The following is a 64,798-nucleotide window of genomic DNA, read 5'->3' as shown; positions in this document are numbered from 1 at the left end:
TAGTGAACTGCCGGCCCAGGCCTGAGTAGATTAGCGGTGGCGGACTTTGGGCTACCGCACGCCTTTCCCGGCACTGCTTGGTCGTCCTCACGTCGGCGGACCGCTCCGTCAGGTTGTGGACTTGCTCAGCCGAACCGCTGCATGTTCCCTCTCTCGGCCGAACCGCTCCGTCGATCCTCCGTCGTCGCTGCCTCTGGATCACAATGTAGGCTTGTAAAGACACGAGCAGTACTTGCATCGCTACAATGGGTCGTCCATTTGTCGTCCATGTTGGTTGTTGTGATTCCGGGTGAGCGTCTCGCACACCCACATGATCACGTTTTCTGCTGACGTCATGACGTGGCTCTGACTTGGCTCCGCTTGGCTCTTGGCCGGGGGAAAAGCAAACCGGTTCTTTGTTGGAACCAGTTAAGCACTGGCTCTAGCACCAGCACCAAACTAGCACCAGGTTCTTTTTGGTGGAAAAGGGGCATCTGAGAACTCCTCATGCCGTTCGGGTGCATTCGTCCAGGGGATTGAAATGGGGTTTTGGGCTAACGTTCATGTGCGGTCTCCTCTGATTGGTGGTTTCCAGAGGTGTTGGACGAACGTACAGAAGTGCTTGATGTGCTTCATGCCTCTTCAGTCAGAGAAGCCCAGACCAAGAAGTTTTACTGACCGATCTGACTCCTTCTTTGTTTCAATCCCAGAAAAGCAAGTTTGTGGAGGCACCACAGTGTCATGTTTGTCCTCCAAAACCCGGCAGAGAACGGCTGCAGAAGACAGAAAACCTCCTGGAGGACGGCGTGCTGATGCAGAGGTCGACCAGCCGACAAAAAGGTGGATTAAGCGTGTAACACTGTAACCTCTCAGTGAGTCAGATTACACAGTTATTCCACACTTACATAGAATACAGACAGCCGGTCTGTGTAATTAACATTTACTGGACAGGTTATATTTTTGTGCCGTCCGGTCTAAGTTGTCACGGAGGGTAAAGGGATATGAAACATTAATCCACAGTTCCTTCCCCACTGGCCTCTCCAGGGACTGATTGTGGTGCGTACCATATGATGCCTGTTTGTGCCAGGCCATTCACAGTCAAGCCAAACCTGAGGCTGTTTCCCAGCAAACTGCTTTTTCATGAACAGGAGCTTCACAAGATCAAGACCCCCACCCCTCCAACCCCTCCCCCACCCCCCCGCTGGCATCCTGTGCTTTGGGTCGGGAAGTTGGCAGCCCCAGTCCTGACTCACTCCGGATGAACAGCCAATCAGAGAGCTCTCACTGAGGGACACGGCCTGACCATGCTGAAGAGGCTGGTCAGCTGCTGATGAGGCTGAAGACGCAGAACACAGAGATGCAGAACATAAAGATGCAGAACATTTAGATACACAACATTAAGATGCAGAACATGAAGATGAAGAACATGAGGATGTAGCTACATCTTCATGTTCTGCATCTTTATTTTCTAGAACATAAAGATGCAGAACATTAAGCTGCAGAACATACAGATGCAGAACATTTAGATGAATAACATTTAGATGAAGAACATTTAGATGCAGAACATTAAGATACAGAACATAAAGATGCAGAACATTAAGATGCAGAACATTTAGATGAAGAACATTTAGATGCAGAACATAGAGATGCAGAACATTAAGATGAAGAACATTTAGATGAAGAACAGAGATGCAGAACATAAAGATGCAGAACATTTAGATGAAGAACATTAAGATGAAGAACATTTAGATGCAGAACAGAGATGCAGAACATAAAGATGCAGAACATTTAGATGAAGAACATTTAGATGCAGAACAGTAAGATGCAGAACATTTAGATGAAGAACATTTAGATGCAAAACATAGAGATGCAGAACATTAAGATGAAGAACATTTAGATGAATAACATTTAGATGCAGAACAGAGATGCAGAACATTAAGATGCAGACCATTTAGATGAAGAACATTTAGATGAAGAACATTTGGATGAAGAACATTTAGATGCAGAACATAAAGATGAAGAACATTTAGATGCAGAACATAAAGATGCAGAACATTAAAGATGCAGAACATACAGATGCAGAACAGAGATGCAGAAGACAGAGATGCAGAAGATAAAGATGCAGAACATTAAGATGCAGAACATTTAGATGAAGAACATTTAGATGCAGAACATAGAGATGCAGAACATAAAGATGCAGAACATTTAGATTCAGAACATGAAGATGAAGAGCATAAAGATGAAGAACATTTAGATTCAGAACATAGAGATGCAGAACATAAAGATGCAGAACATAGAGATGCAGAACATATAGATGCAGAACATTAAGATGAAGAACATGAAGATGCAGAACACAGAGATGAAGAACATGAAGATGCAGAACATAACGATGCAGAACATTTAGATGAAGAACAAACTGTACAAACTACAGACGGCTCAGTGAAAGCCAGCGGCAAACTGTCAGAGGCTTAATTTGTTCCAAAACTCAGTTTGTCAGGCAGTAAAGAGACAGCCTGATGCAGACAGACAGAGACAGAGACAGACAGGGGGACATTTAAATTCCCCTGAGTCCCATTGAAAGGAAATGGGACAGGGAGAGGATGGGGGTCAGGAAGAAGCAGCAGGCAGCAGGATGGAGGGAGCGAACACTTTCTCAGTTTCACACCGTTACACCGCTGCTGGCTCTATTCTTCTGCCTCTTCCCCCTGAGGAGCTGCCTTACTCACCTCTGCTGGCACACACACACACACACACACTCAGAAAACAATGCATGACACAAAGACGCACACGCACACAACAACAGTGAGAACTGAGCTAAACAAAACACAACAGGACAATAAAAGCATCATGAGAGCTTGTAGAGGGCATGAGGAAATGCAAGGCTGAGCTGAGCATGTGTCATGTGTGTGTGTGTGTGTGTGTGTGTATGTGTGGTGGTGGTGGAAGGTTCAGGTGTCAATGTAAAGTTCCCAAGGTTCGACTAATATGTTTCTTTTTAAGGAGAACAGTAAAATCAGTCATTCTATGCTGCACTTTGCATTTCAGTGTCTTTGTATTTAACAGTTTTCAAGCCAAAATTTGCCGCATTTTAATTTTTGCAACAATAATAAAGTGTGCCATTATTCAATATGTCAAAATCTGACCGTGTCATACCTGTGAAACAATTCTAATTTTCTTGTTGGGGTGGGAAAGCCTCTGAAACCACTGGAGGAGAGGGTTGATATACTCAGAAGAAAAAAAAAAAAAAAAACACACACACACACTAGTAATTCTAGTAATTTTACATGAACAACTTAAGGTTAGGGTTAGGGTTAGGGTTATGGATTTTCTCCGAAATTAAAGTGGTAAATTTATGAGGAAAAAGCTCAAAAATTCATGAGAAATAAACTTGAAAATTCTGAGATTAGGAAGTCACAAATTTACAGGAAAGAAAAGAAATCCTCTGAGATTAAAGTCATAAATTTATGACACACACGCACACACACACATACACACACAATGGTGTTAATATGCCGTCATACTGAAACTGTCAAGTGCAAAACTAATAAGGAGACGCATGACTGAGAACCTGAGTGTGTGTGTGTGTGTGGAGGAGTTGAGGGTCGGGGGTGTCAAGAGGAAGTGTATGAGAGTAGGGCTGCTGGTGCCTTCCCACACACACACACACATACACACATACACACACACACGGCCCAGCAGCAGACCACCGGACTTTAGTCTTTCTGTGACCCAACCAAGGGCAGGTCTGGCACACACACACACACACACACACACACACACAGACACACACACACACACCAGTCTATTCATAAAGACCAATGATTACACAATCAGAGAGTTGCAGGCAGAAAGAGAGAGAGAGAGAGAGAGAGAGAGAGAGAGAGAGGACTGATTTGATGGACAAGAAAGTGCAGGCCAGCGAACGCAGCATTTACAAAATATGACATTGTGCCATAGCTAAAAAAAAAAAAAAAAAAAAAATTATAATAATAAATGGAAACTGTCATATCAGCGAGTATTCAGCGCCAAAAATGTTTTCTGGGAACGGTGGAATCTGCATTTGTGAACATGATTTCTGACTTTTTTTTTTTTAACTGCTGATGGCAAACAGTTTCTGCCAATATCCCCGTGCTTTTAAAGAGACATATAACCAAGCCATCAGCTTAATTAATCAGCAGATGATCGATATTGGCCAACATCTGCTGAAAAAGCAATATCAGCATCTGTCCGATAAGGGTTTTTTCCTGCCAGTATTGCCCTGATTGTGAAATCTGGCATATCTGCAGCTTTTTTTTTTTTTTTCTCTGGGATTGTGCCACTTAATACAAATGTCAAATTAGCAACAGAACAAAACTTGCATGGCTTTTTGCTTATAATATATGTGGGACAGGCCTGTCTGAGAAGCTGGGCCTATTTTGAACGACATTTAAAAAAAAAAAAAAAATATATATATATATATATATATATCAGCTGTTATGGATAGAAAAAAATATTCAACGTTGGTATCAGCTTAAAACAAACATATTAATCCATTTCTGTCCTGGATTATTGTATTTGTGAGGACTTCATTCATTCCCTAAGCCTTTACCCAAATCCTCTCAATGACATCCTGAAGCTTTACCCTGACAAAAATCTAATCCTAATTCTAATCTGAACCCTGAACTGAGGCGTTAAAGGACAAACTGCTCTCCGCTCATTTTTCTGTCCTTTTGAGGCCATTTCAGTTTCATCAGTTTATCCAGGTGAGATTCACTGACTGGCAGCGATTTTTACTCACATTTACCGCACAAACACAGCCAACAGGGTCTAAAGGTGATAAATCTTAACAAGGGAAACCACTAGAAAATTATGCATTTAAGAACCTGATTATCTTCACTCGGATGATGTAATGGTGCAGCCATGCGAAATGAAGTCTTGGGTTTTAATATTTCACTCTGCTGTGGTTTCAAATGAGCGCTGAACAAACAGATGCAGAGTATATATGAGACACTGCAGCACAATGTAGAATAAAATGAGTTTTTTTTTTTTTTTCTAATTTTACAAGGAAAATTTATGAAGTTGAAGAGGTAACCCTTGAAAATACTGGGAGGTTTTGTTCATCTTGTAATTAAATTCAGGTGTTATGGGGGCTCACTTGGTAGAGCGCGTCCTACATGTTGTTAAAAGCAGCGGCTCAGGTTCGATTCTGGCCCGAGCCCTTTGCTGCATGTCAAATCCTCTCTTTCCCCCCTATTTTTTTTTATTATTATTATTTCTGCTTTATTTGACATCTACAGTAGAGAGAGTCAGGACAGACAGGGCTTGGATTCAAACCCAGGCTGCTGTGGTCAGGAATCAACAAGTGGTACACGCTCTACCAGGGGAGCTACCAAGGCGCTCCCGGAAAAATAATCCTAAAAAAGAAGAAAAAAAAAAAGAATAGCAGTTGTTGTAGCTTTGTAAAACTGAACTTAACCCTGTGCATCAGTCCATTCACAGCAACTTTGTGTACAAATACAGAGAGGGAGTTTTTTTGGGGGGGGGGTAAACGTCGCTCATGAAGACCCTCAAAGGAACTCCAAAATCTCAGTAAAACAGAGACGGAGAATCAAACAAAGAAACAAACGTGCACAGTCATCATTTCACCAAACTGTCCGACATGACCGAGCAGTTCAAAGGCGTTTTTACAATCCTACAAGCAAACATTATTTAAAAAAAAAAAAAAAAAAAAATCAGTGTTGCTCATCACCTGTCAATCAAACAGTGTGTGGGCGGGGCTGATGCAGTTTGAGTCTCTCCTCTCTTTCAATGTTCAGTCATGTTCTTCTTCATCTGTTTATTCCAAGTAAACAGGAAGCGTTGTCTGCATCACGGCTTATGAGCAAAGTGTTCGTCGTGTAATTATGGATCCCACCAGACTTCGGGGCGAGATCCACCCATCACTGCTGCAATTAGTCACAAAATCTGTTGGCCTGTTGCCCATTTACCAAAATAGGGCTGAGGTAAACTTTCACTCTGCCGTGTCCCTAACTTTAACCAAGTGGGCGTCCTGCCCAGAACTCTGGTGGGATCCATAATAATGCGTGCCAGTCTTTTATCCTCCAACCGGTGTGGCTCCTGTGTGTTTATACAAAAGATGATGATGTTACCACCTTAACTCACTGTGTGTGTGTGTGTGTGTGTGTGTGTGTGTGTTTCCCAGCTGGGTGCCAACATTCCAGCCAGGCAGCCACACCAGGAGACAGGAAGTCAAGAGACAAGGTGATGATGTCATCACCCTGGGAGCGAGAATGAGGCCACTGTGGCAAAATTCCAGTCATTCTCCAGCGAGCGCGGGTACAAGATGTGTTAAAAAAAAAAAAAAAAAAAAAAAAAAAAAAAAAGTGAAAACGTCGGAGCGGCTCCTCTGAGGGACGCCGCCCACGAAAGACGTGTCCGAGTCAAAATCACAGCCAGAATGAAAGTTAGAAGGCTTTCTTGAAAAGACGGTTGTGACAAAACATGGGACAAATTCTCATTAAAAAAATAAAAAAAATAAAATATTTTAACCTCTTAAAACCGAGCTCTTGTCTGATATGCATATGATTCTATTTTGGCTTACTGGACCCTGATAAGTATAAAAACTAAGCATCATCTTTTTACATGGTGTAGTTTTAGAGAAAAATGATGTGGACACTGGTTCTCAATTTTTTAAAAAACACAATAAAGTCAAAAGTCAAAAGAGTGTAAAAGTCTTTATTTCCACCCTGAACATGGCAGTTTTTGTCCTGACTGCTTTGTCTTGTATTAATAACTCATACAAACATATTTTTGAACATGTTTTGAATATCACACTGCAAAAAACAAAATGAAGTAACAACATTTTTGCCCCCTTTGGACAGTCACAGCTACAGTAAGGCATCATATGCTTGTAAGAAAATATAAAACCAGTAGTGGTAGGTAGTGTAAGGGTCCACAGACGTGGCCAGACGGCCCCAGGTAAGCAGAATTAACTACTACGGTAATATAACCCAAAATGTGATGTCCACGCATGTGTACGCCAGGTCCTAAGAGGTTAAATGAACTTAAAGGTGCACTATGAAAAACGTTATGGTTCAAGTAAAGACCAAGTGGCAAAAAAAACAAGTCAATGAGAGTCACCTAACTATCAAATTTTGTTTATTCCACATATTTTTGACAGATGGTGTAAAAGGTACGCACTTCATCACGATTTTACCCAAAACAAAACGAGTTCACCTGGCAGTAACCGCCCCAGGTGAACTGAATTCCCTGTGATTTCCTCTGGAGTCAAACAAAGGCAACCGAACTCTCCACTCACACGCCTGTCGAACGTTTGACAATCATATTTTGTTGTCGTTGGCATCGCATTGTTTGTGTTGTACTGATAAAAAACCATGTCGTCTAGCAACAGGACAATGGTTATGGAAGTAGTTACAGAGTATTAGACTGTCATAAAAAGGGAATGGTCAGCATGTGAATCAGTGCCCAATCGCCAGGCAAGCCCTGCATTGTCTGAACCAAACTCTCTCCCTTCCTTTTCCTTCTTTTTGGCCAGAAAACAGTCATGACATCAAGTCAGATCTGTCAGCGCAACAAGCAGAGAGAAAAAAAAAAAAAAGCTGAGATGGATTACTATATTTAATCTGGGGTGATAATGAAGGGAACGAACGAGGAGAAAGAAATAAGACAAGTCATTAAACCAGAGGAGATGTGATGTTTTGCTGTCTTCTCAGCCATGCAGATTTATAAGGAATGGACTTAATTTTAACATCTCAGAAAGAAATTTGCATCCCACACTGGTTAGCACTGCATACGACACCAGTGCAGGAGAGATGTGAGGTAAATGTGAGGTTGAGCGCGGTACAAGATGAAAGCATGACTCAGAGCTGGAAATGGGACCACGACCAGCCGCCTGCATATGAGCAGTGAAACACACCAACCTGTGAAATATGGCTTAGGAGATTACTCAGCCGCTCTCTCCTCCCTGTAAATCTGTCAAGGCAACACAATTGAAAATAAACGCAAATATTTTTTTTTAGCAACACAATGTCCAGAAAATTGGGTCTGTTTTCTTTGAGCATCACAGGTCTTGTTCAGATTGCAGGCGAATCAGATTTGTTTCTCAATCAGATCTTTAAGACAGGACAGGCTATCTTAAACTGTCGTTTGCAAGTGATCAGATTGGATTTGTGGTAATGACGTAGACATAACCACCTACACTGGTGATGGGATTTGATGGGATTTGACGATGTTGTATGTTGCGTTGCAGGTGATGCAAAATACAGTTTGAAATACTATTTGGGTGGCCAGAGAATCTGGAAACATCTGTAGAAATCGGATTGAAATCACATTTTAACTCCCCTCCAAATGTGGCTTTTTGTTTGTTTTTTTGTTGTCCAGATTTTCTAAAATGAATCTGGTTCCAAATGGATGTGAGCTGGAAGTCTGAACAAGGCCTTAAAGATGGAAATCTGCTCTCTTCTTACATCTACCTGGTGGTGAATTTCATTTCCACCCTTTGCCTTTTCGCTTTCGCACACAATCGAACATCAGGGGAGGGGCTGTGGATGGAGCTCTTTATGTCCATTCATGCATTCATCCATCTGTCACATGCCATTTCTGAACCTCTGCTGCCTGTTTTGGATATAACTTTGGGGAACGATAGGTTTTGACACTGGGGTCTGGCATTTTGAATATAAACCTGATCGGCCCACCACAGCACAACCACATTAAGTCCACAAAGTCCGCGAGGTTCAATTTCTCAATTTCTCAGATGCTACATATCATACATTTAAAAAACAAGTAAACAATGACAACCCACTTGAAGCGATTTGTTTTCCAATGACTTTGGTCCTCATTGCCAGGCTTTAATGGAACTAAAAGAGCTTTATTTAACACTTTAACACTTGCCTACATTCACACTTAAGAACTTCCCAGTAAAACCACAGGCTTTAATGTTTGCCCGTAAATGTCTGGCTCAAGAGCACTGTGATGGTACAGTGAATGTCTTCTCAGTTTTCTCAGTCAATCTGGGATTTGAGCCTACGTTTGGTCACAAGCCCGCCTCTCCAACCTGTAGCCTACCACTGCCCAATATATTACATCTTATTATATTCATGTTTCACTTCTGTTAGATCTATGTTGATTCAATCAAAACGGGTCACGGAATAATCGCACAAATCAGGTGGCAGACAGCCTTTTCTGTGCCCGGTCCGATCGTTCTATCCTGTTCCTGTTCCTGTTTTGTTTCTTTGATGTTCCAGCTCGGTGCCAGCCACAAGAACCTAGAGTCTCATACAGTAACGGGCCCAAGGGTCACTGAACTTCCGTAGCATAATGATGGCATTGTCCTGTCCCGAAGATTTCAATGTAAGATGAAAAGCAGGGCTCCCCCACCTCTCGCATGCCACTCGCAGCAGGAAATATCTGCTCTGGAACCAGGATTATTTCCTTCTGGAACCAGGAAACATGTCTTCTGATCATGTTAGATCTATGTGACCACTAAGTGCTTGCATCTTGCATTTTGCGTCTCTGCTTGCCTCAGCTTCACTGAGTCAGTCCTACTCAAACCGCATGTGTCCAAGATCTATGAAGGTGTGTCCATTTCCTAATGAGACCATGAACTGTCCGCTCTACTGGACACAGTCTATGGAACCGTTTCTTTTTTTATTATTATTGGAAAATGAGACTTTATTATTACACACTACAGCCAGGATGTGTCTTTTACTCATGTTAGATCTATAAGACCTGGCATTGTTTTCTCTCCGTCTAGTAGATCTGGGGAAACATTCCTAATAACTAAGAGGAACAACTGAAAGGGAAACCCCATCCTAATTTACTCTAACACTGTAAAAGGTTGCTAAACATTGCAAAAGGTATCATGGGCAGTGCGTCCAAAATCCGCTCTGTAGTGTCACCTGACTCTGACAAACAGTTCTGGTTTGTGGAAACGCTGACTGGACAAAAACCTAAATGAAACGATTCAACAGCTGCAAATGAAAACATTGTGTTACAAGAAAACTACATCAAAAGGTGGTTTAATGATCATGTCTGGCTGCTAAGAATGTCTTACCTTCTCAAGAAGCCATTTGCTGAACAGCACATGCGGGAAATTCCGTGGTAAGGTAAGGCGTGGTAAGGTTTTTGTTGAGTACCAATTTAAAATAGTCAATCCATTCATGAACTGAAGAGCCAACTCTTTTATTGTGTGCCTGCTCGTTCCTTGGAATCCAGTTAGTGGGTTGAAGTAGAGTTTGACAGAATGCACATCACAACTTTTGCAATGCAATGGCGATGAATGTTGCATTTCTGGGCCTACTTTGATGTGTATTTTTTATTTTCTCTCTCAGATAACTGTCCAGACGACCCAGCATCCAAAGTTTCAGCAGTTCAGGCACATATACTATGGAAGGACACCCTGGGAAATATACAAAACCAATAAAGTACAGGTAGATGAGGCAGACTGAGGTAAAGTCGATCCACTGATAGAGTTAATTACACCATTACATCACAAAATAACACCTTGAATGGTGCTGAACATGGCAGATCAATGAGATGCCAACAGCGGAAGAGGATTTGAGGGTGGAGCTTTCCTTCAGCAGCTGAATTCAGGAAGTGCCCTCTCACCTTGATGAGTGGAGTCGCTGGTATTAACCTCCGACGCCAGGAAGTGTGTTTCTACTCGCACTAGACCTATGGAGCCAGGAAGTGTCCATTCTACACGAATTAGATCAGCGAAATCACTGCCATCAATACCCGAATTCAGGAAATGCCCCCTCTCTTCTTGATCTATGGAGTCCCTTCGAACAGAACTTCTGACGCCAGGAAGCGTCTCTCTACTTTTTAACTAGATCTATGGAGCGCCTGCTATTGACTACCTACGTCAGGAAGTGCCTACTCTCCTAGATCTGTAGCGTCATTCGTATTCATACCACCAACACCAGGGATTGTCCTTTCCACTCGCACCAGATCTATGGAGCAATTGCTAGTAACGACCTGAGTCAGGAAGTGCCCTCTCGATTAGATAGATGGAGTCATTCTTATTTCCTACAAAGAGCAAGCCAAGTATTGTCTGGAGCCAGATCGCCTTTCCTCCCTGATGGGAAATGGGTCGCTCTCCTGAGACGCTGGTCTACCTTGGAACATTAGGCGTTTTTAATGGGATGAGACACACAGTCGGCCACATTCAATGGGGTAATTTTTACGGAGAATTATGACTAACTGGCTGAGCAGGTTCAAAGTTATGCTGCAAAATGAGATGTCTGCTGTTTGAAATGGTTACGCCAACCGAGGTCTTTCATAATTGCAAGTTTTTTGTTTTTTTTTGAGGATCCCGCTGGCCTCATCCGCCTGAAACGTCGATCCCATTCCCTCTCCAAGAGATGCTGTGTTTGCCCAAGTGAGATTCCAAGGTCAGAGACATCAAGCTGTGGGTTTGACAGTAAAAATCTGTGTACACTGGGAAAAAATGGTCCAGAGTTGAAACCTTGTTTTTCTGCAAACAAGGTAAAAAAAAAAAAAATGCCAGTAGGATGAGGTAATCCCTTCTTTCCAATGCAGTTTCACTTGTGTCAGCACTTTTTTGGGGACAAGTATAAATTGAAATAAGACAGGTCAGTCCATTAAGATCAAGAAAATGACACTTGATTCATGGAAAAAAATAGAAAGAAGTTGATTAGCATTAATGTTTGCAATGCAATTTTTTTGTCTTGGGTTTATGAGACCCTACAGACTCATGCATTGTTCCACTTTATGAATCTTAATCTTAATCATCACGCATGAGTCTGATGCCCAACACACATGAATGTCAGCCCAACTCTGTTGAACCTGATTTGCATATAAACACCAATCATCTTCATCACAGACCAGAAAATCAAACTCCTTCTCTCTTTAGTCTTTGTCTTTTAAAAGCCAAAGTTTTGATCTTCGGTGGGCAGTGCAGCAGGAATTATCTGCTGGTGTTTAATATTTAATCTGTAAATATCTTGCAGTGTTGGATTTAGCACAAGTTGCATTTCAAGAATATTTGATCTGGTATAAATGATCAGATTTATGTCAGATATTTGACCTGGTATAAATCTGATATTTAGTAAATGAATGTACAACTTTAAATGTTAATTTTTTCCATGTCAAAACTATATATATATATATATATATATATATATATATATATATATATATATATATCAGGACATTGAGGTTCTGGGGTACAGAGCTCCGAGCCTCTACACGGCGACTCAGCTGATCCCATAGGTTTTCTATGGGATTCAGGTCTGGAGAAAGTGCAGGCCACTCCATCTGAGGTACCCCAGTCTCCAGCAGCCGTTCCCTAATGATACAACCTCGATGAGCTGGAGCATCAAACACCTGATGTGAATTTTGCCGTTAAACTCCTTGTTAGAGAACAGCAACTTGTGCAAAAAGTACTGAAACATTGAACAGTTGGACATGTGCATTCAAAAGTTTACAGAAGGTCACATTAAGTTCACCTGTAAAGGTTATAATGCATTTTAGGTTCATCCTGAAATTTCACCCGAAAGCCGAATATCCCTAACTTTTTGTGAGTAGTGTATATATCAGTATCAAAAATTCTAATTTTAGCATATTTAGTTGCATGTCTTGAAAGTTCTCTGAAAAGGTTGTGTGGAGCATTTTATTAATATATTAAATTAGCGTTTAGTCATGACAAACAGTTATGTCTCAGTTGGGGCTATTACATAATGGTATTTTAGTGAGACAGGAACTTGGGTCCACAAGTGTGTCTGGATAATGCATCAGTTTTGGGATATTTTTCAGTTCGGTTACAATTATTTTTTAAATCATTACTTCATGACGCATTTGTTCTTTGTTACGTTCTCCCACGCCGGCTGTCTCCTCGGGTTCCTGCTGGTTTCATCTCTGCTTTTAATCTGTTCGGTTTCCTGGAAATCATGTCATGACGCTGCCGTTTGCTGCTCTGAAGACACTCGAGCCGACCCGGTGAAACACACTGGAAACATGCTCAGGGTTAACTATGAGCAACAGCAACGAGGTCTGAGCCACAGGGTGCAGCAGCTTCCTCCTCTGTGTCCACACACACACACACACACACACACACACACACACACACACACACAGAGAGAGAGAGAGAGAGAGAGAGAGATCAAGTGTTTTATGTTTCATGTCTTCCAGTACATGTGTTAGAAATCAAGAGCTGAATCTTTCTCTCTGACAGAGACGCGTCATAAAGCAGCTTTTGTCTCCGCTGAGGAGGAGTTAAGGAAAGGAGAGGAGAGAAGGAGGCGTGAGAGGAAAGGAGGAGCTAGGAGACAGGAGGAAAGAGGGAATGAGGAGATAGGAGAGGAGAGGAAGAGGGAATGAGAAAGGAAAGCAGGAGACAAGAGGATATAGGAGGGGATAGAAGAGGAAGGATGGAGAAGAGGTGGTGGGAGAAGAGCAGGACAGGGAAGGGGAAGGAAAGGAGAGGACAGGAGGAGAAGAGGAGACAAGAGAGGAGACGAGAGGAGGTGACAGGAGAGGAGAAAAAGGGGGATGTGAGAGGAAATGAGGAGAAAGGAGAGAAGAAGAGGAGATAGGAGGAAAAGGAGGAAATAGGAGAAGGGAGAGAGGAGAGGAGGTGAGAAGACGAGTGAAGGAGAGGAAAGAGGAGACAAGATAGGAGGGAAAAGAAGGGATAGGAGAGGAAAGACGGGATAACGAGATAAGAGAGGAGAAGAAGAGGGAATTAAAAAGAAAAGGAGGAGACGGAGGAGAAAACACAAGGGAAAATAGGAACGGAGAGACGGGAAGAAAGGGAGAGATAGAGGAGGAAAGATGGAGAAGATGGGAGGACATAGGAGAGGAGAAAAAGAGGGGATAGGAGAGGAAATGGGGAGAAAGGAGAGAAGATGTAGACATGAGAGTAAAGGAGGAGAGAGGAGAGAAGAAAGGAAGTGGAGGTCAAAGAAGATGAGTGAGGTGAGAGGAGATGAGGGAAGATGGAAGAAAAGGAGGGGACAGAATAGAGGAGAGGGAAAGAGAGAGAGAGAGAAAGAGAGAGAGAGAGAGAGGGGAGAAGATCTGTTTGTTTCTCCACAATCAGCTCTTGGATGCTTTTCTCTTTTTCTTCTCTTCTCTTTTCTTCTTCTCTCCATCTTGGGCCACTTTCTGCATCTCAGAGCTTTCCAGGTCCTCTGCAGCACACACACACACACACACACACGAAAGAGGGAGAGAGAGAGAGAGAGAGAGAAAGAAAGAGAGAGAGAGAGGACAATCTCAGGCTCAGCTCTCTGACCCAGCATGTTCCCCCTCCCTCCTTGTGTGAGAGCCCGGAGCTGCAGGAGGTTTCTGGCTGCAGACGTGAAGCTGCAAGAAGCCGAGCGACGAAACATGAAATGTTTTGTGTCTCAAACGTGCAGCCGCTCAGCCGGGCCGAATTTAAATTTAGAGAGAGAGAGACAGAGAGAGAGACAGAGAGAGAGAGAGAGAGAGAGAGAGATAGACAGTTGACCAACAGAACGGGCTTGGTGAGCGGCCACGCAGACACACACCGCTTCTCACAAAACTCACGTCACAATGAAATCTGCTGGAGGGGAAAGTTAATAACCTGCAGCATTTCCAGATCAATAATTTGTCTGTATTGCTGCTCTCTACCTCCAGCTGACAATCCATCACTCTGCTGACGTGCACTGCAAAAAAAAAAAAAAAAATCTCCATCTTAACAAGTTACTCAGCCTCATCTGCAGCGTTCAAATCGTATTTTTCCAAAAAAAAAAAAAAAAAAAAAAAAAAAAAAATCAGCTGGTGAGATGTGATAATCCCGCTTGTTTCCAACGCTGATCAACTTGTTTCCAGAATTTTGTTGATTCAAGTGTCTGATCTTCCTTTTTCTGCCTTGATTCAACACATTTATACTTATTCCCAGAAAAAAAAAAAACATCCTGAGGCAAGTGAAGCCTCATTGGAAACGAGTGGGAGAGAAAAGCAAGACTGCAAGATATACTGACTTGTAAAGATGGAGATTTTTCCAGCATACAGTGGTGTCACTGTTTGAGTCTCTTAATCAGTTCACAGTTAGAATATCAGTCACAAGTTATGTCATCTCTCAATTTCCTGAAATATTACCTAGTTGAAATAAAAGCAGCGGTGTAAAAAAATCTCCTTCAGTAACAGCAAAAAGTGAGAAATTTGAAATGTAGTGGCAATAAAACATCTTTTCAATGTGATTCTGAAAGGATGAGAACATCGATTTGTTGAAGTGGAAAAATTAGAATGACAAAATAAAAAAGCAACAAACAAAATCTAGGTTTTAAGGTTTTTTTTTTTGTTGTTTTTTTTTTTGGGCCAAAGAAACAACTTATTTGAAGCGATCCGCATCAGGGATTTCCTCCATCAGACGCTCACTGATGTTCAGAGATGCCATTCTACATGTGTTTGTACTGCACCGACAGATCAGTCTCACTTCACGTTTAAAGCTGCGTCCACTAAAACTGGAATCTGGACCGTAAAGGAGCGACCGCAACATAATTATATGTATGTGGAACCATTGGAGGTAGAACAATGTGGGAATATTGACCTCATTTAGTAGTGAGTCTGCATGTTTCTGTAATTTCAGTCTGAGTCTGCAGGCCTGGCAAATTACATCCAAACTCAGGGAATATGTCTTGTGGTTGCCTCTACACGCTCCAGACGGCAGAACTGCTCGGCTTTTGGCTCAGATTTGCCCTCTAGTCACACCGGTCATTTTGCTTCTACTTAAGTAGAATTTCAGCAGAATCACAGAAATTCTATTTTTACATTTTGCGTCTCTGTCCGCCCGTGCCCTTTTCCCTCGCTAATACTTTTTTTTCCCCCTTCTCACTCCAGCTTGAGGTGCTCCTGTGAGGCAGGCAGGCATCCAACCCAGCAGGAAAATAACCTGACAACACTGACACCTACAGGCCAGACTCTGTAAATGCAGGCAAGACTCTGACTTCTACCAGAAACGCAAACTTTCTGCTTCTTTTAATTTTTCCTGCTCTACATTTATCTGATGGATGAAGTTGCTAGTTGAATTGCAGAAGAAGCTTTTCCATGCAAAACATAAGATGCAACACTGATTCTCACTTCTTACTTGCTATTATTTCAGGGGGAAAATAAACTTTTGCTCTCGTTTAAGCCATCACAAGAGGGAATTAATGACATTGACAAGAGAGAATAATTCCCAAAAGGATTAATATGGGACAAATACCCCATAAATGGACTCACAGGGTAGAAACTGATGTATGTAGCATTGAATACTTCCATAATTAGACATACTAGGTGGGAAAAAAAAAGAGAATTTCCCTGTTGTGGGAATCAAGGAGAAACCCACCTAACTTTTCATTTACAGAAAAAGCCAATTTTTTCCATATGAATTCATGGTTTACATACACTTATACATGGTGAGTAGAGTTCATTTAACATGAGGACTGGGTCATTTTAAGGGAAAAAAAAAAAAAAAAAACCTACATAAACTTGTATTTTTGTGGAAGTAAAAATTGAGTATGGTCTTTATCCTCGTTTTAATTTACATTTGCATCACTGATTACCTTCCAAGACGGGGAAGATGCATTTTAGGCAAACTGACCTATCTAGTTTCTTTTTTTTTTTGTCTTTCCAAACTTTATTAACTGAATAACACAATTCAGTGCAGAAGAAGATGCATTTCCTCAGTGTGATGACGTCATCCTGTAGTCCTATTTCTAACAGGTGGGGAAAAAAATAGGTGGCAGATTATGGTGCGTTCAGGTGCTCATCGTCAACTTGTACAGCTGAAAATTTCCAAGTGCGTCGCTGGAAATCTGCACATGAAAGGTGGATGAAGTCATAAATATACTCATAATCATTGATCAGGATGTGTGTAAATGACTGGAGCAGTGAGTGGATGCATCAGGAGGCAACACTGATCTGAATAAGTGACTCCTTTATTGTTCATACCTACATCTGTGAGCGTCACCGGTGCAGCTTCTTCACAGCCTAGAGGACATTTGTCTCACACCGAGTCCAGATTCATCGTTTTGAGACATTTTTAAGAATGAAATTTCAAAATTCTCTGATTCCAGCTTTTCTGATGTGAATATTCCTTCAGTCCTCTGTGACAGTAAACTGAATGTCTTTGGGTTGTGGACAAAAAAGACGCTTGAGGACGTCACCTCAGGCTATGGGAAACTGTGACCGATGTTTTCTGACATTTTATGGACCAAACAACTCAACTGATTAATCGATAATGAAAATAATGGAGTGAGTCATGTGACATTTCCAAATTTCCCAGCTGATGAGGACGGCCTGAATGCAACATCAGGCTGTCCAGTTTACCCTCTTTACCACGGGTCTTGACTTTAACTCTGGCTGATTTTTAAAAATTAAAATATGAGTTTTGACAGTCAGCTTTCATTAAATGTATAATCAAATCTAAGCAGCTGACAGAACTGAAAACACCTGTGGCTTTTTTTTTTTTTTTTTTTTTAGCCTACATGGCTTTTAATTGAATTTTAGTTATTTATTTCCTCATTTATTGATGTATTTTAACTTGTTTGCTCTCTTTTAGTATTTTTATCATTTTATCGGGCATTCATAAGCATTCATTCACTTTTTATCTGCTGTTTGGAGTTTTTATTTATTCATTTATTTATCTATTTTCTCCTTTTCCATACATTTTACTACAGCTTTTGCTATTTTGAGTTTTATTTGTTTCTTACTGGTCGTCATCCTGCCTCTGGTGTTTTTAATTTTCAATATTTATATATTTTTTTAGGTTTATTGTATTACTGTGTGAAGCACATGAATTTGTATGAAAGTGTTATAGAAATAAAATCTGATTGATTGATTGACTGAATGATAGGGTGCATAAAATCTGACGTTGTTATAAAGTTTACATTTTAATTATTTTATTTTTTAATTATTATTATTATTATTTTTTAAACTTTGTCTTGATGTGCTACAGAATTAAAACTACAGTTGTGACGATCATTGTGAAAGGAGAAAACGCCCCCCGGAGGCTAATACGGGTATGAGAGGTTTCCACAGGTTTTTGTAGGAGTAATCCCCCCGTGGAACTACAACTCCCAGAATGCCACGGGGCCACACAACAACAGCCGAGCAGAGAAGGAGAGCGGCCGGGACAGAGGAGAGGAGGCAGGCGGCCGAGGAGCTTCTCTCTGCCACATAAATGGAGGATTTGTCCGCCGCGGAGGAGGAGGACTGAAGGAGCGAGAGAAGAGAAAGAAGAGAAAAGGGGAAAAGAAAGAAAAAAATGGCTAAAAACCAGGAAGTGGAGCGCATCGCCAAAAAGCTGGACAAGATGGTGCAAAAGAAAAACACGGTGAGTTCAACTGTCGCCGTTTCAAAGCGCAGCAGCAGCAGCAGCATCCGCAACACACACACACACACACACACACACACACACACACACACACACACACACACACACACACATGCACAGTCATGCATGCACACACATACACACATACAAAGTCAGGTGGTGACCTCTACCTTTTGTACCGGGAGGGGAGAAATTTCTGGAAAACGTGACTGTCTGTTTTTTTCTTCCTCCGCTGATTTAACGGCGTCACTCTCCGTCAGCGCGGCTGTGCGTTTGGGAAATATTGTTTCTTCTCTTTTTCTTCCGTGTTTGGAAACAAAGTTACGAGAGAAATCAAAGCGATTATTGGTCCGCGGGCTGCCAATTACAGCGCCGCTCGCACCGTTTATCAATTAACGATCAGGGGACAAATTAGGGCTCGGTGAGCGCGCAGGGGGGCGTGCGGGACCGGAGCGAGGGGCTCGGTCAGCTGGGGGGGCGCAGAGGCCCGCCGTGTTTGGAAAAAGAGGGGAAAAAGCAGCAGAGTTTGTATTTATTTGATGATTTTTCTTTCTTTATTCCGTTATTTTTTTTACTTCCCACGCGTCATTTCACCCTGACACGAGGCTCAGCTGTGTCCAAACGGCATCTGCGCCGTTTTCACCCTTTATACCAAAGACTAGGGTTTATTTCAGCTGATGCGATTAGTGATATATCACTACTTATTCATCAGACTGATCAAATATTATGTTCAAAAGCAAAGGATGCAGGTGTGTCTGAGCATGAAAAACAGTTTAGTGACATAAATAAATCCAACGTAAAACATTAAAACTGAATCATCCTGCTGAAAGTTACTGAAACAGAAATGAAAAGTAGCCTGCTGTCTTCTGATAGCGGGTTGGAGCATGATCGGATTCTCTCCCCCGCCTCAGATATCAATACATTATCGATGCATGATCAGTAGGCTATACCGCTGCAGATTGTGCAAGTCTGAGAACAGTTTGTAGGTTCTTGTGCACACAGATCGAGCCTCTGCTTACAGGAAAGACACACTAAAAACGAAAGTGCAACTAAAGATACACTCACATTAAAAATAAATGAATAAATGAATATATACATCAGCGTGGGAATGTAACTGATCAGTTCCTTATTGTCTTTATAAATTATATAAATCAATAAATCATCTCCATCATTCTGAGTTCTTTTACACTGATTACACGTACACTTTTACACTTATTTCAAATGTTGTTTTGATTTTGGAGTTTTGAGTCTAAAGCACGACATGTTCCATATGCAGGCATGGCAGCATCAGTGTGCTGAAACTGTGTAGATTATGGATTATGTCAGGATTAAGACCGTAAAGATAAGATCAGTCGAACTGGACCTGAAGGTAAATGTCAGAGTTTCTCAAAAAGGTGACCAAATGAGGTTTCGTCAGTCCACACTAAGAACACGTTTACACACGTTTACAGCTGCAGCTTTTATGAGTTGATGAGAAAAATCTGTAATCTGTAAAGGTCAAGTTTCAGTTTTTTTTTTTTTTTCCAGAGGTCATAATCTCTGTTGACAGTCTCACAGCTTTACAGACGGCTGGTTTACAACAAACAGAACAAGACAGCCTGACTTAATCCTCACAGCGGGCAAGAAACACCACACACACACACACACACACACACACACACACCCCTAACCCTAACCCTAAAAAAAAAAAAAAAAAAAAAAAAAAACAAGAAAAATTTGAGAAGACCCGTAGAAAAGAGGGGAACCGGTCCAGTGAGCAGCAGGTGGACAAATGACCAAAATCACTTTGCAAAAATATGTGTAGACACAGAATGTGTTATAGCACTTTTCAAAATAAGAGTCACAGTTGAGATGAGAGATAAGGGATGAAGGCCAAACTACGAAAGAATAAAGAAGTACTAATAATAATAAATGAAGGTTAATTAAATATATCCAGTGATTTAAGAAAAATAAAAAAATAAAAATATAATCCTCCATAGTTCATTTAGCTGCATGTATGATGAACCCAGATTATTATAATTTTTATTTTTTTATTTTTTTTTTTTTTAGCATGATGTGAAACTACAGCAAACAGTTCAGACCATTCAGCAGTGCTGTTGATCAATAAAGTTAAGTCTGATAACTGACCATATAAAGGCCATTCTGATGCATCAGTTTAAGGTTCGACACTTGATGGAGAGTCCGTCTGTATCAGAATGAACCAATGTGGATGACAACAACAAAAAAAAAAACATTAATAAGTAATCTAAATGAATGGGTGACGTCTTCATCGCCTCCAAAGCGTTCAGCCTCTCTGCAGCCGCAGACGTCGTCAGCAGATGGAGCCTGCCGACTGAAACCAGAGAAAAACAGAGAAAAACAGAGCCGAGGTCGCAGCCTCACAGAACATTCAACTTTTTCTGTTGACTCGTCGGTTTAATTTTAAACAAGAAAGAAAGAGGCTGAATCATGAGTCAGTTCAAGTTCATCAACACAAACCAGAGAGGGTCAACAAGGTGAACTCCTGATTCAAAAATCAGCCTGCATCACTTTTTGTGTCTGTCAAGAAACAGCTGAGAGTCGAGAGTGAGTGTCTGCACAAACAACACGCAAAAAGAAAACGCTCAGAATCTGGTCCATGTTCAAATGTCGGTGCAGGAATTCTGACCAGTTGGATTAATAATAATAATTAATAATAATGAATTGTCTGCCGTCCTAAAGGCTTTATTTTTCCACCGTCTGGGGTCCAACTGACTAATCAGGAATTTTTTTTTTAATCGGTCCGATATCGAGCTGGATCTCCTCAGCTGGTTGTTGAAAAACGGGCTGCAGTGTAGTCAAACGGGACACGTGGACCCGTCAGATCACGTCCATTAAAAGTTCTGGTTATTGCCACCAGACGGGCTCAGATTCTTATTATAAGTGTCTGACAACATCATGGAAAAAGCTGGAACAGTTAATCGAAAATATTATCAAAATCACAAATTGCCCAAGAGCAATATCCACATCACAGAGGCTGTGTTTCGTGTTTTTGATAAAGGTAAAATGAAACCAAATGTTGGAAGTAAAGTTTCATGGTGCTACAAACATGCTTTAGTCTATGAATATATATTTTACAGATGTAAGGAAATATGTTTATTTGATACAAAAATTACATTATCATCATTTGAACAGATTCTTCAGTAAAAATAAAAATTGTGATGCAAATATTACTCTTATCAATACTGTGAATCAGATCGCTATCACTTTATGAACATATAAATTAACTGCAATGTTTTTGTTCTTTTTTTTTTATGACCATATTGTTCAGCCTAGCTCGCCACAACTTCAGTGTCTCCATCTGACAGAGCTAGTCGGCTGTGTGGTGCGTCAGAATTCAGAAATGTGCAAACACAAACTGTTTCTCAACGCTTTTTCTCAAAAAAAAAAAAAAAAAAAAATAGATGACATTAATCTTCACGTTCTGCAGCCGCTCCAAACCCAGAAGCTCCTCCTGGCTCTTCATGCAAAAACTCACCTCTCGCGAGATTTTAGAGCGAGACTTGTCCCTGAATGAGACTTCGGTCATGGTGGTAAAACTGTCTGTCCCTGTACGGATCCTTATAATAATAATAACAATAATAATGATAATAATTTGGACCTTTACGGTGATATGAACAGCTGTGTCAGTGGACGTGATGTGAGGGCCAGCTCGTCTCGTGTCGCAGCTGCTGGCTCGAGCGTCCTCGTTCGGATCCCAAAAGGTGGAAAAAAATCAAATAGGGCCCAGGTTGAAAACAAAACAAATTCTTTTCGCCTGTGCCTCTGTCTCTCTGCACATGGTCTTCCCTGTCTCTCTGCCTCTGTGTGTGTGTGTGTGTGTGTGTCTGTGTGTGGCTGATGTGGCAGCGCTGGTCATCGTCCAGCTTTTCTTCCCTGCTGGAGCATCGGCGCTCCACACTGGGAACATTTATCTGTCTCTCTGGTTCTTTCTGCTTTCGTCCTCTTACACCAGATGTCTGTCCCTCCTCCTCCTCCTCCTCCTCCTCGTCCACCCCGTCCTGCACCGTGGGTGTGTGTGTGTGTGTGTGTCAACAGGAGGGCGACATCCTCCATTTAAGCTGCACCGGGCGAGCGTTTTGTGTGGAAATTCACTCATTCAGCCTCGACTTCAGTTTGGAGAGACACTGAGGGGGAAGCAGATCCTGTGCCGAGTATCAGGAAACCAGAAAATTTCATGACTATACAAAAATTGAGCAGGAACAAAATAGAGGACGATAAACAGAAAGACGCCAAACAAACTCGGTTTACCCAGTTAAAGTGGTGATTTATGATCTTGGGTTTTTCCCGGGACGCTGTAGTTTTGTGTTGAAGACTGAGAAGCTGCAGATTCACTCAGATGAAGTTTTGCTTTTAGTTACCGTATTTCCCCAATTAATCTCCCGGGCGTTTAATATGCAAAATCAACTTGGACCCCGGGCGTTTAAAAGAACCAGGCGGCTCTTCGCTGCAGGCCTTTATTTATTTTTGCACAGACCTGCACCAGGCCATTACTGTGATGACAGGTACTGTCCAACATATTTACAGGCGGTCGATTTCAGATTACGGTACACCCTTTTTTTTTTCTAACGTTAGCTAGCGCTCTTATTTTGACAGAAAACAGAAGTGCAGCACAGTTATTGTGCGGCTAACTGTTTACTTCTGCAAAAATAAGGTGAATATCCTTATTTTGGGTTTACCTCAATATACAGTTGTCCCTCGCTATATCGCGGTTCACCTTTCGCGGCCTCGCAGTTTCGCGGATTTTTTTTTTTTTTTTTTTGTGCAATTTTTTTTTTTTTTTTTTTTTTAACAACAGCGCATTGTATTCTGCGTCTGGATTGGCTAAGGGACTGTAGACCATTGTCAGTCAATCTCCTCCGTGCCGTGTCTCCTGTACAGTACAGAATGCGTTCATTCTATAATACTGGACTTATTTTTCTACGAAGGTTTGAACTTTGAGAGTTTAAACAAGAGAGAAGTTACAAGAGAGAAAAGTGAGAAAATGTTAACGCCTGTCTGAGAAAAGTGTATAAAGTGTGTAGTGAGGGCTTTTACAGCCTTAAAACATCTAGAATAATTGTAAAAAATAAAGCGGACGACTTGGCGGATTTCGCCTATTGCGGGTTATTTTTAGAACGTAACTCCCGCGATAAACAAGGGACCACTGTAATGCAAATAATCGCCCTGGCGGTTATTCGGGTGGGCGTTTAATACGCAAAATGGGTGCAGACCCCAGGCGTTTAAAAGAACCAGGCGGCTATTTGCGGCCGGGCGATTAATTGGTGAAATACGGTATGGACTTTATTCTGCACGTAAGAGGTTATGAATTGAAACAGAGACAGACAACGTTTCACATCAGCAAAAAGCTCCACAAAACAATGCAGGACTCACCAACATTCAGCACATTTACATGCAACACGTTTACTTTAGTAAAAAGGTTATTCCTCATGTTTCTGAGATGGCATGCAAATAGAAAGCTGGTTAAGGGATTAAGAGAAACCTGATTAACACAGGTCAGTTTCTGCTGGGCTGTGTAAACCTCGTACTCACATCTCTGAATGTCTTTTTAGATGTACACGAGTAGGGAGAGACAGATTAGGATTATACACCTGGGAGATTATAAAAGTCACGTCTGTTCCACATGATCGCTGACGAAAGCTTCATTTTATGTCATTTAAGAAAATGTAAGAAAACTAAAATCTTCTCCTGCAGCCTGCGTCACTAATTCACTGTCTTGTCTGATTCCCCTGCCTTCATCTCTGCCTCACCGTAATCTGCTCTGTGTCGTGCATGTAAACGCAGAGATTAAATCTCATGTTCTTTAATGCAAAACGCTGCGGGCCTTTGCTCTGTGCAGTTTCCTGACGTGCGCGCTTGTCCTCGTGTGTTTGTGTCCGCAGGACGGCGCCATCGACCTGCTGAGGGAGCTGAAGAACATCAAGATGTCTCTGGAGACGCTGCAGGTGAATCTGAGAGAGCTCCACCCCTCCGCCGCCTCACTGCGGCGTTTGGAAATCGAGCGCACCTTGAGTGGACTTGACTGCCGCTCGCTCACTGTTGCCTATTGTTGTTTTGGTACGGTGCAGGGTGAGGGACAAAAAATTAAGAGAGAGGCTAAGAGAGATGGCTCACACGTCAGCTACTTCCATCGTTATCTCCGGGAAAAAATGTGGTTAACCTCGGAAGCTGACGACCAGCCAAACCAGTAGCCGATCCAGTGGGTTGCTACAGAGTGAAGTCCCGCCCTTCCGCTTCCGGTACATGGGTCCTCAAAAGCAAAAAGTTACCGGTGCGATTCAACGGGTAGATAAAAATTATTTTCTGGCCCCGTTTGAATTGTGCCATGGATTTCACATATGTTGTTTGTGATATTTAAAGAGAATTTTTCACTACAATTTAGTGCGAACAATTTTGATAATGTGAGGTTTTGTGTGAGCCCGCTTTGTGAACTACAACTCTTCGCTGCTCTCGACGCGAGTGATATCCGTCACCACCCGCACTGGTCAGCTGGAGCCAGCGAGTCCTAGTCCTCTTATCAGACGGGAAACGATAGAAATTACTGCCGTTCCAGCTGGAATGTGGACAATCGGGAACAAAACACACCAGCATCTTGACTTGAATCACATCATCGCCCTTTAATTAGTATTAATGATGTGACGTCACATACGCGACACAGCATGTAGTCTTTCTAATTGTGTTTTCTCAACAGCATTTAACTGAACAAAGGCGCAATAAACGCTCAAACTCTTGACATGATAAATTAGCATATAAGCCTATAAACAACATTTGTGTAATCCATGGCATAACGACTGGGGGGTTCAGAAAATAATTATTTTCTGTTCATTGAACCCCATTCATTTTTTTCGCCTCGAGAGGTCCCATGGGGGTCCACCGGAAGGGGCTTGACTTCACCACTCTATTTGCCTCTGGAGCCAGTAACCAGATCAGCAGCTGGCTTCAGTAAAGACAGAACCTCCTCCGACTTCTCCGTAGTCTTGATTTCGTCACTTTTCCTGCGTCATACAAAGGGACTTGAAGCAGCAGCTGTGTGCAGTGCAGAAAACAAAGCAACAGCGCAGACGGGCTGTTCCACTGTCAGCCGGCTGGAAACACCTCAGGGTGCGATGAGAAACTGGGATGTGAAAGAGCCACAGAGGAACTGCTTTATGCTTTTGTGGATACATTAATGTCGGAAGAATAGTCGCTACTTTTGTGAGATTTAAACAAGTCTAGCAATTTTAGATTTACCTCAGGTCTCAGTTCATTGACAGTATAGTGTCATTATGTGTTATAGAGATGCACTGCAAAAAGTCAAATCTTACCGAGATTATTTGTCTTATTTCAAGTAAAAATGTCTTATTTCTAGTCAAAATATCTCATTACATTTAAAATAAGACATGATCAGCTCAGAAATAACTTGTCTTTAGACAATTTTCACCTCTTTCAAGTGAAAATTTACTTGAATCAAGTTAAAATTTGCTAGAAAAAAGAAACATTCTGCCAATGGAACAAGCAAATTTTTACTTGTGTCACAAGTACAAATTTGCTTGTTCACTTGTGTACATTTTCACTTGAAACAAGTGAAAATTGTCTAAAAACAAGTTATTTCTGAGCTGATCATGTCTTATTTTAAGTGTAATGAGATATTTTGACTAGAAATAAGACATTTTTACTTGAAATAAGACAAATACTCTTGGTAAGATTTTGACTTTTTGCAGTGTGGTTTTATTTGACAACACACGAAAAAAGGAAAATCCACTTGCCTTTGCTCGTTGGTGCCGTCTGTGTCCAATGTGAAGTTGTCAGTCTGTCAGTCAGAGAGGATCCACATTTAGAGCCAGAGGTCAGAATGTGTGTTGTGTTAAATGTGTTCAAACAAAAAGCCTCATGTCGTTTTATCTGTAGACGAGAAAATGCCTCAATGCAGTTCAGTTTCAGGGGCCGAGGCGGGTTCTTATTTCATACCAGAGCTGCTGGTGGAAGTGGGCCTCTGGTCAGCTGCCTCCAGAGATGCTGTATATGAGCCGCCTCCAGGGGGCGGTGTAGGTCACTGCAGCTGGGCTAAATGGAGTCAAATAAACAGCAGTCAGTGGGACTTTTGGGGGCATTTTTCTCCCTGTGCCTTTGTCAAAATGACGTGATGCTGCTGGAGAAAATACTCCATTTCATTTTATTTCACTTAGATGAATGAAATCTAGAAGCGTTTAGGAGATTTTTTTTTTTTTTGTAACTTTGGTTATGCCACAAACCAATACCACATACCTCAGTGCTGGTATAGGTCGATGGCAAGTTAGTGCTTGATTCCAGAAGAGGAGATGATGTTTTTGCAGCAGTAGCACTGTCACAAAGACATAAATAAGGTCATGCTAAAATTAAAAGCCTAAAACGAGAGCACAAACAGGGAAGATAATTACTGTACAAAATAAGACGCTCTTTCCTATCATGGATTTCATATGAACTTGTATTTCTGTCTTCATATATAAATATTGGGTCTTTAACCTTGACAGTGACTGTCCAGTTACGGATCAATATTTGCTATTAAATGTTATCATTTTATAGCATTTAAACCCACTGACGGCCGTAGATTCTGCTGTTTAGCTAGTGCTCAGTGCTGCCCCCAGTGGACAAAAAACTGTACTGTGCTCTTTTCTCTCTCTCGCTCTCTCTCTCTCTCTCTCTCTCTCTCTCTCTCTCTCTCTCTCCCTGTGTGTGCATGTGTGTGTGTGTGTGCGTGTGTGTGTGTGTGTGTGTGTGTGTGTGTGTGTGTGCGTGTGTGTGTGTGTGTAGTCGACCAGAGTCGGGATGTCAGTGAACGCCGTGAGGAAGCAGAGCTCAGATGAGGAAGTTCAGACTCTGGCCAAGTCCCTCATCAAGTCCTGGAAGAAACTGCTGGGTAGGTGTGTGTGTGTGTGTGTGTGTGTGTGTCCTCCATGATACACTCAGTTAGCATTTCCTGTGTAATGCACTTATGTTATCCTCCATTATAACTGCAGTTGGGTTAGATTTTTCTCCTTATTTTCAGTGGAGAACCAACATATTTGTGTGTGTGTGTGTGTGTTTGTGTGTGTGTGTGTGTGTGTGTGTGTGGTTCCTCCAGCAGATGGGTCAGATGGAAAGGGGGAGGAGAAAGAAAAGAAGAAGGAGGGCTCTCCTGTGAGGTCGTCATCCACCTCCAAGGACTCCGGCAGCAGCGAGAAAAGGTCAGTCAGTTTTACAGTCAAGACTTAAATCTTATTATTATTATTATCCTTTTGTTTGTTTGTTTGTTTATCTTTTATTATTTTCCTTTATTCCTTCAGATTTATCAAATTTAAAAAAAAAAAAAAAACTTGAGGTGTGGGAGTTGCTGAGCTTTTAGGGAGTTTCTTTGCTTCTTTCTCTCAATCATTCATTAAATTTAAATGGTTCAGTGCTTGGTTTTATTTTTGTTTTTGTTAATGTCACTTAGTATTTCTGTGGCCCTCATCACTGCATTATAGTTTTTTTTTTGTTTGTTTTTTTTTTGAAGCAGCACCTGTCAGTCACCAGGCCAGAGTCACCCCAAACAACCTCACCTCTTCTCAGGGACACTTATTTTGAAAGTCGCCACGGGGGGACACGTTAGAGGAAGTGAAATTAGCTCGTGCACACGAACCCTGCAGCTCTGCGGGCTGGCGGGCGGCGGGTCGCGGTCGGGCCGATTTGCATGGAAGTGGGCGGGGCTTGCGTTGTTATGTAACCGACCACAAGACGAGTCAGAGGAACTGCATCTGCTGCCACTTCCTCATCGGCCTCACCAGCCCTGTGTACATTATTATTATTATTATTATTATTATTATCATTATCATTATTATTATTATTATGTTTTTGTTTTGCTGCTTGGGTCAAGCCAGTCCTGTGTGGATTCTTAAACGTGATTAATGAAGTGCAGATATTACAGTTGGTTATAGTTGTTTAATTTATAACAGTGTAATAAACTCAAGACCTACCTTTTTAGTATGGCTTTTAACTAAATTTTATTTTACTAAATTTTATTTATTTATTATTTTTAACCTTTTAGTCTGGTTCTTAACTGAGTTTTATTTATTATTTATTTACTTATTTTTTTTATTTATTAATTTATTTTACCGTTTTAGACTGGTTTTCAATTGAATTTTATTTATTTGACTATTTTTACCATTTTAGTCTGGCCTTTAACTGAATTTTATTTATTTTATTACTTTTATTTTTTAGATATTGACTGAATTTTAATCTATACAGTCATCTTATATTGATTATCTTCTCTCTGGTGTTTCCTCACTTTAAAGCGGTGAGTGTAGGACAGCGTTTCCTCAGTGTTCTTAATTCCTCAGTGTTTTTAAATTTGGGTGAGTGTGTGTGTGTGTGTGTGTGTGTGTGTGTGTGTGTGTCTGTTGTTTGTTGTATTGTTTTTATGTAAAGCACTTTGGGATGCTCCTTTTGTATGAAAAGTGCTCTGTAAATAACGTTTGATTAATTGATAGTTATTTAAAAAAAAAAAAAAAAATCCAAAGATTTTCTGATTGCAGCTTCTCTAAGATCACAAAATGCCTTTTCTTTTCTTCTTTCATGATTTTATTTTTCTTTTTGTGCTGCTAATTAGACTAAAGAAGCAACATGAAGACAGCACTCCTCACCTCCCATCACGCGTTGGCTTTGTTTTACACCTTTTATTGACCAAATGATTAATTGATTAATTGAAAAAAATCCATGTATTCATCATCAGTGAAAATAATCCCGAGTTGCAGTCCCAGATTAGTGATTTCCAACATTTCTGGGAAACACCTCTCTCTCTCTGTTGTTCCTCCTCCCCGTCAGCAGCAAGAAGTCCGAGTCCCCGCCCACCCCGACCTCGCCCACCACCCCGACCACGCCCACCTTCACCTCCCGCTTCACCTCCTTCCCCCCCGCCCCCGTCACCACCGACAACGTCAGGACCAAGTGTCGAGAGCTGCTGGTCGCCGCGCTACAGACCGACGGTGAGAGCCGAGCGCCGCCGAGAAAACTTCACCAGATAGTCCACAGAGAATTTATCGATTAGAGAGTCAGGGATTAATAATCTGTTATAGTCACTGATCAGGTCAAAAATTCCAGGTTCAGTGAAATCAGTCAGATGCCAAATCAGACAACTTTAAAAACAACTACTAGGCTTCTGTTGTTACTACTACTACTGCTACTACTACTACTACTACTGCTACTACTACTGCTACTGCTGCTGCTGCTACTACTACTGCTACTACTGCTACTACTACTACTGCTACTACTACTGCTACTACTACTACTACTACTGCTGCTGCTGCTACTACTACTGCTACTACTACTGCTACTACTACTGCTACTACTACTGCTACTACTACTACTACTACTGCTACTACTACTACTACCACTACTACTGCTACTACTACTACTACTACTACTACTACTACTACTACTACTACTACTACTGCTACTGCTGCTGCTGCTACTACTACTGCTACTACTGCTACTACTACTGCTACTACTACTACTACTACTGCTACTACTACTACTACTACTACTACTACTGCTGCTGCTGCTGCTGCTACTGCTACTACTACTGCTACTGCTGCTGCTGCTACTACTACTGCTACTACTGCTACTACTACTGCTACTACTACTACTACTACTACTACTACTACTACTACTACTACTACTACTGCTGCTGCTGCTGCTGCTACTACTACTGCTACTACTGCTACTACTACTGCTACTACTGCTACTACTACTGCTACTACTACTACTACCACTACTACTGCTACTACTACTACTACTACTACTACTACTACTACTGCTGCTGCTACTACTGCTGCTGCTACTACTGCTACTACTACTACTGCTACTGCTACTACTGCTACTACTACTACTGCTACTGCTACTACTGCTACTGCTACTACTACCACTACTACTACTGCTCCTACTACTGCTACTACTACTGCTACTGCTACTACTACCACTACTACTACTACTGCTACTACTACTACTACTACTACTACTACTACTACTACTACTGCTGCTGCTACTACTGCTACTACTGCTACTACTACTACTGCTACTGCTACTACTGCTACTACTACTACTACCACTACTACTACTGCTCCTACTACTGCTACTACTACTACTACTGCTACTACTACTACTGCTACTACTACTACTACTGCTACTACTGCTACTACTACTGCTACTACTGCTACTACTACTGCTGCTACTGCTACTACTGCTACTACTACTGCTACTACTACTACTACTGTTACTACTACTGCTACTGCCACTGTTACTACTTATACTGCTACTACTACTAGTACTACTACTTCTTGTACTACTGTTACTGCTACTGCTACTACAAGTAGTACTGCTGTTGCCACTGATATACGATCACTACTACTACTACTACTACTACTACTACTGCTACCACCACCACTACTGATGCTGCTGCTATCATTAACTACTACTGCCAACATTACCATCACCACTACTATCACTACTACCACTACTACTACTACTATTATTGCAATCCCTACTGCTGCTACTATTTCTACCACTACTACTGCTATCATCACCACCACCACAACTAAAACTACTATTACTGCTATCACTACTACTGCTACTACTTCTACTGCTTCTATTACTACTACAACTATCAGTACTACTACCACTACTGTCACTACTGTTACTGCTACTGCTGCCTAGGTAACACAGTACAGTTGATAGTAGTATTACAGTATCAGTTCAGCTCTATGGTGTTGACCAGCTCTCACATCAAATAATGAAGTAATCAACTAAACTGCATCATATCTATCATATACTACGAATACTGTTATTACTACTACTGCTACTTTTACCAATAATAATAAGAAGAATAAGAATAAACGTTTTTGTGTAAAAATTCAACTTATTTTGTCTTTTTGGTGTAGAAGTTGTTTTTCATTTTTTTAAACTGTGATAAGTGATTTCACTTTCACTTGTTTATCCTTTTGGATTTTAGTGTCTGATGGTCCATAAATAAAATCTATTTCTGCTTTCTGTTCCAGACGACTACAAGACCATCGGAGTCGACTGCGAGCACCTGGCCGCTCAGATCGAAGACCATATCCTTTTTACCATCATTTCATCGTTTTTGTCTGTACTGAACACATCCGACTGCAACACACACACACACACACACACACACTGCAAGTCTTAGTGTGTGTTTACACTGCAGGGTGTGTTCTAGCTCTCTTGCCTCTGTGTCTTTAAGGATATGAAAGGCAGTGTGTGTGACTTTGGTAATTTTATTTGTACAGCGCTTTAATCAGAACGTTAACAAAGTGCTTCCCGAGGAGGAATGTGTAAACAAAGCCCTTCAGAGGCAAAGTCATGTTTGACGAGATTGGTCAAATATGAAGCGTGCAGTATGTAAGACTACTGAACATAAGCTATAAAAAGTTGTTTTTCATTTTCAGACGCACACGGCTTGAACCATTGAAGCACAGCCATTAAGTATATAAAGGAGGGGCAGTTTTTACATTTTAAAGCAACACAAACTGAAACTCTGAAGACAAGGACTGTTTAGAGTTGAGGCTGACAAAAAAAAAAAAAAAAAATAGAATAAGCATTTAATTTACTTGCAGCTCATGCCGAGCCATTAAGGGAACCGTGTACTCCTAACCATTAAATTAATTTTTTTTTCCATGTATTTTGCAGTTGAGTCCTCACTTTAATCGTTCCAGCAGCTTTAAAGGAATACTCCAACATTTTGGGCAAAATACCCTTTTTCTGAGACGAGGTGTCTTTCAAATCCACGTGATCCACTGTGTAAATCACACAGCTTTTTCACTTTAACACAGCCAGGCTAACGACTCCCATAGACTTCCAGTATTTATGCTAAGCTAACGGGAAATGCTACCTATAGGAACTAAACCGGTGGACTTAAAGCGGTGAAAATGGCAATCGAACATCTTGTGTCAGTCTGAGGAAGTCGTAAAAAAAGGTTAGTTTGCCCAAAATGTTGGAGCATTCCTTTAATTGACGGCACCTTTCGTCACAGTCCAGAAAAAAAAAATGTTTTTTTTTTTTTTTAATGGGAGTCAGGAGAAACTCAAATGGAACCAAACAAGCACAAACCGAGGAAGAATGTGACCGTTTGAAATCAACTTTAGCATCACTGGTGTCCGTTAGTATACCGGCAGTTTAACCTCCTAACCTCTGCTGCTTGATTTTAAATTCTAGCAGAGATCCTGAGATTTCCAGAGATCCCAAACACGAGCTGCTGAATCCCAGGGAAATTTGTTTAAAATGATGCACAAGACATGTAGATCTTTTCTATTTGATGTGATTCTGCAGCCATAAAACAACGGCGTCTTGGCTTTGAATATTTCACTCAGGGAAGTTTAAGGGAAAAAATAGAGTTTAATGAATTAATTTATTTGACATCCTTCGTTGTGTAGTAGTGTAGTGTGTAGTGTGTGTGTGTGTGTGTGTGTGTGTGTGTGTGTGTGTGTGTGTGTGTTTTCCTTGACCCCCCTCCTGGTCACTGATCTACCAGGAGTTCAAGTCGACAGACATGAAATATAAAAGTCGTCTGCGAAGCCGCATCTCCAACCTGAAGGACCAGAAGAATCCAGACCTGCGCCGCAACGTCCTGTGTGGCAACATCTCCCCTGAGCGCATCGCCACCATGAGCGCCGAGGTCTGTGTGTGTGTGTGTGTGTGTGTGTGTGTGTGTGTGTGTGTGCGTGCATACCCTTCAGAATAGGCCAACATTCATGTAAACAGTTGATAATTGTGATGATGTGTGGTTAGGGTTAATTTGCATCTTTTGTTGGGCTGTTTGTCAAATGAAATGACTGTGTAAAACTGTGTGTGTGTGTGTGTGTGTGTGTGTGTGTGTGTGTGTGTGTGTGTGTGCGCAGGAGATGGCCAGCGCGGAGCTGAAGCAGATCAGAGAGGCTCTGACCAAAGAGTCGATCAGAGAGCATCAGCTGTCCAAAGTGGGAGGAACAGAGACGGACATGTTCATCTGCAGCAAGTGCCACAGCAAGAACTGCACATACACACAGGTACACACACACACATACACACACACACCAAGAACAGTACTCACACACACACACACACACACACACACACACATATAAATAACTGCATGCAGGTGTGTTGCCTGTCATATTCCCTAATGAGTCACAAGTGTTTTTTAAAAGTTATCACACTCTGGCCTGACAGATTTCACAGTGAATATTTTATTTAGTTTTTTATTTTTTTTTTTGTGATATATGTGTGTTTTTACAGGTGCAGACTCGCAGCGCCGATGAGCCCATGACGACTTTTGTGTTGTGTAATGGCTGTGGAAACCGATGGAAGGTAAACCGGCGTGCTGCTCAAAGGAACGATGCAACTTTTTAAAATAAAATCCAGAAAGATTCAGGAGCAGGGATGAGGTGGAAAACTCCTGTCAGCTATTCATACTCAGTGTTATATATTCAGTAACAGGCAATGCTGTACATGAGCTGTGCGTTCTTATGAAGAAAAGCAAAACCATCCGTTTCATACGTGACACAGAGGAAAACTTTCACTAAACACCACAGGCCTGCGTCATACAATTGAACCTGAAATACGTTGATTTGATTTGAAAGTTTTATTTTGAACAAACAAAAAGAAAAAAAAAACAACAACAGACAATGAAAAGTTTGTTCGTTAAATTTGTTTTTGTTTTTTTTAAATATCTACAGGATGGCACTGTGAGGTCAGACGTAATTTCAAAAATGTTGCTCAAACAAATAAGCCTCATTGGCTTTTTATTGGTAAAAGGAAAACACACGTCTAACCCAATTAAGTTTCCGGGCCGAGGTGTATTTTTTTCCCCCCAGAAATTAAGGATCTTGGTTCCTTGTGGTTCAGAAAATACTACCAGTGGCAGAGAACTTGAATTTACATGCTGAACTTAAACGCACCAGCAGTTTGGTGCGTTTATTTGCTCATAGCCACAATGTGGAGGAGAAAGGCCTGTCCTGGAGGTGCTGTAGTTCTGTGACCTCGCCACAAGATGGCAGCAGAGAATAACACTTGGTAGCTCCCTTACTTGGCTGTCTCCTCCTCTTCCTCTTAGTTTTCCTCCTTCCTCACCCCTCCCCTTCCTCTCTACCTTTACTCTCACCTTCTGTTCACCCTCCTGCTTTTGTTTATCTTCTCACCCTCCCCCGTCGGTTTTGTTTCTCCTCTTTCCCTCTCTCCAGCCTTTCTTTCTTTCTTTCTCACACATCCTCTGTTTTTTCACCCCCTCCTTCTCCCTCTGTCTTGTTTACATCTTTTACCTTCCTCTCTGCCCTTTTCACCCCTCAGCTCCTCCCCTCCTCGTAGTTTTTCCTGTTCCTGCCTCCTTCCTTTCTTCCTTTCCTTCCTTCTTTCCTTCCCTCCCTCATATCTTCAGCCTCCCTGCCCCCCTGCCCTTATTTAGCTCAGGCCTCTAGGTCAAGGTGAAGGGACTAATTTGAGAAGCTAATGGTTTGTTGGAGGCCTGTTTCTGTTGTATAAGCGGCGTGCTGAGCCGGCGGCGGGCTGCACCAACCTGCTTTAACTCCTAATCTCTAATCTCAAAATACTAAAACTAGGTTTAAAGTATCTAAGCCTAGTTTTAAAAGCAGCTGGCGACAAGGTACCAAAGATAAATTTAACCCCAGTTTAGTCGCTCCAAGATTAATCAAATTAGTTCTGAATCGTTCAGTCAGTAATTAGATTAGCTCAATTAATTGTCTGATTTAAGATCAATGTACGATTCTCAGGTTGCCTTCCTTTTCTCTGTTCATATCTTAACAAAATTAATACTTTCAATTTTTTTTTGGCCGCTGGTCAGACTAAAGAAGACATTTGAAGACCTCACTTTGGAGTCTGATCACTTCCCATGGTACTTTGGTGTTGTTTGGATGTCTTTCTTCTCCCTGGCGTCCTTCATTGCAATCGTATTGTGTTCCTAGTTCAGGAACTTCATTGTTAAAGTCCTCAGTTGAAGCTTCGGCGTCCTCTCTTGGTCCGACATTGTGCGCTCTTTCCGTCGCTCTCGGACGCCGCAGGGGAACCAGCTCAAGCACCTCCGGTTCTCCAGAAACGAACTCGGGTCCGCTCCTTCAGCTCCTTCTGGGAGGTTCACCAGCCTCAGGTTGTTCAGGCGGGGTCTCATCTCCGTGCCAGTTAGTTTTTCTTCCAGATCCTTCAGACTTTCAGCTGCATCCTGTAACCCAGTTTTTTCGTCAACCACCGCTCGTGTCGTTCTTGTCTCTTCAACGGCGATTAGTATCCCTTGTAATCCTTTATTGTCCTTGTTATTTCTTCATTGACCTCCTCTTTGCTCCGCTGCCTCCGGGTAAACTTCGATTGCGTCGGTACTTTCCCTCTGTCGTTTGCTTGTCTTTCCAGTTTGTAGCGTCACTGCGATAAGAGCTCCTATACTCGGCAAAAGTGGGTCTGCAAAACATATCAGGATTTATCAAGAGTTGTAGTGGTGCAGGTTTGTGTGTCGTGTTTCTAGCTTGACATAACCGGAACAATTGACAGTGAAAGTAATCTTTTGTTAGTTCAGTTTCTTGAGTAAAAATTACTTTAGAGTGGGGTTAGGTCGTGTATTTTTGTCCGAACGCGACCCGAGCCCCAGATTTTGCTTCTCCTCCATCACTAGGTAAACATTTTATGCCTGAAATAGCCTACGTGTTGCCTTCAGTGTTGTCATGTAAACTCCAGCACTCCACAGAAAGTTGCCCAGAACAAATAGCATGTCCATCACTTTTCACTAAAATAACACCGACGTGACCAAACCCGTCCCGAACACGGACATTACTTCTGAATATTTGTCCAATCCCGTGCTCAGGTCAGGTGTCCACACTCTAATTTACTTAATGGAGCGCCACCTTCAGGAAAATCAAGGGCGTATTATCTGTCAGACGCCTTTGATTAGAGCCAGTTCATGATCCCAGCCTGATGAAGAAACTGAAAACAAAGTTGTTGTCATGAATCTCTGCTTGGTGGGTCCACTATTGTGGACGTAAAATATAAGGCGGCTGGTCTGCACATTTTTAGTGAAAGTTTTGCCCTCAAAATCGAAAAGTTTTGAAGCAAGAGCTTATCGCTGTCATTGCCAAGAACGACTCCAGTCCCTTTCACACAAACGTAATGGCCTCGTCGCCGTAAATCACTACAAAGTATTAAAATAAAGCTTGATTTTTAGGTCCAAATAGTCAAAAAAGAAAATGTTTTCCTCCCCGGTCGTTTCCTTCCCCAGCCACAGTTTCAAAGAACCCCTATTTCAAGATATTTTTTCATACATAACTCAGTGCATTAGTTGTGAAATTGTTGTAAAAAGTTGGAAGGCTTTTAAAACTTGGAGAGCACAAACTTTCACTTAATGCTAAATAATTCTCCAAGTTGCTTTTAACACGCAAAGACATAATTCCATCAATAATTGTGAACAAATTTTATTTCCGGACCCTGGAAATGTTTTATTTAGTCTCTGTTGTCCATTAGTTTTATCATCATTTTATAATTGCTAAAAATGATAATAATCACCAGCCAAAGATCCAACTGCTGCATTGTTTAATTCTTTCTTTATTTCTTTTTCTTTTTTTCCAGTTCTGTTGAAGACGAAGCGTGTGGAAATCATCCCTTCATGAAATGATTCGCCTGAAGTGAATTGAATTTGGATTTAAAAAAATAATAATAATTTAGATTTTTTTTATTTTTTTTATTTTGTTTTGTATATTTTCTTTTTTATATTTAAATATAATCACAAGCCTGTAATATATTTGGAGTAAACTATGACATTTAATGTAGTCCTTTTTTTGTTTTGATATATTTTGTATGGAGCACTTAAAAAAAAAAAAAAAAAAAAAAAAAAGTTGAATCCCTGATCTTTGTAGAAGAAGCTTTGGGCTCGCTGTGACGTCCCCCGGAGGCGCTGGGAATAGTGGATGTGCCTTTTTTCTCACCGCCGCCTTTAGTTTCAGAGTAAAAGCTGCTGTCGGCTTGAAACCACATCGAGGTCTTTTTCTTCCTCTGGCTTCAAGTTTCCCTGCTCATTTTTCTGTTGCAACCTGATCATGTAATTTAAATAATAATAATAATAATAATAATAATATGCATATATACCGATATATGGATGTTGATGAGAAAATGAGAATCTTTTTTTTTATTTCTTCTTCTTCTACATTGATGAAAAAAGCTCATTTTTGCAAATGTGTGGTGTTTTCTGTTTATTTAAGGTTAACTCTTCATCAGGAAATAACCTCCAGTGTCTTTCACAGTCAGCCAATGAATGAAAGGAGGGAATTATTCAAATTATCTGGAAAAATTAACAGGCAGGTTTTTTGTGTGTGATGGTGTGGTTTATAGAGGTCAGGTCAGGTTTAGGGTGTTTATGTGCCATAGAACAGAATGGAGTTCAGTTCACACACACACACACACACACACACCCTTTAGAGTCCTTCCATCCTTTCGCTCGGACATAGAACTCCCTGGTTTTGTGTCGGCCAACATGTCTTCCATAGCATCACCATAACAACCAGGCGAGCGTTGTCTGACTGTTACCTAGCAACAGGAGGGTGGAGCCAACATGGCTGCCGCTGAAAGTGCAAAGAGTCGCCCCGCGTTGGAAACGAAGTCACAAAGTGCTGAAACATGCAGAGTTTTAGTTTGCAGAATTAAAGATGAACATATTTTTAGTTGGATTTGGGTTTATGTTTTTGTTTTTTTGTTGTTGAGGTCAGACGGAGCAGAAACGGAACAGAGTGTGTGATGAAGTTTTGGATCAGAAAAACTCTAAACCTGGGCTTCCACTTGTGTGTGACAAACACCATAAACACCACCTGCATGTCTCAGTGTTAATCCTTCAGATTATTGCTCCCTGAACTCCCCAAGTTCAGGTTTAATTAATAAATAATTCTATTCATGCACCAGATAAATAGATTTAGATAATAAAAGCCAACTTGGTTCAGAAACCGACAAACTTCCTGGAGAAAGTGAGGAGTAAATCTCACAATTTATCCAGTAAAATATTGTTTTTGCTTTAGCCTTTGCTATATAGGAATCTTCGATGTGTACATTTATATTTTTTTCCATTTATATCCTCTAATTACGAGGTAATTTGAATGAAGGAGTTCCTTGACACACGTTTGAATTTTGTAGAGCTGCTTCCACACAATCAGTAATAATGATAATAACGAACAATGAGAATAATAATTTACACTAAAAGTCTGTAGAACATTGATTGTCTCCAGAAATGTGAGGCTCCAATTTTCTTTCTTTTTTCTTTTTCTTTTTTTAATATCTGTTATTTTGTTTAATTGTACACTGAGATTATGGAAAGATATGGGTTTTGTTCAATTGTTTCTATTCCATGGAAAACTCATAATTTTTTTTTGTTTTTTGTTTTTTTTGGGGGGGGGGACATAAATGCCTCTGTAAGGAAGCCTTGTTTCAGTTTGATTAAAACCTGGTGAAAAGAACAACATGCCGTCTCTTTATTTCTCCATTAACACAGTGCATTTTACTTTTTAAAGATCCAGACTTTCTTGAATTATTTGAGTTTGAAGTTTGGTGACGTGAAGCAGCAGAAAGACGAAATTTAAATTAAAAAGACTTTCTTGAATTATTTGAGTTTGAAGTTTGGTGACGTCAAGCGGCAGAAAGACTAAATTGAAATTAAAAAAGAAAAGTTTTGAGGACTTCACCCAGAATTCATGAAACATTACTTTGGTAAATTCAATTTCAGTCATTTTGGGCAAATATTTTGAAGCTGCAGCATTTCCAGGGTGGTTCCTTGCCTTCAAATTGTAATTTTAAATTTTAATATGTTATACATTTACTATGTTATACATGCAAATATTGGCTTATGCAGCTCAGAGTCTTGAACTAACTGTATACAATTTCAGGAGACTATGGGAAGCCACAGGGTTGGATTTTAACTGGGGAAATATGTGGGGAGATATTCAGGAATCATGATGAAAAACTCTTGTGTTCAGGCTCAGTAAGAAACCCAAGTTGTTGTTTTCCAAATGAGGCAGCTAATGTGAGCCGGTCGATGGAGGCGGTGAAAAGTGTCGAGAAACCAGAGCGGAAAAACCTCCTCTGGTGTTTGTTGTGGAAACACAACAGAGCCTTTTCCATCCACGACTGTGAGAGAGAGAGAAAGAGAGAGAGAGAGCAGAGAGAGGTAGGGAGAGAGAGAGAGAGAGAGAGAGGTAGGGAGAGAGAGGGAGAGAGAGAGAGAGAGACTTTCAAGTTGTTATTCAGATTCCTTAAATCGCTGAAAAGTAAAAGCAGAAATACAATAATACTGCAAAATTCTACAAAATACAGTAAAAGTCAAAAGTCCTGCATTCCTTCATGAAGTAGAAGTACTGTTCCTCTGCTGGTATGTGACTGCAGTAGAAGTAGAAGTACTGTTCCTCTGCTGGTATGTGACTGCAGTAGAAGTAGAAGTACTGTTCCTCTGCTGGTATCTGACTGCAGTAGAAGTAGAAGTACTGTTCCTCTGCTGGTATCTGACTGCAGTAGAAGAAGAAGTACTGTTCCTCTGCTGGTATCTGACTGCAGTAGAAGTAGAAGTATTGCAGTAAAAATCTCCTGCAGTAAAAGTCCAAAGTGTCTCATGTCAAATGTCCTGGCAGTAAAAGTGACTGAGCTCCTTTTTCCAAACAGTAACTGTGTTAGCTGGGATCTTTTCCATGCAGTTGGAAAAGGAGGAGAGAACACGCTGCACACTACATGCTTTTAAAGGGGCATTACACTCAACTGAAGTGAGGACCCTGTAGACTCTGCATGCAATATGGTGGTTGAGTCTACATGGTTCTCATTGAATCGGACGGTCCTCGCTGCAGTTTTTCATGGTGCAGCTTTTATTGTGAAATTTGGAAATTTTGAAATCATCTTTGCTGACTGAGCTTTTATTGTGAAAGGTTCCACAGTCTGTCAGTGATCATCTGTTCTCTGTAATGGATCTGATTTAAAATGCAGTGAAGGACAAAACCCAAGCAGAAATGGACTGAAGGAAAAGTTAAATTACTGTCTTGAAAAGATACTAAAAAAAAAAAAAAAGTAACTCAATTACAGTATCGTGAGTAAATGTAATTCGTTACTTGCACCTCTACTAACATTGCAGCACATCTGATGTTTTGCCCGGAAAAGCTTCTTCTGCAAAGTGACGTTTGACTCCAGCCGTCAGATAAATGCAGAGCAGGAGAAACAACAAGATCTGCCTGTGAGATGCAGAGCAAGAACAGTGGAGGGTCTGCAGTCTGGAGCGACGTGCAGGCCTGCAGACTGACGCTGGGCAGAGGAAAAGCCTGAGTGACACCGACAGCAGCGGGAAAATAAAACGCTACAGGAGAGAGAACGTCGTGTTGGAGGATCAGAGGGAACACGCCGAGGATGAGACCGAGTTTACAGAGCTGCACTGTGAATGTGAGGCCCGGCGTCGCTCGCTCAGGCCCCATAATGACTGTCTGATTGGGGATTCACACTGGCATCCGCACACACACACACACACACACACGCTTGTTTTAACCTGCCTGCTGCCCCAGATGGGCGGGGTTTACTGCATCAGGATAGTCTGGTTATTATCGGCCAAATTCTCTGTCATTCTTTGGCAAATTGAAGCCACTTAGCCCGGCTTTAGCCAGGCTTTAGCCCGACTTACATGGAATTGAGCCCCGTTGTTGCAAAATGCAGATATCTGCTATTAACAGAAGAGCCGCCGAGCACTGGATGAGTTTTGTTCTAAAACCTGGAGAAAGGTTTTGCCTCCTTTTACAAAATATCGCACAAAGTTAAAGCAAATTAAGGTGCGGCATGAATTTGACAAACAAAGTATTTTATTTTAATCATGCTCAAATAAGCAATTTTGAGTGAACCTGAAGAAGCAACTGGTGAAACACGTTGTTCGCTTCCAACAAAGTTATTTCAGTGTGTGGTGCTTAATGTTTGTCTCCACTGAGATAACATTTTCCTGCTTTGTTCTGGTGAATAACTACCAGTAGTCAGTAACACACACATTTGTAAAAGTTTTTCTTTTGTAAACTCCCATGTACATGGCAAAAATGTTCGATTGCCTTGGCGTTTCCCACGTTAACTTCCAGATAAATGAGAAAAGACAAACGCTATCACACCACCAAGTGATTTACCAGCTCAGGCAGCAGGTGGAGTTTGGGAACCGGATCTACAAATAAACTTGCGTGAAAAGTGTTTTGCACACATATGCAATATGTTTTTATTTTGGGATAAAGGTAAAAGTTTTCCCAACAGTTTCTCTCACAGCCCAGTAATTAGCAGGTGTTCCTTAAGAAAAAAACAGTTGGCAACAACGAGTATTTTAGCGGGAAATTATCTGAGAGCTAACCACCAAATACATCGGAAAGTTGTTGTCCTACCAGTCTGTCACTAATCATCAGCTGCTTACTGTATTTGCTTTATTCAGTGTGACACCTGAGTCACAGAGAGAAACAGCCTCCAGGCAGGGACTTTGCCAGTTGGGTAAATAGAGACAGTGCAGGCGGTGTGGTTGCACTGGGGCCCGAGGGGTGGTGGTGGCGGGGGGGCCCGTTGAGAGAGGGGGCCTTCCAACACTGTTAGGCAGAGAACAGGTCCCTGCAAGTGATTCAGATTGCCACCTTGGAAACAGGCCTGATTTCAAAGAACTCGTGAAATTAAAAACAGAACTGTCACTCTGGTTGGTCCCCCGGTAGAGCACGTACCACTCATCAAGGCCGAGTCCTGACTGCAGCGTCCCGGGTTTGAATCCGAGGCCCAGGCCTTTTTATTGCATGTCATCCTCTCTCCCCTCACCTTTCCTGTCTCTCTCTGTTGTCACTGTCAAATAAAGCAGAAATGCCCCAAAAAAATGACATACATGGTAAATAGACTGCATTTCTACAGCGCTTCACAGTGTTTGCCTCACACTCACACACACACACTCACACACTGATGGCCAAGGCTGCCATGCAAGCTGCCCGTCGGGAGCAGCTAGGGGTTCAGTGCCTTGCTCAAGGACACTTCAACACACTGCGGAGGAGCCAGGGATCGAAAACCTCCAATTACCGGACGATCGTATATTCTTATTTCTCACAAAACGTAAACTTCGATTCAGTGAATAACTTCTTATTTTCTTTGGGATTTGTCATGGACAGATATGAAGTGATGGTTGCCTGGTAACATGTATGTTGTTGTCCGGTTGCGTGTGATCATGTGACGAGGCAGGCCTTTCAGACGCAGCAGCAGCAGCGAGAAAAGAGTTTGAAAGTCGGCCAAACAGCAGCAGTACCTCCCGACAGTTTTCTGGTAAGCGCTGTTTGCTGCCAGCTCATTTCCGAGTAAATCAGCTGGTAAATACCTGCTGATTAACAGGCAGTGAAATAAAGCTCCACCAGGTGTGGCGCCTTGCCTTGAGCAACTCTCCCTGACTCTTCAGCTCATGTGGATCCACCGGTCGACCACAGACTTCCAAATCGATATATGTAGCATTTTGAGAAGTAATGAGCGAGAGAAATGAGAAATTAAAGACCACAGAGGAGGAAAAAAAAGAACAACATGGATGGAGAGAGAAAATGTGCGCGCGCTAAATGTGTGTGAGTGTATGACAGTTTGGTTAGGTGTGTGTGTGTGTGTGTGTGTGTGAATGTGTTTGTGCTTTATGTGTTATGGCAGTGTGTTTTAGTGTTTATGTATGAGTGTGTGCATAGGTATGAAGGTGTGTGTGTGTAGCATCTTTTTCCACAGGTCACTGTAACTTGATCTGTCAGTGCTTGGGGCTTCATTCTGTATGTGACACACACACACACACACAGCCACACCGTTGCGCTAGTCTTCTCTATGTGTGTGTGTGTGTGTGTGTGTGTGTTTCCTTTAGGAACTGTCTGTTGAGAGTATCAACAGTGGCAGAGTTGACTCAAGCAGTGCGATGAGTTCAGGGTCAATCCGTTTTCACAACTCAAACCGCATTTTCATGTTTGAGGCTTTTAAAGTGACAAAGAGATGAAAAGTTACTTTATCACTTTGTTAATCAGCAATACAATGTAACAACGCTAAAAACGCCTTGTTCTCATATAAAACTATTGCTTTTACTTTTGGGAAAATGTTTTTGGCATTTCTACAAATATTCTAAACTGAGCGGTGTCATCAAGAAATAAAACGCAATTCATGAAATTGCATCAGAGACCAGTTTTGGTGTTTAGTTTTGGAGAAATTTGACAACCTCCATGTTGCTTCCAGTCTGAAAACCGGTGAGAAAATACACGGGACAACCCGAGAAATGACAAGTCTCACCAATCAGATGCAGGTGTCGGGGCCAGGTGTGTTAACTAGATGTTTTCTGCACTTTATTTTATATTTTATTTGTTTTTTCCACCAAGGAGGGAACTGCCAGGACCCACACCGCTTGTTCGACAGCAACAAAATCTACACATTCTCTGCTTCCTTTGCTCAAATGGCAGAGTGCAGCTGGAAAAGCGATGCAAACCACCCTGTGTATATATGCTGAAACTGCCCTGTGAAAATTTAAAAAAAAAATCAGGAAGACGATTCAAGGTGGAACAGCACGAGCCGTGCGACTCCTGCTGGTGAAAATTCATGCCCATATGAGTGTGGCATCAGGTTTCCAGGAGCAAAAAAGTTACACAATATTGGTTTGGGTTAAAAGGCTTGGAATTGGTGTCCAAATTATTGTTCTGAGAGACGCTCGGTCTGATTTCTTATCAAAAACAAAAGGTGTTCCACAAGGCTCCGTTCTGGGTCCTTTACTCTTCTCCGGTTATACTAATGATGTTGTTTCTTGAGTGGCTGTCAAGTCCAGTTACATTTCCCATTTGGCAGACGTTTTTATCCAAAGCGATGTACATATGAGTTTTTTTACACCAATAAACAAAGAGCAATTCAGGAGAGAACCACGACATCAAGAGCCATAAAGTTCTGGTTCTGGTCCAAAGAGCAGAGGAGCTACAAGGCAGAGCAGAGAGGGGATGCATAGAGGAGAGAAGAAAGCATAGAGGCAAAAACTATCTTTTTTTTTTTTTTTTGGATTACACAGTCCATCAGGTGAGAAGGCGCTCCCCACAGAGCTGGGGTTTTAACCTTACCTTAAAGATTGAGAGGGACTCTGCGGATCCAACTAGCTGATGAAAATCTGCATCGTTCCTTTAATGTTTAACTGGATGCTCTCCTTCATACTAAACGGGTACTAAATGCAAATCAAGCAAAAATTGATGCTATTTACTAAAGCTAGAGATTTTGATTATGACAGTATGCATATATCCACTGCAAACAGATCTCAATATAAATATCAGGGCATCTGACATGATGAGAAATTTACATAGACAGTCCAGTCAGCGTGCTGCCCCAGAAAGCTGCCTTCAACTCTGTTTAGATTAAATGTCCATCACATAAAACACATTATAAATAAATCAGCTGGTTGATTATGTATTACTTGTGAAAAAGTGACACATAAAGTACTTTTTTTTTTTTTTTAAATTGCAACCATTTTATTGTTATTTACATTGTGAGATGTGTAATTTAAATGTTTTGATTTGTATTTATTTCATCTGTTGTTGTAGCACTTGGTCACATGTTAAGAAAAGTCATGTATAAATAAATAAAATGTGTATTTCTGTTGATACTCAGTGTTTTAAAGTGCACCTATTACTGATCACATACTTTTGAATGTTGAATTGTTTCATCAGAATATCTCTAAAATATCTCAAAATATCTCACATTCACTCTCACACGACACGGCAAACAAACGACTCGCGTCCCGTTGGATGTTCAAGGGTTTCTGTTTATATATGTACAATTAAAATCACAGTTTTAACAAAATATAAAATAAATAACATTAACAATACTAAGATAAATGCATTCTGAGTGACCAGTCTGGTGAAGACCTAGGCATCTCTTTTTTTTTTTTTTTTTTTTTTTCTGTTGTCTCCGCCTCCTCAGAGAACTACAAACACGTCTGTTGTCCTCAACTACATTTCCCATGAAGCATCGGGTGTAACAATCCCATCTCACATAATAATAGGTATCTTCTTTTTTTTTAATTCCATATATATATATATTTTCTTTACTTTCTTTTTTTTTTTTTTGCACCTGGGTTTTCCTCCCACCCCCCTTCCTGAATTGACCAACCACGGCTCGGCCCCGGGGCCCCAGGCAGCCAATCACGAGCAGGCCTCCGAGTGGGCGGCAGACAGTGGTGAGGTCAAAGGTGAGAGGTCACAGAGGCAGAGGTCAGCAGCAGCAGTGCCCAGGTAGGCCGCCCTGGTGTGTGTGTGTGCGTATGTATGTATGAGTGTGTATGAGCACGTGTGTGTGTGTGTGTGTGTGTGTGTGTGTGAAGACTGCTTTGGGTTTAAAACGTGATAAAATTTCTGGCAGAGAAATTTGAATTTTCGGCCCGACCTTCTGAAAATGAGTTTTCATTTAAAGTTGCAGAGGCGTTTTTTTTGAATGTTTGAAGGACTTCATTACCCACAATTCAACTCTGCACTTAAATATCTTTTTCTTAGCAGCTGGTGACGGTGGAGGCAAAAAAGATGCACTTTTTTTGCATTTTACTCTTAACTTTTGAAAGTTTCAACGACGTCATTACCAAGAAATCAGGCAACTTAATGAAAGTGGACTCTCCTCTGTCGCTGTCCAGTGGAGGGGCAAAAAATAATCTGCTTCCATCTTAAGTTTTGACATTTTGAGGTAAAGCAGAAGTTCTGTGTCGGGGTCGAATCCTTTTTTGCAGCAGATGGAGGTGGAGAAAAAAAAAAGTTTAGCTTCAACTTGTTTTAGAGGCGAGATTATTCTATTTCACTCTTTAAGTTTGGATTCCTAACGACGTGAATCTAATCTGAGTGCATGAATCTGCAGCGTCTCAGTTTGGGAGGATCTGATTTTTTTTTTTTTTTTTTTTACCTAAAAATCTTTACCTTTAAGGTTCAGAGCTTCTGTTTACAATGAGGGTTAGCTTGGGGCCTGAAATGAGAATCTCCATCTGAAGTCAAATTAATTTCTAATCCCTAAGCTGACTAAACCGTGAAACTTGAACAAACTGAACTCTCCACAACAGACATCTGGACATTAAGTGTCCTCCATGATTTGTCTCAGGGGAAATTAATTATGAATTTTAATATAAAAATGAACTTTTCACAGTCTGTGTTCACTGTAGACTATTCAAATTTCATTTTTACGCATATACTGTATATGTTTGTTACTGGATTATATGATTTCTGTAACCGTTTCCAAGTCGAAGCAGTTATTTAACTCAAACACTTTGGCTTTGGATTAGACCGACTGATCTGCTCACAGATACATCAGGTTGATATCTGCCTCTTTTTTTTTTTTTTTTTTTGCAGTATATTGTCTTTTATACATTTTGTTCATTAAAATTTGTCATTAAAAACAGGTTTACTTAAGAAATATTGGCACAAAATAGTGATTAATGGCAGGTTCAGTTGAGAACTACCGGTGTCAGTTTCAGTCTTAACAGATCCGTGTCGGATGATTTTTCTTAGCGACCGACTGCTTCCACTTGAATGATAAAAAAAAAAAGCTTGAAAACAGTTACAGAAGCAAAATAACCCGGCAACAAGAGATAAAGATATGCATAAACATGTTTTAAAAGTCTCCGATAAACAGACTAAATATCTAAATATGCAGAAAAAAATCTGATATTGCACCGTGATGCTGACGTTATGATTTTTTTTTTTTTTCCTCCAAAACAGAGACAGTAGTTCTTCATCTGCTGCTCAGGGTCGGGCTTTGGCAGGGACGTTTCAATTATCATTTTCAAATAAATGTGTGTGTGTGTTATGTGCTGCGTGTGTGTGTGTGTGTGTGTAGAAGTGTGTGTGGTGTTTCTGGACTCCAGTGTTTTATTGCAGTGTCTCTGGCGTTGCGTCGACTGGGGTTCGTTACAGTTTTTTGTTTTTCTTTTCCTCTTCTCGTGAAAATCCAGGAGGAGAGAGCGGGAGAAGAAGAAGAAGGAGGAGGAGGAGGAGGAGGAGGAGAATAAAACAAAAAAGGACATAATCGTACGTGTCATATAGAGTCATCTCTTAAAAAATAGACGTCTGTCCATTTGTAAATCAGTAGTCGGAGGGAAGCGATGTCCATCCTTTCGTCCATTTGTTTTTTATCACAGGAGCGGAATGATTGATCCAGCAAAGAGAGGGAGGAAAACAACGATAAAAGGAGGAAAAAAAGTCTGTTTTTTGTCATTCAGATGAAGGGAAGGAGGGAGCACCCTGTGTTTTCCAGTTGAGAGAGAGAGAGAGAGAAAGAAAAAGGGGGAGAGAGACAGCACCCGTCTTTCTCTTCTTCCTGTCTGTCCGTCCCCGATTGAGGCAGAAATGTTAAGGAGGCGGGTTTGAATGTGGGCGGAGTCAGTGCAGTGATGGGCGGGGCCACCTTTAAATTGGCTCTTGAAGATGATTGGATGCTTGGCTTTGGGATGGGAGGGGCATTGGCAAAAAAAAAAAAAAAAAATATCCGCTAAGGATCCATGGCACTGGAAATCTATGAATCTCCCATTCAAACACACCAAAATCTCCCCCAGAAAATACATGTTTCAGTGTGTGTGTGTGTGTGTGTGTGTGTGTGTGTGTTATGATATCCCCAAGAAATACTTGAGCGTCCCAGGTAGCTTCATTCTCCGTTCAGCGGCCATTGTGCGATGAGAAGGGGTGAAGAGCGAGAAGAAGACGATGGAGGAGAAGAAAATGTGCAGAAAGATGGAGGAGGAGAAGGGAGAAGAAGAGGAAGAAAAGAAAGGAAAGGAAAAGAAAGGAAAGGAGAGGATCGAGGAGGTGAAGTGTTTTCAGGGGATGTAGAGGATGGGAGGTGAGGTGGAAAGTGGAGAGGAAAGTCGGGATTCCTACCTGGGAAAAACGCCAATTTGAGGATGTAAATGCCGATATTAGTTTATTCTAATTATTTTATCCAAAAAAAGGCTCAAACCCATCAAAACCAGTTCCAGCAGTCTGGTTTCAGTGGAGAGTTTTAGTCGCCCACGGTGCTTTTAATGCCTTTTCAGAGGCTTTTCCACCCTGACATGAACCAAACTCTGGGGGAAACACTGAATATCGTCATATTTATGGATGTGAAACGGTCAAATCTGAAGATACTAAAGAATGGCCTGTCATTTTAGCGATCAGAAAAAAACATATCGGCCGAAATCTGGCTGGTAAATATTTTTCTGCAGCTTGACTTTTCCACGACAAAATCAAACTTTTTTTTTTGTTGAACGTCAGATTTTAAAGTTGAAGATTTTATCCTGCAGGACCAGGAGGAGCAGAGAGGGGAGCAGAGAGCGGGAAGAGCGAAGGTGAAGAAAGAGAAAAGAGAGGAGGAGGAGGAGAGGAGTCAACTGGAGTTCTCTGAGGTTGAGGAGGAGAGGCGAGGAGTCCAGGGAGGAGTCCAGGGAGGTGTCTGTGGTGTTTCGAGAAGTTCAGGTCTGGAGGAGCGAGGAGGTCTTGGCATCGATCCTGAAAATGTAGGACTCTTCAGGGACGAGGAGGAGGAGGAGGAGGAGGAGGAGGAGGAGGAGGAGGAGGACTAGGACTCGGAGGAGGTGCGGGAGCCGCTGCAGGTCAGGGACTTGTAGATGCTGGAGGAGAGGAAGCGAGGGTACGAGTCCCTGTGCATCAGCGTGTAGATCTGCAGCTGAGCGTCCTCGAAGGTGTGAGGCGTCGGCTCCTGCATCCTCCTGTTGATCACCTCCCGAACCCGCGAGTCCAGGCTCACCTGCAGCAGGTACACGGAACAAAACAAACCTCAGTGAGCGCCTGACCTCAGATACTGGCTGCAGGGGGAGGGAAGGAAACTTTCCAGAAACTTTCCATGGGAAGTTACACCGGGGATTTTGGAAAGTTGGAAGTTGGAAAATTTCCATGGGAATGAATGGAAATTAGCAGGAAATTTGGGGTCATTTATTTTTTTTTTAATTTCTTATTTATTTATTTATTTATTGCAGCACAGAACTTTTTTTTTTTTTTTTTATCTTTATTTAAAAAAAAAAAATGAAATAATGAAATTCAGCAAAGCCAGCAGCTCACATGCACCACTCCAGATTTTTCTGTAAAAAATACTTTTTTTTTTTTTAAATTGGGGTCATTTCTTAACCCTAACCCTAAACTGCATCATACACAAACCAAAATATAAACATCTTGTTTTGTCATAAGCAGACATGCGTACAAACTTAAAAAAAAAAAAAAAAAAGTGACATTGTTGGGTTTGATTTGTTTGTGAGAACTTTAATTGATTATTTTATTGAACAACAAAAAATAAATAAATAAATAAATAAATAAAATTAACATATTCCCATGATCCCCCTCAAAAACTCCAATGTAAAATGAAAGCAGCCGCCCTTCCCAAAAAAAAAAAAAAAAAAAAAAATCAAATCAAGACATTCAGCTTAGTTTGCATTAAATCTGGTTGTTTTAACTGATTTTTTTTCCCAACTATATTGAAGTTTCCTGTCACAACTATCTACCTTGCAATTTCCAACAAGTTTCCAGTGTGTTCCTGTTAATTCCCAGGAAAGTTTCCAACTCTGAAATTCCTGCAATTTTCCAACCCTAATTACTGCATTCACAGCTATGCTAATAATCAGAATAACACTTAAGCCTGTAATGAATATTAACACCACAGAACATATGAGAAGCACTGAGGGATTTAAAATACCAACTATAATAACGTCTGAGTGTCAGTTTCTACTTAAAACATAATTAAAAAAACATAATCATGTAATCTGATAGTTGGACAGATGATTATATGCTCACGATGCGTTTCCGTCAGGAGTTTTAAGGATCCTCTCTTCAGTTTTGCGTTTAACATGTTTTTTTGTGTTTGAAGAAAATTAAATGTTTTAATGTGAATTAAAAAAAAAAAAAAAAACACAAGAAAAAATGTCTCCTATTAAAACACAGCATCCAAACTGCAGCTTTCTGCAAGTTTCCTTAATAGAGCTGATTCTGACGTTTAACTGAGCTACATAATCCAAAACACACACACACACACACACACACACACACACACACACACAAACCTGAGTGCCCCCCAAGCCATGACGCCAGTAGTTATTTATAGACCAACAGGCTTTCTCTTTGCTTTTCTTTCTGTCTTTTTTTTAGAGGGAAGACACACACACACACACACACACACACACACAGATACAGTCTATCAAGGTCAGACAGGCAGACAGACGGCCAAGCCTGCATCTTCTGTGGCCAACTCACATGTCTGGCTATCTTAGTATTGTGTGTGTGTGTGTGTGTGTGTGTGTGTGTGTGTGAGAGAGAGAGAGAGAGAGAGAGAGAGAGAGAGAGAGAGAGAGTGTGTGTGTGTGTGTGTGTGTGTGTCTATATAAAGCCACTAGTGCCAGAAGGTGATGAGAGCCAGGATTTATTGCTTCCTGTGAACATACTGTATACACACACACACACACACACAGATAACTGTACATGCAAACAAAATACACAAATACACACACACACACACACACACATACACACAAAATACAAATACACACTCTAATAGTTTCTGACACGCAAAACCTCCAGCAGTCCGGTGCTAAATAAAGCAGCTGCTGTTTTATCACACACACACACAGACACAGACACAGACACAGACACACACTCACACACACACACACACACACACACACACACAGTCAGTTAAAAATAGCAGCAGCCAGGCAGACAGTGAGGCTTTCCCCGTTTCTCACCAGAAGAAAATTCACTCTAAATTAAAACCACATTCCCCGTCGAGTGTGTGTGTCTGTGTGTGTGTGTGTGTGTGTGTGTGTGTGTGTGTGTGCATCATGTGTTTGTGTGTGTGTGTGTGTGTGTGTGTGTGTGTGTGTGTGTGTGTGTGTGTGCATCATGTGTTTGTGTGTGTGTGTGTGTGTGTGTGCACCCGCTCTTTTATGTGTTTGAGTGTAGATTTAGATAAGATAAGGGAAAAGGAAAACGGTAAAACCTTTACTAAGATAAGATGATCTTTATTGATCCCCAAGGGGAAACTCACAAACACAAACATGTTTATTTGCTGTTTTATTGATCCCTGTGATGTTGTTTATTGTTTACTCCCTCCACAGGGGGGTCAGGGGTCACAGGTCAGGCTGTGGGGGTTCAGTGCAAAAACTATCTGCATCTTGACAAATGATTTAGTCGGATCGTCGCCGTTCAAATCGTGTTTTCCTTCAAACAAGGCAACACAAACACCTGCCAGTGGGATGAGATAATCCCACGTTTCCACTGCAGTTTAAATGTGTTGAAACGAGGCAGAATGAGGCAGGTCAGACACTGGGATCCCGAAAATGACACTTGATTCAAGACAATCCGGGAAACAAGTTGATTAGCGTTTAGTCCAGTCACTTTATGAAAAAACCTAGGACAAATTGCAAGAGAAGCAAACTCAACTGATTTTGCATCTTCAGTTTGTCCTGAGTGAGGGAAAAAAAGTCCCAAGGAATCCCATTGGTGGAAAGTTTTGAAAATCACCTATTTATGATCATATAATACCAAAAAAAACACTGTTTTTAACACACAGGGGAAAGGGGTTCAAAATTTTACTTTCAGATATCACTATAAAAATTCACAAGTTGATTACACACACAAAGACAAGAAAAAAAGTCAATTACAAGTTCTTTGAATTATTCTGTTTACACATGCATATCACACATTGTCTGATTTGATATGCGCTAATAAGTAATAAATGCCAGAACAGATATTTAAACAGTCAATTAAAAGGTTATTATATATATAGTAACCTTTTAATATTTAAACAGTGAATTAAACAGTGAATTGAACCCCTTTCCCTGTGTGTTAAAAATAGTGTTTCTCTAGCTTGGATTTGAACTCTCAACTGTGAAAGTCGAGCTGATCGACTCGCCATCGCCTCACCAGACTCCTTACATGCTCCTTTAACACCACAGTGTTGTAATTAACACAACCAGCAGAGGGCGCTTCACTTTTAAACGACAGGTCATAATAAGCTGCTTTACAAACGACCTCTGGGGTCGTTTTTGCCGGGGGACAGTCTCCAGATTTTTTTTTACCTTGTTTGAAGAAAAACAAGATCTGAACACTGAAGATGACTAAATGACTTGTTACCATGGAGGGTTTTTTTTTTTTTTAGAAAATGATCATTAAAGCAGCTTTTTAATGTAAAAATCCACTTTTCTCTCGTTTACATCACACAGTTGGGCTGAAGCAGGGCTGCAAGAGCGCCCCCTCCTCCCAAACTGAGATTCGTTCTCATTGTCAAACTGAACTCTGGTGTCAGCTTACGGTCGTCGCCTAAACCGAATCATACCCGACAGCCAAAGCCCTCTCCTCAGGCAGGGCTGCTGAAGGTAAAACCTGATCAAACACACTCCGTGGTCTCGTGTGTGGTTCTATATTCGGGGTCTTGATATGGAAAAGGTTTGGGCCGCCGCTCCACATTGCTAAAATAAACCGCGGTCCGTGTGGTATGGACGGTATAGCCTTGCACCTCACATCGACATGACAAACTTCTGCTCCTCAAGAACTGACAGAGGACAAAAAATACAGGCTCGTTGCTTTTAATCGCTCTTTTCTGACCCTTGGTTTTCTGTTTTCCTGTGATCGGACGCACCAGCTGGGTCTGCATATGTGCGTCCAGATTAGACCCCTCAATGCAATCCTCCAGATTAGACAGTGATGGGGTGTATTCCTCTACACGTCTGGATCAATTGTCCAGATTCCGGATCTAAATGCGAGTCTTTTCAATAGACTTGTCTATTGAAAAGACGAGTGTAACCGCGGCCTTACAGTCCAGTTTTAAAACTACCAAACTGGAAATTTATTCACATTGCCTCCAGACAGCGGGTTAGGTCAGGATAACACTGTGCAAACATGAAGAGATGGGAAAAAGAAAGCCAGCAGTTAAAAACACGTGCAGACTGGTGTTGAATTGATCAAGAGAAAATCAGACAATAATTTTAGCCATTTATCTGATTCCAGCTTCACTACGATGCAGGTCAGACTCAGGAAGACATCTGAAGCCGCCACTTTGGGCTCTACGAACTTCCCATGAGACTTTGTCCTTATTTTTGACGCTTTAAAGACTAAACGAATAACTGTTCACTGGAAAAAGCAGCTTATAGATGAATCAACAATGACAATAACCATTAGCTGCAGCTCTAATTCCATGCAAGCTATGGGAACCGATCAAAAGCAAGCAAAATGAAAGCGTGTAGGAACAGAAGCATTTTCATGCGGATACTAAACAGTGTAATCCTACAAAAATCAATGGAAACCGATCGCAAAAAGTTATATCAAAATGAAATAATGGCTTTAGGAGCAACTTTCACAAAGGGCGGTGATGTTAAACCAGCTGTTTTGGCTTTTAATCTCGTTTTGGTATTACTCGTACCTCTTTGGGCGACAGTATGGATATGTAGTCCTCGTAGATGGAGCGTGCTTTCTCCTCGATGCTGCTCTTGTTGATTTCCTGTTTGAGGTCCTCGCAGGCGAGCCAGAACAGCATGTTCTCCTCGCTGTACTCCGTCCGCAGGAACTCCCGGAACACGTTGCGGCCCGCCGGGTTCTTCATCAGCTTGTCGAAGGACTGAGACCACAGCCGGACCTCCTCCACCGAGGGTTTGGTGCTGAGGAGAGAGAGACGGAAACAGGCCCATCGCTCATTCAGTCGTTTGTTTCTTCACTCTGTCATCGGTTTGTTCAAGCCTCAAACAACCATTCACATCAGATCCCAATTTAAAATGAATGAAACAATGAAACAGAGCCCCCACTCAATTCTAAGAAAGTGCCACTTGATATTTTGTCCCTACAGAAACATGGATTCATTTGGTCAAGGAACAGAGGCAGAATTTGTTGGGTCAATTGATACGTCAAAGCAGAATTATACCATCATGATGAATGAAGGCAGAAACCTGAAACAGTGGTGTGGACTTAATGGAGACAAACTGACTGACAAAGTCGAGAAATTTTGGAAAGATCCAAGAAATAATTATTAAGATATGATTAAAAAAATGTTCAGTATGTTTGGGGTCAGACATGAAGGTCGCTCGAGGGTCAGAGACTGAAACAGTGTTGAAACCCATTTCATCTGCACAAAGAAGACTGGAAAGATTGTTCAATCCCTCATTCATTCATTCATTCATTTGTTCATTCATTCATTCATGAGTCTGATGAGTGACTGTCACCACAGACTCCACCGAGGTTTTAGTGCTGGTGAAGAGAAATGTCAAAGAAGGTCAAAGAAGTGGCAGCACACTGGGATCATGAAAATGACACCATGAAACACACTGATCAGCACTGGAAACAACTGGGATTATCTAATCCCACTGGCAGAGTTTCAACAAGTCCTTCAACAAGTCCTGGTCACAACCCACGGGAGCGTTTCCCGAGCTCGCTAACTCGCTAGTTAGCTCAGTAGCTGCTAAAACCGCTGAAGGTCAAGGTCAGGGTTAAGGTTACAAAACGAATGTGAGGTGGTTAAATAAATCCTGTGCAGAAACATAACCTAAAAACAAACACACATGGCTCGAGATTAACATATTCCAGGAAATGATCATGTTGTACCGTCCGAGGTTCACAGTTTGACAGTTTCCAAGTTCACAGAATGTAGTTTTGCTTTGCTCTGTGCTGTATGTCAATTAAAAAGGTACAATATATAATAATAATCAGATCTGTCCTGCTGTTTGAACCTCACCTGTGCTGTCGTCTGACGGTATTCACTCTAACCGTGATGAATTTATGAATAATGCTTGGTTTGAGCCTCCGACCTCCTGAGTCTGTACACGCGCACGGACAGGAGCGGCCACTAGATGGTGCTGAAGTATCACAAAGTGACAGGCTGCACCTTTAATGCTGTGTTGTCACGTCTTTGTGCCGTTCAGGTCAAATTTGGATTAATCATCCTTCTGTTTCCGAAATCAACTTAATGAATGAAGGCTTTATTTTGAACATGTGAAAAAAAAAAATGCAAAAACAATACAGAAAAGTAAAAACAACAAAATTAATGGTGTCACTACATGGTAACTACTGTATCAGTTGACTTCCATACAATTTATCCAATTTACATTTTTTAAACCATACACCCATAAACAAATGTGTTATCATGTGATCATTTGTGCATTTTTACCCAGAGTAAAAATAAATAATGTGAATAACAAAAAAAAATAACAGAGCAAAATAGACATAAATAAATAGATAATCTCCACAGCTTCCACAGCTTCACTCCACACACACAAACACAAAAACTTTTCAAGGTTGTACGTCTGCGCGGATGTTTTAAATGTAACTCCCCCCTGAAATGATAACCCCCCCCCTCCACCCGTCTATTAAAACACAATTTTTCTGGATGTTTCCAGGCAGTGAGTCGTTTATTGCTTTATACATTATTTGTGCTGTTTGACAATGAAACAGTGGATTTGTGTGCTCTCTATAACCGGTACTGTAAACTATTCTTATGGCTGTATCAAATCGAAACTAAACAAATAAGCTAAACTAACCTGTGTATACCAGCTCACCACAGTGTGGCAGTTTTCTGTTCAAACAAAAAGTAAACAAAATGAAATTAAACTAAATTCCTCATAAAGCTTACTGATGATACCACCGTGGTGGGGCTCATCTCAGGAGGGGATGAATCCGCATACCGGGATGAGGTGGAACGGCTGTCTGTGTGGTGCACGGAGAACAACCTGATCCTGAACACCAAGAAAACGAAGGAGATCATCGTCGACTTCAGGAGAAAGAAAACAGATATTCTCTCTCTGTTTATTGGTGGGGAGTGTGTGGAAAGGGTCTCCAGCTTCCGTTTTCTGGGAGTGCACATAGAAGACGACCTGTCCTGGAGTGCCAACACCACAGCCATCATTAAGAAGGCACAGCAGAGACTTTATTTCCTGAGGATACTGCAGAACAACTACTGCTATTTATCATGTGTATACTGTATATTTCTTCTAAATTTGCACATTTCCTACCTCTATGCACATTTTATACACCCATGCACACGTTTTTTTCTGTTTTTTTTTTTTGTTGCACATTGCTTTTTGCACACTGGGTTGTACTTAGATCTTATTCTGTTGTACTTAGATCTTATTCTTTATTTTTCTTTATCTTTTTTTTTTATTGATTTATTTAATCTGTAATCTGTGGATACTGCTGAAAAACTGCGAATTTCCTGCAGGATGAATAAAGTATCTATCTATCTCTATCTATCTACCTCAAACGGGAACTGTTGGTGTCCTTCTACCAATGCTCCATTCAGAGCATTGTCACATACTGCATCTCTGTGTGGTTTTCTAGCTGCACAGCAGCAGATAGGAAGGCACTCCAGAGGGTCATCACCACAGCTCAGAGGATCACCGGCTGCCCCCTTCCACCCCTACAATACTCTACAATACCCACTGCCTCAGGAAGGCACAGCATATCAGGGACCCAACCCACCCTGGACATGCTCTGTTTGAACTGCTGCCCTCTGGCAGACGCTTCAGGGTCTTAAAGGCAAGAACAAACAGACTGAGAAACAGTTTTTATGCAAGAGCCATAGCTAAACACTAAATACTGTTGGACTGTGAACACAAAGTGCAATATAATATAATGTGCAATATTTCATTCATTCATCTTCTAAACCGCTTATCCTCACTAGGGTCACGGGAGGGTGCTGGAGCCTATCCTAGCGCTCATAGGGCGAAGGCAGTGAAACACCCTGGACAGGTCGCCAGTCCATCGCAGGACAGACAGACAAACACTGACATTCACACACACACACTCACACCTAGGGGCAGTTTAGCTTCTCCAATTCACCTAACCTGCATGTCTTTGGACGGTGGGAGGAAACCGGAGTGCCCGGAGGAAACCCACGCAGACACGGGGAGAACATGCAAACTCCACACAGAAAGGACCTTGGGTGGGAATCGAACCCAGGACCTTCTCACTGTGAGGCGACAGTGCTAACCACTGCACCGCCGTGCCGCCCGTGCAATATTTTTAAAATATTTTTTTTTATTTATTCTTGTGTGTTCTTGTGTGTTTTCTTTTTAAAATGTTCTTGTGAGTTTTCTTTTTTATAATTTTTTTCTTAAATGGCACTAGGGAGGACTGCACCTTTCAATTTTGTTGTGCTCGTTGCAATGACAATAAAGACATTCCATTCCAAATTAATTGATAAAAAAAACTCACCAAGACGCACTATTTGGTGTGGTTTCTATCTAAACTCAGCTAAAGTCAATTAAAAATGAAACTAAAGTAAATAAAATGCAATGCAGTGAAATTCAACAAAACCAAATGAAACGCAGCACAACAGAACTAAACTGAACTAAAAATGACTAAACTAAATAAAGTGAAGTGGACTGAGCCGAGCTAAACTAAACTACAAATTAAAAACTAAAAACTAAATTAAATAAAGTAAAAGTGAAGTGTTTCCTCACCAAGCTTCACAGTTTGGTATGGTTTCCATCTTGGTGTCCTGTGATTTCCTCTTCCTCCTCCTCCTCCTCCTCCTCTCCTCTTCATTCCTGACAGTGAGACTGACATGATAAAACGGCTTTCAGACAGGAAACACACACACACACACACACACACACACACACACACATGCGCACACAAGCACACACACACACACACACACATACACACAAACACCTGACAGATGACTAATTGTGTGTGTGTGAGCTGACAGATTGATGTAAAGGACTCGTGTTATTGCTCCAAGTAACAACAATATTAACCGCAGTTATGTGTGTGTGTGTGTGTGTGTGTGTGTGTGTGTGTGTGTGTGTGTGTGTGTGTGTGTGTGTGTGTGTGTGTGCATGTCTCCTACCATGAGCAGCTGCAGCAGCAGCACCAGCAGAAGCAGCAGGCGTTGGGCCGCTGGGAATTCTGGGTCGTGGTGGTGCCCCGCCCCCCTCCCGTCCCTGCCAGCGCCGAGGTCTCGCTGCGTCCCCCACCCATGGCAAGCTCGCCCCCTCGCTCGCCCGGGACTGGACCTGTGTACTGCAGAGAGAGAGAGAGAGAGAGAGAGAGAGAGAGAGAGAGAGAGAGAGAGAGAGAGTTAATGACGATAATATTTCAAAAAAATACGATTATGACTAAATAATTAGCGGTAATATGTGTACACCAATGAACTGGGCCGGTCCCATTTATACTTGGTGAAGAGTGGAGGGACACACACACACACACACACACAGAAATACAAGGAAGACAATGTGTAGAATAGAGGAAGTGAAACAGAGGGGGGGTATGGAGACAGACTGAGCAATGTGATGCATCATGTGATTATGCTGTGATCACACACACACACACACACACACACACACACACACAGATAAGCATACATCCACACACAGTGGTACATATACATAGACACCTGTATGCACACACACACACACACACACACACACACACACACACACACACACAGAGACACACACGGAAGTGAGAACACAGATCCACCCTTTCAGCCGATGTAATCACATATACATATTAATAAAAAAAAAAAGCAGCATATGTAAACACACACACACACACACACACACACACACACACACACACACACACACAGATAATTCCTCTTCTGGTGTATTTTTTTTTTTTTTTTTTAAATTTCTGTAAAACTCCAGCCGTCTGTCTGTCTGTCTGTCTGTCTGCATCCAGCCAGTTCAGCCGGCCAACACCAGGAACACACATGGACCGGGACGCGCACGCATGTGTGTGTGTGTGTGTGTGTGTGTGTGTGTGTGTGTGTGAATATGGCCGTAATGATGCAGGTAAAAGGTCAAACTGCTGAATGAAAAGTGATGATCTGTGACAGAAATGTCACTTTCATACAGGCCATGTTGTGCATGAGCGCATTAAATTCATGCATTCACCAAACACACTTGTGTTTATATATATATATATACATATACATATATATATATACGTTTGCAGTTAATGAATGTGAGCATCATTAAGGTCAAAGGTTAACCCCGCCCGGCGTGCAGCACGGCTCGTGCCAGCGAGGTCAGCGGCCCGGCTGAATATTTAAATGACTTTTAGAAACAAATCGGTACAGAATCACACATTTTTTAAGCAAACGGCGCCCGCCGGGTCTGAAAGAACAAGGCAGGACGTCATGTTCACAGGAAATCATGAAACAAAAGGTAAGACCATAATGAGACGGAGCTGCTGTGTGACGCCTCGTTTAAGCGGTAAAACATGAAAAATAAAGTGAATATATGTATATATTCACTTTATTTTTTCTTGGCTTCTAAAAGTAATCTCTGCACTTCGATAGCAGTGATTCATTTAGTTTGGGAGGCGGGCAGTGGAAAATTTAAAAAAAAAAAAAAAAAACAGAAAAAGAAAAAGAAAAAGAAGAGCTCAGGTCAGCTCATTCAAAAGAATGGAGGAAATGAAAATAAGCCAGTTCATTTTTAGGACTGTGACCTTATTTCAAAATTCAAAGTTTCTTTCATTCAAGTTCATTTTAATCTGCTGACGGTGAGAGCGTGGACTGACGACGACAGGCTGAGCTTCCTGCTTGATTTTTAAATATTTGTCAGGAGCTGCTCACGATTTCAGCCTTGAAAGAAAAAAAAAAAAAAAGTTTTGACCGCCGGCTGCTGTGATCCTCGATTTTAACAAAGTTTCTACAGTCGGAGCAGCAAGTTTCACACAGTCTCCTGATAGTCCAGTCATTTTATGAAAAAACCAAGAGAAGCAAACTCAACTGATTTTGGATCCTCAGTTTGTCCTGAGTGAAGAAAAAAAGTCCCAAGAAATCCCATTGGTGGAAAGTTTTGAAAATCACCTCTATATGACCACATATTACCAAAAAACATTTTACTTTCAGATATCACTATAAAAATTCACAAGTTGATTACACACACAAAGACAAGAAAAAAAGCCAATTACAAGTTCTTTGAATTATTCTGTTTACACATGCATATCACACGTTATCTGATTTGATATGCACTAATAAGGAATATGAGGAATAAATGCCAGAACAGATATTTAAACAGTGAATTACAAGATTACTATATAACCTTGAATTAAAAGGTTACTATATATATAGTAACCTTTTAATTCACTGTTTAAATATCTGTTCTGGCATTTATTCCTTATATTCCAATTAGTGCATATCAAATCAGATAATTTGTGATATGCACCCTAACCTTAACCCTGAAAGTCAAATGTTGAACCCCTTTCCCCTGTGTGTTAAAAACATTGTTTTTTGGTAATATAAGGTCATATATAGGTGAAAACTTTCCACCAATGGGATTCCTTGGGACTTTTTTTCCCTCACTCAGGACAAACTGAGGATACAAAATCAGTTGAGTTTGCTTCTCTTGCAGTTTGTCCTAGGTTGACCCCAATTTTGGCCTAAAATTACTGAACTATAAACACCGTTCTTTGTCAAAACTGAATTTAAAATCGAGGCCAAGGCTACAAAGTGCAGGTTAAAGAGTTAAAGGCTAAAGAGTTAAAGGTTACAGAGTGTGACGTCCTCAGGAGAGGCAGTGAAACACAAACTCCGTCATGTTTACCTGCTCCGATACGGCGCCACCAAGATCACAAGACAAATAAAAAAACAAACAAACAAACTGCTACAGGTTTTAGTGATTCACTAGATTTCCCAGAATGCCTGAAGACGCAGCGTGACCTTGTTGGTTTCAGGTTTTATGAGCAGGTGGAGATCCTGAGAGAGCAGACGAGGTCGTGCTGCTCCTGTTCGGCTGCAAATCGGCTCCAGAAAGACGACCTCGCTGTTTTACTGTGACCGACTGACACCGCAAGCCGACGTTTTCACCGCGGACGTTTGAGCCCCTGAAACGATTTCTGATATCAGACGCCGCGCCACGCCACGCCGCGGGCCGATCGCTGACAGCTGCTTCCTGCCCGATCAGAGAGACCGGAAGAATTTCTCTGATATCGTTTATCAAACTTCACACACCGACGGCTGAGGAACATCTCGTCTATCTGTGCAGGATGTGCGTGTGTGTGTGTGTGTGTGTGTGTGTGATCTGATGATGATTCAGTTCGGGTGCATATTTCTGTCTTGCTTTTCCTCAGTGGAGGCAAATGTGTGTGACCGCGCTGCCACACCGCACATTTTAACCATAAAAGAAGAAAAAAATAAAGATCAAGGGCTGCAGGTCAGGGGTGTCGTTTTTCTTTTCTTTTTTTTTTTTTTATCGTCTGTTTTCTGTCGGCTGTGGGCCGCTCAGGCTGGGAAACCAGAGATCAAACCCCTCAGCATCACCATCTGACCCCTGAAGGCCACAATGGAAAGTAAAAGGCAGTAGAATTCACATTAAAACACTTCACATGTGTCTTCAATCCAACATCTAACTATCAAATGGGTTAGGTTATTTTCCACTGCTGTTTAAATTGTTCATATTTCTATTTTTTTTTTATATTCCTTGTTTATAGTTTTTATATTGCTTACTGCTATTTATCATGTGTATACTGTATATTTCTTCTAAATTTGCACACTGACCTACCTCTATGCACACTTTATACACCCATGCACACGTTTTTTTTTCTGTTTTTTTTTTGTTGCACATTGCTTTTTGCACACTGGGTTGTACTCAGATCTTATTCTGTTGTACTTAGATCTTATTCTTTATTTTTTTTTTATTTTTATTTTTTTTTTAATCTTTTTTTTTATTGATTTATTTAATCTGTAATCTGTGCATACTGCTGAAAAACTGCGAATTTCCTGCGGGATGAATAAAGTATCTATCTATCTATCTATCTATCTATCTATCTATCAATCTATGAGTTATATTTTTGAGAATTAACTGTCACTTATCATCGCTTTTTTTTTTTTTTTTTTTTACCACATAAAGTGCTGAAAGTGTCCTGCAAAAATGCAAAATCATACCTTATCTTATGCAAATTTTCAATTGTTTCAAGTAAATTTTCACTTGAAACAAGTGAAAATTGTCTAAAAACAAGTTACTTCTGAGGTGATCATGTCTTATTTTAAGTGTAATGAGACATTTTGACAAGAAATAAGACAAATATTCTTGGTAAGATTTTGAGTTTTGGCAGTGTGCGCCGTCTCCCTCGGAGCAAAAGTTAAATCCTAACTGAGAAAAACTCGCCTTTTCTACAAACACACTGCTATCACGTTTCAGTGAGTGTGTGTGAGTGTGTGTGTGTGTGTGTGTGATGTGTGTTAATGTTACCTGTTAGTGATGTCAGCAGGTTAACTTTCAGTTTGACTCAAAGAAAAAGAGGTGGAGAGAAAAGGAACTACGTCAGTGTCTACACTTCTGTCACTCGACAGTCTGAAAGAAAGAAAGAAAGAAAGAAAGAAAGAAAGAAAGAAAGAGAAAGAAAGAAAGAAAGAAAGAAAGAAAGAGAGAGAGAGAGAGAAACAAACAAACAAACAAACAACAGACAAAAGAATAAAGAAAGAGAGAAAGAGAGAAAGAGGCCAGTGTTGCAAAGTTCCTCTGAGCAGCGTCTCACTTCCTCTTTTGTTCCACGTGCTTCCTACTGTGTGTGTGTGTGTGTGTGTGTGTGTGTGTGCGCGCGCACATGTGTTTGTGTGTGTGTGCGCGCGCATGTGTGTGTGTGTGTGTGTGAGTGTGTGGTCTTTTTAAGTCTCTCTAAAGTCATCTAGCCTAATCTGATTAACACCACAACCCAAATCCTGTTAAACACAGACACACACACACACACACACACACACACACACACACACACGGTGGCCCACTTCCTTGTCATCTCACCTCTCTATCTCTGTAAATATTTTTTTAACCTTTATTTATCCTGGCGAGGTTGACAGAGCGTGCACGCCGTTTTCTAGCAACACCCTCTCTCTCTCTCTCTCTCTCACACACACACACACACACACACACACACACACACACACACAGTAGTTCTCATTCACTTCCCATGGTGGGGTTTTAAACCGGCGCTGAGGCGATTAGCTCGTTATGATTCTAATAATCGACCAATTGTTTTTGTCTCTTGTTAATCTGCTAATCTGCTAATCTGTTGTCTGTGATTCTGGCTTTGATGATCAATTAATTGTTTTGGTCATTTATGAAGAACGAGGGATAATCCCTGTGAGGACGGGGAGCGCTGAAAACACACACCTGGGACGGGATCATCCAAGGTCACATGCCAACTATAAAATAATAATAATAATAAAAAAAAAGGGAGAAATATTTAATTTAGGGAGCGAGAAAATAGCCCAGAAAATAAAAACGCAGGTCTGCCTGAAAAATAAGAATAAAATAAATAAAAATAAAATAAATAATAAGAAGTTGTTGATGTTTAGTTTCTTTCTCCTGTTTCTTTTTCTGTTTCGACAGAACAGATGGGTTCATATTTTACATGCCAATAAAGCAAGGTGAAACTGAAAACTGAAATATGAGAGAGAGAGAGAGAGAGAGAGAGAGAGAGGCTGGTGGGGCTTTGGTGTGCTGCATGTCCACCAAGCAACACACACACACACACACACACACACACACACACTCACAGCTGTGCCTGCCAGCAGGGTTTAAGTAATTAAGCGCTCATTTTAAGTATTAATCTATGAGATTACCGCTGTGTAATCTCACCGCTCGATCGCCTGCAGCCCTCTGTGAGTTTGTGAGTGTGTGTGCATGTGTGTGTGTGTGTGTGTGTGTGAGTGTGTGTGAGTGACAGATCAGGAAACAGAGAGGGCAAAAGACAGAGACAGTAGCCTGTGAGGCCACAGCGAAGAGACACCGAGCCGCCTTCAAAGAACAGGCCGGCGGTCAGATGTCGGAGCTTAAAGCCGTCCATGAACACACCACAGACTCTGCGGCACGCTCCGTCCGCTGGGAGGAAAGTACACTCCGTCACAGCAGGGGGCGGTAGTCTCAGAAATGTCAGCGCACAGAGGCTGCAGCCGATAAAACACACCAAACTCTTCTCAGAAAGCTGTGATGCTGCGTTCAGGTGCTCCTCGTCAGCTCGTCAAATCTGAGCGGCCTCGTGAAACGGCTGCTGCGGGGGCCAACATCATCACACAGGAATCAAATGTGGCTCATTGGATCCACAAGAGTCTCAGCTTTCCAGTCAAAGCCAACTGATGCAGCTCCAAGACTGTTTAGGCCCCAGTCTGCACACACACACCATTTTACAACAGGCCACAAGAACACATGTGGACTGCAGGCTTTGGGGCCCAAACTGCATGGGATTAGCAGAAGGTGGGCGTGTCTGCAAAGGGGAGAGCCGTGGCTGCCCAGAGAACCCATTTTCATTCACACATCTGGAGGTCAGAGGTCAAGGGACCCCGCTGGAAACAGACATGACAGGTTTTTCCCCTCGCCAAAATTCAACCAAACTTTGGAGCCATATTTAGCGGCTTCCCAAAAACACAGCATTTAGGCTACCACCACTATCTCTATTCTAAATCAATTCAGGAATAAAATATCAACCAAAAAATAATCACAAAACAAACTCAAACACTTAAATGAATCGATTTATTTCCCTTACATGTGTTTGTTTTCACGTTGACCACACGCATAACAACTTACCAACTTATTTATGA

At 41.3% G+C, this 64,798-nt stretch overlaps 2 protein-coding genes and 1 long non-coding RNA gene across 11 annotated transcripts in view; 1 reads left to right on the top strand and 2 right to left on the bottom strand.

Moving 5' to 3' along the window:
- Nucleotides 1-14,065: 14,065 nt before the first annotated feature.
- Nucleotides 14,066-18,629, bottom strand: LOC115362553 (uncharacterized). Its single transcript, XR_003928499.1, has 2 exons — nucleotides 18,451-18,629; nucleotides 14,066-14,129 (listed from the first exon to the last, which is right to left on the bottom strand). It is a non-coding gene; the product is annotated as an uncharacterized LOC115362553 (long non-coding RNA).
- On the top strand, nucleotides 18,037-37,259 carry tcea2 (transcription elongation factor A (SII), 2). Of its 4 annotated transcripts, none has more exons than XM_030056515.1 (10): nucleotides 18,037-18,280; nucleotides 24,181-24,243; nucleotides 27,068-27,173; nucleotides 27,381-27,480; nucleotides 29,099-29,256; nucleotides 31,324-31,380; nucleotides 32,806-32,960; nucleotides 33,184-33,330; nucleotides 33,560-33,631; nucleotides 36,887-37,259. In XM_030056515.1, the coding sequence occupies exons 1-10, from the start codon at nucleotides 18,212-18,214 to the stop codon at nucleotides 36,893-36,895; spliced, it is 936 nt and encodes a 311-aa protein (XP_029912375.1). In that variant the 5' UTR covers nucleotides 18,037-18,211; the 3' UTR covers nucleotides 36,896-37,259. The 4 variants fall into 4 exon arrangements, with proteins under 4 accessions (XP_029912375.1, XP_029912374.1, XP_029912373.1 ...); XM_030056514.1 differs by having other exon boundaries at nucleotides 29,096-29,256; XM_030056513.1 differs by having other exon boundaries at nucleotides 27,378-27,480.
- Nucleotides 37,260-48,666: 11,407 nt separating this feature from the next.
- rgs19 (regulator of G protein signaling 19) overlaps nucleotides 48,667-64,798 on the bottom strand; it is a 37,591-nt gene continuing 21,459 nt past the window's right edge. For 4 of the 6 annotated variants that reach the window (XM_030056635.1, XM_030056637.1, XM_030056638.1 and 1 more), the window contains 4 exons: nucleotides 58,100-58,272; nucleotides 57,708-57,806; nucleotides 53,684-53,918; nucleotides 48,667-49,027 (listed from right to left, as the gene is read on the bottom strand). In XM_030056635.1, the coding sequence (XP_029912495.1) occupies nucleotides 48,839-49,027; nucleotides 53,684-53,918; nucleotides 57,708-57,806; nucleotides 58,100-58,272 (696 nt within the window). In that variant the 3' untranslated portion in view covers nucleotides 48,667-48,838. Of the gene's footprint in view, nucleotides 49,028-53,683; nucleotides 53,919-57,707; nucleotides 57,807-58,099; nucleotides 58,273-62,453; nucleotides 62,564-64,798 lie in introns of those variants that run through there. The other 2 variants (XM_030056640.1, XM_030056636.1) reach the window with 2 other exon arrangements.

The sequence above is a fragment of the Myripristis murdjan genome, chromosome 7, assembly GCF_902150065.1.
Source record: "Myripristis murdjan chromosome 7, fMyrMur1.1, whole genome shotgun sequence".
Lineage (NCBI taxonomy): Eukaryota > Metazoa > Chordata > Actinopteri > Holocentriformes > Holocentridae > Myripristis > Myripristis murdjan.
This window is presented reverse-complemented; position numbering and strand designations above follow the sequence as displayed.

What these genes read in the sequence shown, in the direction of transcription:
- tcea2 (XM_030056512.1), top strand. Translation starts at nt 18,212, where the DNA reads ATGGCTAAAAACCAGGAAGTGGAGCGCATCGCCAAAAAGCTGGACAAG. An exon ending in GTCCTGGAAGAAACTGCTGG is followed by an intron (nt 27,174 to 27,377) that starts GTAGGTGTGTGT and finishes TGGTTCCTCCAG; the next exon opens with CAGATGGGTCAGATGGAAAG. An exon ending in GGCCGCTCAGATCGAAGACC is followed by an intron (nt 31,381 to 32,805) that starts ATATCCTTTTTA and finishes CCTCCTGGTCAC; the next exon opens with TGATCTACCAGGAGTTCAAG.